At 40.4% G+C, this 72,089-nt stretch overlaps 5 protein-coding genes across 11 annotated transcripts in view; 2 read left to right on the top strand and 3 right to left on the bottom strand.

Moving 5' to 3' along the window:
* Positions 1–10,658, bottom strand: part of evlb (Enah/Vasp-like b) — a 45,574-nt gene extending 34,916 nt beyond the window's left edge. Inside the window, exon 1 of the mRNA XM_046061010.1 lies at positions 10,483–10,658. Within this exon, the coding sequence (XP_045916966.1) occupies positions 10,483–10,487 (5 nt within the window). The 5' untranslated portion in view covers positions 10,488–10,658. The remainder of the gene's footprint in view (positions 1–10,482) is intronic.
* Positions 10,659–14,025: 3,367 nt separating this feature from the next.
* On the bottom strand, positions 14,026–21,885 carry LOC123978082 (echinoderm microtubule-associated protein-like 1). The gene is made up of 7 exons (XM_046061213.1): positions 21,726–21,885; positions 17,837–18,034; positions 16,465–16,594; positions 15,372–15,473; positions 14,949–14,977; positions 14,706–14,732; positions 14,026–14,397 (listed from the first exon to the last, which is right to left on the bottom strand). Exons 1-7 carry the CDS (start codon positions 21,883–21,885, stop codon positions 14,123–14,125), a joined length of 921 nt encoding a protein of 306 aa, XP_045917169.1. The 3' UTR covers positions 14,026–14,122.
* A 1,935-nt stretch (positions 21,886–23,820) lies between these two features.
* LOC123977907 (bromo adjacent homology domain-containing 1 protein) lies at positions 23,821–48,743 on the bottom strand. 4 transcript variants are annotated; one of them, XM_046060966.1, is made up of 7 exons: positions 48,070–48,743; positions 32,110–33,882; positions 31,097–31,455; positions 30,636–30,795; positions 30,412–30,491; positions 29,165–29,256; positions 23,821–24,413 (listed from the first exon to the last, which is right to left on the bottom strand). In XM_046060966.1, the coding sequence occupies exons 2-7, from the start codon at positions 33,860–33,862 to the stop codon at positions 24,272–24,274; spliced, it is 2,586 nt and encodes an 861-aa protein (XP_045916922.1). In that variant the 5' UTR covers positions 33,863–33,882; positions 48,070–48,743; the 3' UTR covers positions 23,821–24,271. The 4 variants fall into 4 exon arrangements, with proteins under 4 accessions (XP_045916922.1, XP_045916919.1, XP_045916920.1 ...); XM_046060963.1 differs by lacking the exon at positions 23,821–24,413 and adding an exon at positions 26,594–28,964; XM_046060964.1 differs by lacking the exons at positions 23,821–24,413; positions 48,070–48,743 and adding exons at positions 26,594–28,964; positions 40,172–40,211.
* A 5,940-nt stretch (positions 48,744–54,683) lies between these two features.
* LOC123978209 lies at positions 54,684–55,604 on the top strand. The gene has a single exon (XM_046061378.1). The coding sequence runs from the start codon at positions 54,684–54,686 to the stop codon at positions 55,602–55,604; it is 921 nt and encodes a 306-aa protein (XP_045917334.1).
* A 3,730-nt stretch (positions 55,605–59,334) lies between these two features.
* magl (MAX dimerization protein MGA-like) overlaps positions 59,335–72,089 on the top strand; it is a 20,958-nt gene continuing 8,203 nt past the window's right edge. Inside the window, exons 1-9 of one of the 4 annotated variants that reach the window (XM_046061079.1) lie at positions 59,335–59,836; positions 61,987–63,167; positions 65,480–65,945; positions 66,205–66,301; positions 67,544–67,657; positions 67,766–67,891; positions 68,912–69,025; positions 69,186–69,591; positions 70,953–71,160. In XM_046061079.1, the coding sequence (XP_045917035.1) occupies positions 62,020–63,167; positions 65,480–65,945; positions 66,205–66,301; positions 67,544–67,657; positions 67,766–67,891; positions 68,912–69,025; positions 69,186–69,591; positions 70,953–71,160 (2,679 nt within the window). In that variant the 5' untranslated portion in view covers positions 59,335–59,836; positions 61,987–62,019. The remainder of the gene's footprint in view (positions 59,837–61,986; positions 63,168–65,479; positions 65,946–66,204; positions 66,302–67,543; positions 67,658–67,765; positions 67,892–68,911; positions 69,026–69,185; positions 69,592–70,952; positions 71,161–72,089) is intronic. The other 3 variants (XM_046061081.1, XM_046061082.1, XM_046061080.1) reach the window with 3 other exon arrangements.

Genomic DNA, 72,089 nt, shown 5'->3' with positions numbered 1-72,089 from the left:
TCCCTCTGTCGGAACTTGATAACATGTTTGGCTGTTAATGTAAAACCCACATTTAGAACCATGTTATATATATCTGAAGATGCATTTACATATGCAAAAGCTGCAAAACTGAATTAAATTAAAATCAGTGGAAGGGTCAGTGTCGACAGCAATAAAACAAACAATAAGCAAACATATTTGAGCGTGTAATGCCAACATTTGCCCCGTTAATATTTCCTCTCTCTGTCTATCTACATGCATGTAGATTATAAGTTATGTACATTAAGTGGTGTGTGGCCTTTACACTAATCTCCTGGGTAGGTTCCACATCACAACGGCCTGCCAGGAACCAAAAAATCCCTTCCATTTTACTGTACATCCTCTGACATCCCAGGAAAATATCCCATCCGTGTTCTCTTTCTAGTACAACTCACTGCGCTCACATCACCCACATCTGTCCTGCTGTGTTTTGCCAGCAGGCAATTTCATAGATTAAACAGACTATAGAACTGTTGGATGACATGGTTAGCTCTGTAATCATTGTGGACAGCAGTGGACATTGCAATTTGACAGCAATTTTGTACTGTTAAACTGCCTGCCGACAATGGAGTTTGGCCACAATGAAATGTCATCCTTGTCCTTTTTATATCCGTGTGATATTAGTTCACATATTTTCCTGGGAAAAAATTATTAACTTCAAGTTGGATGCAAATGTCTGCTTGCAATGAGTTGCATCATGGAGCCTTCGCACAGAAATGAGGAATGATTACAGCTCCATAGAAATTTAAGCACAGATTGAAAGGGGTGTACCAGCAACACATATTTAAAAAAAGAATGGTCAAAATCAAAGACATACTGACTTTTAGTCCCTAGTAGTGGAGTTCACCTTTAAATATATAAACAGAACAAAACATTTTTATAAAAAATCTGTTTTCAGGATTTTTGTACGATTAAGAGCCAGCTGAAATTCTCTACAGTCTCAATAGCAACTTGCAGCCACGTCACTGCATACATCTCTTAAAAACAGCTGTCAAATGCCTGCAAAATCTACTGCAAAAAAAGATCTCTATCTAATGCTGGGATAAGACTCCACAATGCTTTTGTCTTTTGAGATGCTCACTGTGTCAGATTAGGTGATCATAGGGTCATAAAGTCTTGCTGTGACTTTAGCGCTGTGGGAATGCAACTACACGTTGGACCTTGACCAGCCATGGATTTGCATAACGTACATAGGTGATTTTTCCTTCATGGGTGGTAGAAAGAGGGTGAGTGTGCTGTTGTGCAGCCTACATTCAGTTCGGTATTGTGTTCTGAGGGTCAACAAATGAATGGTAAATGGTCTGTATTTGTATAGTGCCTTTCTAGTCTTCCAACCTCTCAAAGCGCTTTTACACTACATCACATTCAATCATTCACACAAATTCCTACACTGAGCCTAAGTGCTCATACGGAAACTGACATTCACACACATTCACGCACCCCGATGGAACAGCCATTGGGGCCGATTCTGGTTTCAGTATCTTGCCCAGTGACACTTCGACATGCAGTCTGGACAACCCGGGGATTGAACACCTGTTCAGTTGATTAACAGGCAACCCGCTCTACCTCCTGAGCCACAGCTGCCCCAATCACCTGAGATTGATAAAACAAGTGTTATTAATTTGGTATAATGCTTTTGACATGATAAAATAAAAATTGTTACTGAAATTTTGCTTGACCAGATTTATGCATGTGCATCAAAGGGCACTCTTCAGGGGTCAATGCCACAGAATGTGTTGTAGAAGTTGTCATTGGTGAGAGAGGGCAAAAGATTCTGACATAATAGTTTTTTTATTGGGACATCATGAGGCATCCCAAATGCTGCGTCAGTTGTCTTCTATTATAACACGAGCAACTGTTGCACCCGATGCACCCAGACATCTGTCAGATTCAGACCATTATTGGACTGTTATTGTGTAGTCTGATCCGGGCATTAAGCCTTTAAATCTCCTCTTGAGACTTAAAAGTTTACGTTCTTACAAAAAAGTCAAAACATCTGCCAAAGCAGGGAGATGATTTAATCTATTTTTGATACAAATCACCTTTTTTCAAAACCTCTAAAGTCTGAGGCATGTGGATCTGTTTGTTCAAACAAGTACACCTATCTGTCTTTGTCTGTGCATCTTGATCCTTGAAAGAAGGAGCGTTTTTTTTCTCCCACAGGCGGCATTGTTTCTTGTTTTCTGAAAGTGTTGTCCCAAAAGTTGAATATGAGAATGAATCATTTTTTCAGAGGGATGTTTTCTTGCCAGGTGTGAGTATATTGTGGGGCTTCAACTTGATTAATAAGCTAAATTAACATCTACAGTAGCCAGTGTCCACACAGATTGTACACAGGACAGTTAAATCAATAAAAGACATTCTTTACTTCAGCGCCACGGGCAGCATCATTTTCTCTTAAACTCTTGATCTATGAACAGACTGAGCACACTGGGCCACATTTATACTAAAGCAAATGCTTTCTGTCTGTGAAAAGGCAGCGAAAGACTGCTCGCTGACTGAATAGTAACGTCTGTTCAAAAAGAGACGAACCTGTTTACATATTCCAGTTGGGTCTCTGTAAACAATATATAGTATATAGTATGTATATATAGTATGTATGTAGAGTATGGTCTTGACCTGCTCTATATGAAAAGTGCAATGACTTAGCTAGCTTCTGTTATGAAGTGGCGCTATATAAATACAATTGAAATGAATTGATTCAGGGCTCACAGATGGGGAAGAGAGTAGGGATGATTTTACAATAAACAGATCAGGAAAGGGGGTTGGAGTAGTATTTTGGGTTTTTAAAAAAAAGGTGGAGCGAGGACAGGCAATAGAGGAGTAGACAGATGGAAAGGCAGGTAGAGATACGTGTCTGGGTGGGAGAGAAAAGGATGGAGAGAGAAAAGAAGAGAGGCAGAACAGGAAAGGTGAAAGGACATCCAGCCTCCATTTACAGTATGCACCCATCCCCCATCCCTCTCTCGCTCTCTCTCGGGTTAGACCCCGGTAGCAGATTGTATTATAATCCTCAAAGCTACACACCTCAGTTTCTACTGTGTGTGTGTCTGTTTGTGTAACTATATGTGTATGTATGTGTGTGTGTGTGTGTGTGTGTGAGGCAGGGAGGAGAGAACAGAATAGGAGGATGTGATGGAGCCTTGGGGTTGAAAATGGGTGAAAATCACACAGAGCAAAGGGTCCGTGAAAAATTTAGCAGCTGACAAGAAACTGTAGGGAGGAGTGACATCAAATTTGGGAAGAGACACACAGACAAGTTAATGAGGTCACTCCTGTGTTAAATGTGTAGTACTATATTTAGTTTGTGTGTAGAATTCATGTTGAAGGTGCTCCTTGTACAGACTGTGAAAACAAATTTCCTCCACTGAGGACAATAAAGAATGAATCTGAACTGAATCTGAATCTGAAGAGTGTATACATGTGTAACTACGGGTGCTAAATCTGAGAGGGTTTTGAGTTTCCACTCTATTAAGTGGTCAGACTCAAACACATGACATGCTGGAAGCCGCTAGGTAGTCAGAATCAAAGCATGTTTAATAAGCACAATAAATTTCCGGTGTAACTGTCAAACAAGCAACCTGTTGTAGTATGTTGGCATCTTTACAGCTCCTTTGCTAGAATAGGATATTGTAGTATCTTTTCCAGTAGTGTGTCTTCCTTTATCCAGTTTTTGGTAATGCCAACATTATGGACTGTTAACAAGAACGTGTCTACATGTAGACGATGCACATGTGTCTTGGCTGCATCCCATCATGTCACATTTCTGTGACAGAGAGCATAAAACTCAGTGACAGCATATGCCACAAAACCTCTTACTGACATAGCTGCATGCCTCTTTACTATGATTCACACACTAACACACACCACATGAAGCTGCCACTGAGTAGACAAGTCACACACTTGCATGAATGATGTTGGAAAAATTCAGGCAGTCTGTGTACACATCCTCCTACAAATCAGTACACACACACACACACACACACACACACACATTGATTTAGAGACAACGAACGCCTAGTGCTAATGAACACTTCACCTTTGATTGTTAAGTTGTCAAATAGGGGACACGGTTCACCCACTATAGATATGAACACCCTCAAATGAAAGATGAGTGAAGGGACTTTGGCCATTTTATAATTTCTAATCCAATGTGGTGGGGTCAAAATGACAAAAAATGTGTTACTGTCCAAATACACACTGATTACACTGTATATTTTTCTAACTATCCAGTCACATGTTGTTCTGTATAATCCAATCTGACCTCTCACTCCCTCCATCCCACACCCACAATCCACCTGTATGCAGTCACGCTATATCAGGTAAAGTGAGGTGGAGAAAGAAAAGGGATTAAATGAGTGGTGGAGGTGTGACAGAGAGGAGGTTAAAGATCTCTGACGTTTCCTGTCTTCTCAGTTAACTCACACGAGCTCATCCTTTCAGGCCTGGGGATTGAATTTCCGCTGCAAACAAACACACACATGCAGCATGCGCACGCTGTCTGACTCACATGAGCTGATCACTTCAATTACGCCACATACCAATGGGAGCGGGCAAAGAAGAGGCAGAGCAGGGGAAAAGGAGGCGGGGGTGATTCCCCTCTCATTCACAAAGATTTGATTACCTCTCTCTCTTTCTTAAATACACACACACACACACACACACACACACACACACAGACACACGTCTGTGTAGATCAGCTTCAGCGCTCTGCCTTGTGACGCCTCAGTGTGCATAATTATGACTCATAAACCGCACTGTTGTCACCCAGAATGCACTGTGTTATTATACAGATTCACAACACAGACAGGACACGTGACCTCACACCTGACACTGGATGTATATAGTGTTCAACATCCTTCTCCATTTTGTGTTGTGTGTGTGTGTGTGTGTGTGTGTGTGTGTGTGTGTGTGTGTGTGTGTGTGTGTGTGTGTGTGTGTGTGTGTGTGTGTGTGTGTGTGTGTGTGTGTGTCGGACTGCATCATGAGAAATGTGGCTGTTATTGCTCACAGATGTGATGTGGCTGCAGCATCGTGCACAGGCATCGTGGTACAATCTGTAAGCTACAGCTTCTGTAATATATGAATATATATTAGTCACTGGGAGTCCATTCATTTTCCTCACGCAAGCAGAGAAACTTAACAACAAGCAGCTGAACTTTCAGTGCTCATACACTCATGCAGATGTCTGTGCATTCTTGTTTCTGCCCCATTAAGAAAATGTTTTGATAAAAGATTGCTTGCAATGTAGCTGGCAATTGCAAAATGAATGTGAAATTGATGAGAGCTAATAAAAGCACTGCAGTTCTTTGGGGCCTTTAGTTCAAAGTCAACTCAACCATATGTTTAAATACTATAAAACTGAAACCAATTGTCTCCAAAGTGCAGCATTCATTCAGATATATTTAAACTTCCACAGACAGATTTGAGCTATAAACACAGCACTGCACGTTACCAGCTTTTTAGTTGAAAAACATCCAGCAGATACACAGCAACATTTAGGCTACGTTCAGACTACAAGCCAAAGTAACCCAAATCTGATTTTTTATCTCATGCTTGTCACTTTCAGGCCTGCAGTGTTTCCCTAGCCTTAGAGTCATCTTTGTGACTACCTGACAACACTAAGCGCAACAATCACTCCCCTTTTAGCTCTTTTTTTTGGTCTCCACCATCTCATGAGGGAAGTATCTGGCTCTTTAGCTGCTAAATGTTTCACAATGTTCACCAGCTAGTCGCAAACTGTGTCTGTCTGCCATTTGGTGCTCAACAGGTACCACAAAGTAGGTCTTTAGAGCTTTTTCACTGAAACGTCTGCAGAATGCAGCTGCTAGATTGTCGACTGGTACCAGGAAGAGGGACCATATCTCCCCGATGTTGGCCTCTCTTCACTGGTTACCAGTCAAATATAGAGTTTATTTTTAAGGTGCTGTTAATTGTTTTTAAGGCATTACATGGATTGGCTCCATACTTCAGACCTCCTTACGCTGTATCACTCATCCAGGCCCCTTAGATCCTCAAACCACTTCCTTTTAGTCATTCCACAGATGAAAACAAAGATTGATTGTGCCTTTTCAGTTGTGGCCCCAAAACTGTGGAATCAACTTATTGTTATTATCAGGCCATCCCCCCCACCACTGAGACATTTGTCATGTCTTAGACCATATTTTTATTCTTTGGCATTCGATTTCAGTTTAGGGACACTCACTTAACTGTCATGTTGGTTTATGTTTCTATATGTTTTATTTGATTGGTCTGTTTTTTAATCGTATAACTTTGTACAGCACTTTTTCAACATTGGTTGCTTTTTAAACGTGCTCATTGACATGACATGTGTGGACATGACACTGATGAGAGCTGTGACACTTAACAGCCTGTAAAAAGCAAAACAATGACAACAAACATGCTAAAATTCTCAGAAAAGCTGAGTGGAATGTGGATTTTATTTCTTCTTGGCTGGGTTTCCCTCAATAATAGACCAGAGACACAGAAATCATTAGTGTGTATCTTAGCGGTTCCCATTAGATTGTTTATTAATAATGACTTCTCTGCACGTAGGCCTTAAATTAATTACTACAGGAACCGGGTGATAATTGTCTATGGGTTCATCATGAGTGACCCCTTTAACATAGAGATAGTTATTTGATCCATTGTTCATTTAAAAATATTTATCATAGCACCTTTAACTATAATAATAATAATAATGAATTTTGTTTATAATGCACTTTTTCAACGAAATATCAAACTATTCACCAGATGGTGTTTCAATGGTTATGAAGCCTCGTAACTGATGAGTTGATGAGCCTGAAAACTGTTTTCAAGACCTATTTTTAGGATAATATAATTGTTACAAAGCAGTACAGTGTTCACCATGTTGAGGGAACATGAGATGACTGCATCCTGCTTTTGAAAATTTTCCAACATCTCTGGAACAAATGAAAGAAGAAGGAAAACCTCAACTTTAAGATTGTAACTTTGTGACAAGAGTATTGAATAGCACACACCTGTGCAACTTCAAAACATACAGCTGTGCACTGAGGGAGAAATCTGACCTCCACTGCCAGATGACTCTTTGGTACAACGGGACATTACAGGCAATACTATACACTAAGACATTTTGATTTATTTCAGTTCAGGCACCAGATGTGTGCAATATTGGTTTACAATGTAGGTGTATTATAGAAAGTTATTCCCTCCTTTCTGCAAAGCAAAAACACATCATACATTCACTTTCGCACATTAGCCTGCCTGTTGGTATGAATGAGGTCCCCTGTTCGCCCTTGTCCAGCACTCATTCAGCACACGGTTACTATTAATGTTGGTATTCATATGGGTCACACACATACCACCAACTGCTCCTGTCAATACACATCAGGCTACTGTGATGATGTTGGATCAATATCACCCACACCTCACTTTCAGAGCATATTGAACCCCTCCAGTCCACGCAAATGGAGGTGGTGGCGATGGTGGGAGGCCACCACGGGCAGGCTCAAGCCGCAGGCAGGACCACACATCAATCCTGCTGTCAAACTTCACGAGAGGAGTGGGTCGCTCACATGCAAATGTACAAAGCAAATGTACAATTAAAATGTAGTTCAGTGGCTTACAAGGCTAAATCTTAATCAAAGTGGTACCTCTTAGCCTGTGCTGTTATTTGCAGTATTTTATATCTCCAGACATTTGCATAAACGGGCAGTTAAGATGAACTGATCATGAATTATTTCTAAATGAAATGTCAATTTTGCATTGAGTCAGTTTTATTAGAAAGATGGCAATTAGATAACCACCATTGCAATAACAAGATAGAACGCATTATTCAAGAGCATCATGTCAGAAACTGAAAAGGAAATCTGCCATTTTTCACTTCATCTAACTTAAGATCTCTCTGTGATGGGAAAAAAAGTTTAATTTCATACTACACCACGCAAGCCAGATGGCTCCAGGGATGAAATGAAACTTTTTTCCCCCAGTGCTCGTGGGAAAAAAATGCTCATAAAGCAAAAGAAAAGTGTACATAATATATCCAGGAGTTATTGGTGTCATGTCAGACCAGTAGATCAACAAGGAAAAGAGGCCTTTCCAAATCACAGCCTGTTAATCAATAAGTGGGAGAGAGGGGGAAATGGTGGAGAAGGAAACTGGAAAGATAAAATGATTAGCCTCCAGAAGAGGAATCAGACATTCAGGCTCCATCAAGACAGGGATCAGTCCTTCAACCCAAATCCCAGACTAAAATCACCAACCCTGGCTTTACTATTCCAGGATTTTTTACCCAGAGACATACAGCCCCTTGAACCTCTCCACAGCTGGAGATAGTTACACTAATATGTCTAATCTTGATGAATGAGAAACAGACATTGTAACTGTTCAAGCTACAAAAAAGCCAAACAGGATTAGATCAAGACATATCAAGCAAGCATGAAATTTGGTTGATTTTAAAACCAAATTCAAACTTTATATGAGATAATATGTAAGATATATATATACAGAGAGAGAGAGAGAGAGATAATACCGATACTGTGTATATATCTGACCTTGAGTAATGTACTTTTGAACTTCAGCTCACAGCACTGTGATCAATGCTCATTGGATCACAGTACAACTGTTTGTGTCCTCCTAACATGCTTACTATAGTTGCCACTTAAAACTGCATTAAGTACTGGTGTGTTGTGGTGAGTCAGAGTCTATGTTGCCACCTACAGAGCACCTCTGTAAAGCACAGAATCACTCATTAAATAACAGATGAGTATTGAAGTGGCTGTCAGACAAAACCTAAAATAAAGAGTCTATCAGCAGACAGCTTGTCAGGGTAGTTTACATCAAACAGAAGCTCCTCCATAGTTACACTTCTGTGACTGGCCATGGTTTGTGAATCTATTTAGACCTGTCCTGTATATTTTGCCATATGTAAGTGTTAATATGTTTTGAAGGGTTTTAGTTCACTCACAATGCAGGAATAAAATGTGTTAAAATTCCCCCCATACATACTAGTTCTAAGCAGCTGAGAAAGTGGCAAAGTGACAGTGACAAAGTATACTGAATAAACATCACTGTAAAAACATTAACTAAAAACATTTGATTTGTACTGTTGATGAACGCTATCGGCCCATAATGAAAAGCACAAAGGAAGTGGAGGATCTGCTCTTAGCTTTATAAGATAAAATAATATAAATTGTGGATGGCGGTAAAACAGAAAATAATGAAACAAAAAAAGTCTTTTACCATTTTCTGTTTCTCTATTTCTCGCATAGTAAATGAAAAAAACAGTACACAGTGAGAATTAGAGTATTGAGAGTATACAGTCCACACTATATACAGCACAATTACTATAAAGTAAGACGTAACATAAATGTATTCATGAGTGGTCCTGGGTTGAACAAGTCATGTGATCTGCAAGATCTATAAACATTGTGATGAGAGCTGCAGTAGGCTACTTGGTCAGGTCATTGGTCTTTTGTCTAATTTACCACCTTAAATCCAGCAAGCTAACATGCCATTTTAGAGTGTGTTTGTAATGACAGTGGAGATAGCAGCAGCACGGAGAAAAGCAGTGGGATGTTGGGGGGAAGGGGTCAACTTGTTAAAAGAGACACTGACTTAGAGCACACTGGTGGCAATATCCCACTCTGACCTTGGGACACACATTTTCACACACAGATTTCAATGCCAACAACAATTGGAGTCAGCTCAGTCAGCTCTGTTCATGGTGAGGGTCCCACCCACATCTGTGTAGTCGCAGGCTTGCAGATGATTGGCTGCTGGTGGGGTACTGCAAGTAACACTCCACATCATAGGCTCTTACTGTCAGCCAGTAAAACCAGTGTCCCTGAGACAGTTGGATGCTGTAATGAATGCTCTCGTCTGATTGGTTCTTCGGTGGGAAGGTGTGTGCGCGTGTATGCGCATGTGGGTTTCATCTATGTGCGTGCACATACATAGGTGTGCCTACAAAAACGAAGCACATGTGATTGCTTTGTAAATCCCGCAATCAGCTATGAGTTACAAATAAGTATCATAACGCTTATAACAATTCTGCACGTGTAGTCTGGTTTCCATGACAACACCTCTTTTTCTCTGCACACAACCTCCATGTGACACATCACAGAGCAAACTGGAGTCAGAGATGTTAGCTGGTTTCATCAAAGCCCCGTAGCTCTGTATTTATGGCTGTGGAAATCTGCTCTCAAAGCAGCCGCTCCTCTTAAAGGTCCATATTCTGTCGGCCAACAAGTGACCTGCCGGTCAATATAAGCGCGTGGTCCTCTGATACACCTTTGTGCTGCGGTGACATGCACATCACAGGCCTCTGAATAAAACTGTGCCAATGAAACGAACAATAAGCCCGTTAATACAATGTTTTGGCTGATCTCGCTATATCCTTTAATATCCCATAATAATGCGCAGTGAATCACAGCAGTCTGCGCTTTATTGTGCAGCAAAAGAGCAACGCATGCATCTGCTTACCTCATCTTCCTCTCCTGCCCGTTTGAATGAGATGAATAATGTTTTCTGTCTGATTTGTCCTTGAGTTGAGTTCTAGTAATAAAAAAAATCCAGATCCAGCAGCAGCAGTTTTAATAAAAACTGCAATGCTGCCAGCGAAGCCTGCAGCCGGCTGGGTGTGCAGATGTTGAGGGTGGAAAAGGCGACAGGGTGTGGAAAATGCTACACGGGTGCCCACAGTTTTCGGGTCTGTCTTTAGGAAATGAATAATTGTTCTCCGGTGTCTTGTCAGGCGGCTGGTGGTTCGGTCGAGGCCATTTCAGATGGTAACAAGCCGCTGTCCGCAGGACGAGAAGCCGGGCGGAGTGGCTGACAGCGGCTTCTGGGATGCCATCTTTTCCTCCCTTCAACCGCTGGGAGGCTGAATGGGGAGAGAGAGGGAGACGGTGAGAGGCTGCTGAAATATTCACGTCTTGGTGGTTTTGCTGCTCGGTAGCGCCCTCGGTCTGGTGATGCAGCTGCCGTGCAGGACGGTATGAAAAACAAAAGCACACCGACTTCTATGAGAATAAGTTCTGCCAAAATTTTGAAAAATGTAACTTTTTTATATATATTCAGAGAAAAATAACATACATACTGTTCTAAAATAATCAGAATCATTTTCTCCCACAGTAAAACAATTAACAGTTTCACAGAGATATTAGAGACATGATTGGATATAAAAAAAAACACGATTACCACAAATACTTTAAGCCTTTAAGACCCTGCAGAAATAGTATTATACTATTTTGTGGTGTGTGTGTGTGTGTGTGTGTGTGTGTGTGATTTATGTCTGAATCCTTTACTCGAATCAAACATTTATGGCATTTCAGATTAACCACTTGAAATCTGTGTTTTCTTTTCTTCTGTGATATCCCCTTCTTAACTCTCCAACTGCTGATTTCAGCTTTGCTACATATTGATACAGAATTATACAGTATTTCATGTGGTAATAGACAGGATGTGACAATGTATATATACGGGTAGAGTGTATGTGGCGCGCGCGCGCGCGCACACACACACACACACACACACACACACACACACCTGTTAGCAGCCAGGATTGACCAGCATCTGTCTCCATGTGCAATAGCCAGCTGCTGTTTCCTCATATTGAGGACAGATGGCCCCCAGTAAATCTCCACCTGAGTTGAGGCTGTGCTGTCCTTGGCTGTCGGGCAAGTATGGGTTCCTTACTCAGTCTGCAAAGTCCATCTGAGGTTTGCATTAGAGTTGAATGTTTTATATGATGCAGTTACATCTATCATTATGTTTGTGAGTTCGAGAAAAAAGAAAGTGAGCTCGAGAAAGAACTTTAACAGATCAGGATCCCAGACCAATGTGAATTTTATTTCATGATTGTTTATTTCATTATTTCGCCACTTTAAAATAATATTTTTCCATTAGATAATCCTCTCTGTTAATCTTTCAGGTTTTGGGAACTCTTCATTGGTATTTGCAAGAGGCGAAGTGAGAAGTAAGTACTATGAAGATGGCGGTTGTTCAAGAAGTAAGTTTAGTGTATTTGTATCCAGGTATTGCTTATGTGATATGTGCTAGAAAATGCATTTCACATTTAAAACTGCAGCGTAAGATTGCAGTCAATTCCACATAAATGTCATGTGTTTTTCTTGCACATAGGTTTGCTTAGCATCTGTTTTGTTAAAAGTTGACACAGGACAGAGCCTCTGCCAGCAAGAGATTTAATAATTATTTAACAATAATTTAATGTATTTAAATATATGTTTTGGATTATGAAAACAGCTGTCAAATATCCCATTGCACAGTTTTATGATTATACTGGCGCTAGCTCAAGCATTAAAATAAAAATATGTTGCAGTCTTGCCTTCTCACCAGCAGAGGTCCTCCTAATTTCCAAATAGTGATGGAGTTTCCGCTGCGATTCACACAGCAGTGAGGATCCACTCTCAGGTCAGACCGGCCTCACATCGGTTTGGCGATCATGACAAATTCCATCACTGTGTTGTAAAGTAACTTCGATTTTATGTAGTTGATCTGGATTTACCGGTGCAACTTTGATCCCCACATGATGATGTGACCATTCACTCTTATCCCTGTTTGGGTCAATGGCCTTAATCTCCGCAGGAGGGCGCTGAGGCTGTGGGCACATGGGGCATACTCACTTCATCGTACCTCACACAGGTTATTGAAAGGTCACAGTGATGGATGCACCTCAACATAGTCAGCTTTTGACTCAAGCTTTATTGGAGTGAATCAGATCCCAAAATGTCCATTATGTGGAGTTTTTCTCACCATGGGAGTGGAAACCTGCTCTTGTTTATCCAACTGAAAAGGTGATGGCACATGATTTTCACCGTGTACACACTCACGCACTAAACACCAGATAACATAAGGAAAAGTCATTAATGGTCATGATTTTTATTGTTTGTCCTGAACTAGAAGGAGCCTTTTTGACTGATTCTGGTACACACTATATACCAGCTATGCTTAAAGAGGAACATCAACTAAAACGCTAGAAACATCACAGCACACAGGCATGAGACAGACTCTGACCCTCCTCCATCATAAAGTCATTGCCTTACTTACAAACTTCACATATAGCATGACGGAGAGAACATTTACAGTTAGCACAGCCATTCAGTGAAACAATACGCAGGTCCTAGCATTTGAAAAAATTATTTATGACTACACTGTGGTCTCTAAGAAAGCTAAAAATGCATTAAAGCGTTCATTCTATCCTTGAAATAAATAACCATCCCACAAAATACTGTGTTGACAATTTCAATTACTCAAACATGTTAAGAGAAATGTTGTAAGTGCTCATGTTGAACATATGGAAGCCTTAAGAGGCAACAAAAATCTGGGGATCCATTTTCTAATTCTGATCTAAACTGTTTTCTCTCCCGTGTTTATGATATATGACTTAAGAACAAAAAGAGCTTGTCAGGATTATTTGTAGAAGTTCCTTAATTTTTTTTTAAATCTGCAAAACAGGTGGGGGAAAAGTTTTTCCAAGATAATTTTTCAAAAAGTTGGTACATAATTACTTTTTTTCTTTAGTCCACAAGAGGCTGAAGTGCACCACTACCCCCTGTTCTAAATAGGAATAAAAGCATTTGTGTGTTAGCAAGTTATACAACATTACTGTCATGTCTTTCTTTTGGCTATAAATGTATTTTAATCTGCGTTAATTTAAAATGGTGCACTTCAGCATCTTGTGGCAAAAATGAGTATCACAACAAAACACAACCAATCAACAACAAACAATGTAAACAAATTCTTAGAAAGATTATCCCGGCAAAACCTTTTCTTTTACCTGTTTTAAAGTCCTAAACACAGTAGAAACTATTTAGATTAGACTTGAATGGATCACCATAGTGATATTTTTTACTTGACTCTCAGGGCTTCCTTACAAATATAACCAACATAACAAAGTCAGGATGACCTTCAGAGGAAAATCATGTCATCGCTGCAATTTAAGAAGCGCACTCATCAATCAGTTTCTTGATTTTTCAACATTGGAAGACAGTCTTTTAGCATCTGTTCAAGCGGTAGATTGAGGCTTTTAATAATTAATTTGGATTTAGTTAACTCGATGTAAAGGACACATTTGTAGTAAATCTGTCTCTATCCTCTTGGCTCAGTAACAAATCTGAAAGTACTGGCTGGGAGATTTGGTGGGGCTCTTGTAGCTGGATGTGTCCTGCACTGTCTTCTGGCTGGTTGTGGTTTTCTGCAGATTTAAGGTGAAGGATGGGGTTGTTTTCCTCCCGTGTGGCCTGCTGCCCTCCTTCGTCTGAGGGTTGCTGGATGTGGCCGTGGGCCCGCTGTTGGCAGGCACTGCAGCTGCAGACTTGGCGGTCTCAGAAGATCCAGTCTTTCTTTTGTGGGGGCTCAGATAGATCTGCATAGTCACTAAGTGAAGTGGTGAAATGAGGTGAGGAGGGTGAGTGAATAGACAGAGGGGAGGTTGGTCAGGAGGGGTTGGAATGGAAGTTGGAGGTCAGATAGAGCGGATATGTAAAGAAGGTAAAATAAAAGACAAAAATAGGGGAGGCAGGGGTGAGGGAAGGCATACAAGTCATGGTGAGATGTGAAAAAAAATGAAGGATAAAATAACAACTCAAACACAGTGCTCTCAACTTTTTAAGATAGTGTAAATGTAAGCAGAACAAGAGTTAATAATTGAATGTTAATAAGATTTTGTTAGGGGTGAATCATACCTTTGCAGTGTGTCACACGCCTCGTCCCTGCACCAAAATTAGGGACACAAACACAAACAGAGGTTTGTTTCGTTTATAGTACATGTAACAAACACTACCACTGTCATGTCTTTTGCTAAATCACTTTATACTTTATGGAAGCTTAGTGAGCAGCTGTTTGACATTCTTGTTATGAGTGTGAAATATGCCAGCTACAGCCTGGAATAAAACAACTGCAGGGAAGCAGGGAGAGTGCTCACTTACCTGCACTTACTGCAGCCTCCTTGGACTTGCTGCTGTTATAATGAGACACAGAGAGAATTTGATAGAGATACAGAAGAGGACACGACAAGGAGAGTAAGAGATGAGAACGAACACATCTGATTGCGATAGGGCTTCACTGCCTGTCATGTCAATTTAAGGTTGACTAAACGGTTAAACATCTATACAACTGGCTCTGAGAATGTAATGTTCCTCTGTGGTTTGAGGTGTTTTTACATAAAACAGGATGTCGAGGTTGAAAATAACCTTGATTTAATTTGAGAGATTTGATTCCGACTTGATTGGCCAGGTATAAGTGGGTCACCCCAAAGTCAATGGAAAAATGTATATGTTTTGGCCTGCAAAATGTGTACGTGGAATGTGTAATGCAGTGTGAGGTTTAGAAATGCAAGAACAGCTTCTTACCCTTCTGGAGGTTTCTTACAGGTGGAGGCTGCAGAGGTGGGTCGTGTTTTAGTGGTCTTACATGGACTGTCCTTCACACTATCTGGCGGGCTCTTCACACCACTGGAATGGGGGGGGAAACAAGGACTGTTAGGTCATGTTTTTAGGCTTTTATTGAAAAAATGCATCCAGCTTAACATTCTCAACCACAAACTTGGGGCTGCAACCGACAAAATGTGTCCTCCAAATTGCTGTAACTCAGGCTCATGAGCCACATTGTTTACCCAAATGGAAATTAAATGACTGACATGAATAATGTAAGATAAAAAAGGATTCCACTAAGTTCCACAAAGTATCACAAAGATTCTGAATGAAACATTACTGTAACGTCTAAGATCATTTGAGCTGCAACAATTTAAACACATTTGATTGGAATTCAGCCTGACATATTTCTGGAATATTTCTGCTGTCTTTTTGAATGACGCTGGGCTACAAACTTGTAACTGTAATGATGGACCCACTGAAGTGCTCAGTGGGTTGAGAGAAAAGGTGAAAGATGAGAGTGGAAGGAAATTAACCACTGCTGGTAATGATGACAGTGATAATCATGATGATGCTTCTCACTTCGTCCTAACAGACAGCCTTAAGTGAATGAGGATTTACCTCTCTCTGTGCAATTATATCAGCATACCCCAGATATAGAAGTAGCAAAATACCACAGAGAGAACCTATCCAGTTCTCTGACTAATGCTATCTAATGGCAGTATCATTTGAAAGGTAATTGAGAGGAAGATATATCTGCAGAGAATGGTTTTGCTGCTTTATTGCTTTGAAATAAAGGCGAGCTTTGGAATAATTATTGAGAGTCCGTGTGCAGTGTTTCCTGGATAATGGAGGGTGTCTGCTGATTGCTTTGGCACATTAGATAATGAGAAATGAAGCTTGAGATCTCATTGCCCTGGGTGCGTTGCATGAAGAGTGCTGTCAGAGATGACAGGAATGATTTTTCTTTTACATCTAGAAATCAATCAACAAATCTGAACCTTTTTGTTTTACTGACATGAGACTTTTACAAACTGTAAAATTGTTGCAGCCTGAGCAGCAGTGCTTTTACCTGCGGGGCGGTGTTGGGCTGTAGTTCCTGGCTGTGGAGCTGGAGGGCAGCGTGGAGCTCTTCTTCAGGGAGGCAGCACTGGAGGTCACCATGGGCGGTCTGGAGGGCAGAGCTAGAGACACTGGCCTGGCTGTTAGAGACACAGACAAAGGCATAAGTATGATGGATGTGTGTTTGTGTATGGTGGATAAAAGGATGAACTTTTGGACTGTGTTTGTGGTGATTGTTGTGACTGCTCTGGTGAAAATGAAACACATGGAACTGGATTGTCTGCACATGTGTCTTTGTTTGTACCCATACCCAAATATTGAAATATTAGGACATGTTTCCTTAACTAATTTTCTAGATGCTTTTTCCAGGTCTTCAGGTTCTGAATACTTGCATCTGAGTAGATTCAGAAACTTGATAGACACCATTAATCTTTTTATATAAACTACTGTATACACAACATATATAAAATTATTAGGACGGAAACCAATACCAATCAATCAGCTTAATTGGTAATTTTTTTTTTCTTTGTCACTTTTTTTGTCTTCTATTCTTCTTCTTCTTTTTCCACCTTGTGTATAATGAATGTCTCATCCATGTTAGTCAGCATACAATGAAAATGATCACTTATAAAAACAATATTGCCCAATAATATTGCTCTCAGTCAGACTCCCATCGTTGCACTTGAGCCACAACGGACAACACTGGTTTAATTAATTATTTAGTAAAGCACAGCATTCACCAGAGGTGTGGACTCGAGTCACATGACTCAGACTCGAGTCAGACTCAAAGGCACAAATATGATGACTTTAGACTTATGATATGATGACTCGACTTGACAAAATCAAAAAAGACTTGCAACTCAACTTGACTTTAACACCAATGACTCGTGATTTCACTTGGACTTGAGTCTTTTGATTCGATCTGACTTGATACTCTACCAAAGCCCTAATATAAATTGTGATAATAAAAACCTGTGTGCAGTGCATCAATACTTCAATTACAATAATTCATAAAATAATATTTTTTGTGTGAAACTGCACCTCTGCCTTTTTTCTGTGCAGGTTAACGCTTTATTCAATAAAGTTGTTTGAACTTTTAACTCTGGTTAAAAATATGAAATGGTATTAGGTTTGGTAAAGAGCACATTTAGGACTCAAAACTCTAAGATTAAGACTCATTTTGGGGCTTGACTTGGGACTTGAGTGCTAAGACTTGAGACTTGCAAAACAATGACTTGATCCCACCTTTGGCATTTACAATCCATAAAAGAAATCAATGCCTTCCCCACTGTACAGCAGAGGGTCGACATGGTGACAAGCTTCCTTAAATCCTCAAATTGACATGTGGGTAATGGAAATAATCCACACAGATCTTTGCTCACCTTTAGCGCCCGATGTTCTCCTGCCAGCAGCAGTGGCAGTAGCCACTTGGTGCTCCTCAGAGATGTTGAGCCTCTTGAGGACGTCGGCCAGAGCCATCTTCAACAGCTGGATTTCATCTTCCTGCATCTGCATCCTCTGCTCCAGGTAGGTCAGACGGTCGGCCACATCCAGCCCACTGGCTGCTGAGCTGCGGTCATCTGAAGGGATGATGAAAAACAGGATAGATAGATAGATAGATAGATAGATAGATAGCATTACATAACTGATAACATGCTTAGCAATAGTGCTGGTCCATTAAAATAAGCAGAGGAATCTGAGGCAGTCCATTGAACATTTGTTAGCCTCTAAACCATGTCTAAATATGTTTAAAATATGCAGATTTCACAGAGCAAAAGAAAGAGCAAATGCACAGAGCAACAGTCAGAAAGACCTTGTTAACCAACTGAGGATGCCAAGACAGAAATGAATATGCAAGTGACTAATACTGAAATCCATACGACTATTCAGAGAAAATCTTGAGTATGAAAGACAGCAATCCTCCAGTCACAAAGTAAGAAAGTGCTATTCAACTGTCAGCTTACAAATGTAGGAGAAGGACTGGTGAAGAAATAAAACAACAAAAAGACCTCCACATCCAAATTTCCAAATTTCAGCTAAAAACTTGAGACAAAGTCTTGTTTACTTGATGAAATTCTACCAAAATTTTTAGCTTTAGCTTATCTGTTTTTCCAACAGGATGTAAATATAGTCAGGGAAAGGGGGAAAAAAAACTATTTATCATCCCCTGGTTGTGCCTATATAGCAGAAATCAAGCTAATGAGGTCACGGCACAGCTGGACACAGCAGATCAACCACACCGTCATCACACAGCAGCATGTAAACAATGGTTGCTGAGCACACACCCAAAACACTTTCAACTGTCATTAACATGCTATAATTTCTCTTTCTGCTGATTTCTACTTGAGATTTTTTTTTCTTTTACTGCTGGCAATCATCAGTCTGACCCAGCTACAAAAGTTCAGAGGTGGATACCGTGGGAGACACTGGACACTGATGAGCAGCCAGGGTGCCTCTGCTGGCCGGACGGGCCCTCCTCCACAACACCAGACGTCTTCCTCCTCTTCCTCTCCTCTCGCGAGCACACTCTCTCGCTCCTCTTTCCTCCTCTGGCTCCAGATAGACAGGCCGACTCTCCCTCCATCTGATTTGGTCCACTGGCTGGGGTCCACTAAGATTTCATCTCCCACACACACACACCTTTACAGAGCAGCCTGTCTGTTGGTTTGTCCACCTCTGTTTACAGCTTCCAAGTAGTGTTATAGGATCTGCAGCAGGAGATGAGGTTACTGATGTTTTGATCCTCCCACGTTTCCTTGGTGGTCGCCTGACACACTCTGGGATGCCGTGATATGTATGACTGCACTTAAAGCCCTTTTGCTCAGGGTGTGTGCTTCTACAGGGGTGGGGGTGGGGTTGATAATACTTAAAAACCTAGTAGTCGTCCAGTTCAGCCTAAATTGTCTGTACACGTGTGTGTTTGTGTACTTGCATGTGTGTGTGTGGGTGTGCAGAGTACAATGATAATCCCTCAGACTGAGCCTCTTTGACCCCGCCCCCACACGTAAGCCCCATGTCACTGTGAGAGATGGAGACACAGAGAGGAAACAGCAGAAATAAACCTGAAATGTGGCCTGTTGTTGTGTTGTGCAGCAGTAAACATCTTGTACATCCACAGATTTACAGAGGATACAGTGCAGGCTACTCTGAGCAATAGGGAGGATGAGGAAGAGGCAAAATAAAATGAAAAAAAAAACTATGCATGCTTTGCTGTAGTTGCAGAGTGAACGCCAAGGCTTAAAACAAACACAGGAATCAGCCATGAAATGCAGTTATGCAATGAAGCATTATTTCCCAGCAGTTTTCAGATCAAATTGATTATGAGCAAAGGGGATCAGTTGCACAATCTGTGTCCATCTGTGTATTTTTTTAATTGATCTAAACCAATGATTCCAAACTAGTGTACCTCAGAAGATACGTCCGCAGTTAAGATGGTACATATAAAGATTTAAAGTAGTGCTTATGATCTGATAAAAAAATATATGTATAGAATCAGCTACAGAACTCCTGAACACAATGTGTTAATAAAGGCTAATAAAGGCTGCATAAAAACTAGTTAGCAAACAAAGTTGAAACAGTTAGCTAAAAGTAATGGCTATATGGTTAAAATAGATGGATAAGTAGTTAAAACAGTTAGCTAAAGTGATGGATAAAGGTCAGAAATAGTTTGCTAACAGTAATTGATAAGCAGTCGAAATAGCTAGTGATAAGTAAGAGCTCAATAGTCAAAATAGCTAAAAGTAATGGATAATTGAAAAGTCCAGCTTCTATCACTCCAAAAAATCCACTATTAATCTACCATTATATAATTGATAGTTAAATATTATCCAATTTTAAATCAATTCAAATGATACTTGAGTTCATGTGACACAGATGTGTGAACATGGCTTAGTTTAGTTTAGTGTCTATCAAGCCTCAAAACCTGTACAGTTTCTCTAAAATGCATGTCGTCCACTGTTAAAATAGATTTTTTTTTCTCAGTTTTTGGGAAGATGTACCTCTGACAGTGATAATCTGCTGTGGGCGAAGACTTTCAGTATAATCATTCAAGCATGCAGCCAGCAGTAATCTGTGTCTTGTGGAGAGCTGTGACTCTGGCCAGTAATTTTCTGTTTCTCCTCTTGTCCTGGCCGTGACATCATCCTCGTGCCACCTCCACACACCCCATATGGGATTGGGATTAGAATAGCACATAATCCCAGTGCTGTAAAAGGGAATTAGCAGCCCAAAGCTCAATCTCTGCACTAACTCAGCTATACAGTGAACAGGCAGGCGCGCTGGATGCCTTTCATGCAAATGTAAATACACATACAAACACATGCCTTAAGTCTACCTCTGTGCCTCTAACTAATGCACATTTACATACATACACAGCCAGGACAGCAGTTTTGAAATTCATATTCCTATCAACATCTTAGCAAAATGAAAATGCAGAACAAACAAAGCATAACTGTGGCATAGAGAAGCAGTGAAGTGTTTAAATCTCAGCTCCCAGATGGTGTTTCTTGAATGAAGGAACAACATCTGTCTGCACATATCAGCACCCTGCATGCTGACATTTACAAGGCCACATACACACAAGCAATCCTTCACATTAGTCCACTGATACTAATATCCCTGAGGGAACAGGGCATTTCCCTAAATCTCCTTAGCCGAGCCACATTCCATAACACCAACAATTTGACTGTGTGGCATGTGATACTTTGGATGGGTACTAGTTGGACTAGTGTTTGCGTTTATCTTGCTTGTTCAAATAAAGCATTGAAAAGGTTTGTATTGTACAACTTCATTGGGGTTTTTTTCTTCTTTTCTGTTGACGCATCAGAAGTGATAGGAACAACCCTGTGTAAACCATACACTTAAACTCACCTAGTCTGTGATAAATTGCAGGAAGTGTATGTGTCCTTTTTTTGTTAATTACACAGAATTGTGTAAATGCACTTCATTCAGACAGAACACTTTAAAGGGTAGTTTTTCCCCTTCCCCTTAATAGTATCAAGCAGTTAAGTTTGGGTTTTCTTTGCACAGGTTTTAAGATAAACATCTCTGAGAATCTAACTTTTAAAACATGTTTTTTCCCAATGCTTTGAGCACCACAAACATAATCAACTGAAATTGCATCTACCTCTAGTATAGGGGTGGAGGCATAAATCGCAGAGAGCAAATACAAACAAAACCATCTGCATGGCAACAGACACAAGAGGTAAATAAGAAAATATATTTTTGTCATTTGGCTGACCCTTTAGCATCTAAACTCGCTCAACTCTCTACCTGTCATAAAGTCAGTGTCGGGTGCCAGCAGGGAGTCACTGTGGTAGATCTCCTTCAGCGAGGGCCTCCTCAGCAGGCCATGGGCTGTCTCCTCCATCCCCAGACCCTGGTCCAACAGCTCCTCCATGTGTGTGTCCATCTCTGCGGTGCCCGCTGCCATGGCTCTGCCAGAGTGTGTCCGAGTGATCCTGTGTGCTCTTACTAAGTCTTCTGCGCTTCACTGCAGGACTAATTCACCTTCCCTGAACCACCAGTGGCCACCACCTCTCGCTTTCCCTCCCTCTCCCTCCTGTGAGGAGTGTGTGGAGGGTGAAGGGAGAGGGTGATGTCACTCAGGACAGATTAAGGACCTGGTAAGCCATCTGAAGCTCAGGGGAGGACAAGAGTATGAGTAGGAGTCCATATCGTGTGTATGTATGTAGACAGGGGGGTTAGGGCGGCCTCCAACAGGGAAAAAATCCTCACATTAAAGACCCCAAAATAACTTACTGAAAGATAAGTAGCAAAAGTCCTGTAAACATACAGCGACTGCTTCAAAGAGGAAACGATGAGTAACAATTACTGACCTGTGCATTGAGAAAACACACACTCCTGACAAAGAAAAAAAAACACAGCAGGGTGGGACCATGCAATTTGCTGTTGCACGCAAAGTTGCAGACAAGCACACAATTATACTCCCAAAAAGAGCTTACATCACACTACCATCCGGTGTGGCCAGCCCTGGTGTACAGTAAGGATGATGAGATTCAGAGATTAGGGAGCAGAACTTGATTAATTACAGTAATCAAGAGGACAATAAGCCGGACGTGGTAATTAGACAAACAGAGAAAGACAACAGGAGTAGATGAAAAGCCAGTTAGGCGATTGTGTGGGGGGTCTCCCCCAGTGTAAGCTGGCTTTCTGTCTATTTTGCATTCGCTGGATTGATTCTTTCTCTAGCAGATGCTCCTCTTTGCTGATCTATCAAAGCTTTCATACCACATAGCGGAAGTTCCACAAAAAAATTGCTTTGCACCACATTTCTTTTCCTGGTGTTTCAGGGGGAAAAAATCTTAATGAGAGATGGTAAAGCATTGTTGGCCATAGACAAGTGATCAAATGTAAATGGGACATTTTACGATTTAATAAAAAGTAGAAGCAGGGATTCATCTTTCTGTTCCTGTCGATCTCATGTTTTTCTCTTCATTCCCTTCTATTCACATTTCTCAGTCATACTTCCTGTAATGTCTATATGCATTTCTGTGTTTATCTTTGTGTAGATGTATATAGAGAGATTGTCACATTGTGTTTGTGTTTCTATGTATGTATTGCTGACTTTCCCAAAATGACAACTACAGTACACTTCAGTACACATTTTGAAGTGAGTTGGGTGCATTTAAAAGTATTTGGGGTAAAAAGTACAAAGTAAGCCATTAAAAGACTAGTGTTTAGCAGTACATGTGGTCTCGATGAAAAAGCTCCTCACTAGATAAAAACCTAAATAGAAATTCTTTTTCCATAGAAATATTTGTTTATTCAAGGGCAGAGTACACAACGTAATGAAAAACTGACCTAAATGAAAGCTTTAGAAGGTTTCCTTTTCAAGCATTTAAAAAAAAAGCTAAACAAAGGCTTTATGAAGTTATTTCATACTTACAAAATGTAAGGACTGAAGGCCAAAAATTATTATTTTAATAAACTGACTGAGGCCTCAACACGGAGAAGGGCCAAAGACAGATACAGATTCTGTTGACAGAGGACATGTAGAGAAAGGAAAACATGGGAGAGGGACAGGAGAAGGTTGAAACCTGTCTCCTGTTGTGTTAAACTGAACAGATGACCATGTACTGGATGCCATTTGGTCCCTAAAAGAAAAGGTCAAAGAAGGCGTGACCCTGACCTGTAAATGTTGGCTCATTACTGACCTCCTGTGGAGCTTGCACAGCATAACAGTTTCTTAGTGCAGGGATTTAGCTGCACAGACTTCCTATTGACCACATGGAGCAAGAACAACTTCCCTTTTCCACAGTACAATGTCATACGGAAAAGAAAAAAAAACACTCCTGCAGGTTTGTACATACACTGGAGTTGTAACAAATAAAGAGCCACACACAGATTTTTCACAAAGGACTTAAAATTTATAAATATTCTTTCAATGGAACATTAAATCAGTTGGGATGTTATATAATTCTTCAAAAAATCCAAGAGATTTTCAGATAGCATGACAAAGTGACAATAATCTGATACACATGTTGCTTCTCTAGGCCTACTCCAAAAATATCTAGACTTTTAACTGTATATCCCCCATTTTCTCCAAATATATCAAAATATATGTTGACAATAAGCATCAATACAGACCACACAGAAAGCAGAATCTCATGAGTTGGTTGGGTCCTTTTGTTTTTTGACTCATGGAGTGAGCACACGTCCTGTGTGGCATCAGTCTTTCGGTGTTTGACCCTTGCCACTGTGAACGTCCTACTTACACAGAAATTGACATCTCCCGAGTGCTGGCCCTGTCTTGTTGTCATGGTGACGAAGGTTGCAACTATGTCCATGCAAAGCTGCTAGGAAATTGAGTCACATATATAACAACATAACAATCTAGTCGATGCTCGTTGCAGGGCTGGCCAGCACTTGGGAGGGTGAATCATGGCTGCTTCTCCTGTCTCCGGTCTCCTTTTCATTCTCAAAAGCCAAAACACAAGGCTGTAAGGAAAGAGGACAAGCAGAGGAAGCTGTTTAACAGTTTGGGATGTGGCCATGAGACTTTGCGCACATATAGGATTCCTGCCCTCTAGGGGACAAACGCGGTCAATGCCCATCTGGGAGAAAGGCAACGGTGGTCAGCCAATTCCATGTTTGGAGGGTTAGGCTGTTAAGCAAATCCTCAGTTTGATCTACTCAATAATTTCCTCTCAGCCCTCATGAAAACCTTGTATTTTTAATGACTTGAATAAGGGACTGTATCAAAATGATTGGGGTGGGGAGGTGGGCAAAATTTGACATTATTATTATTTTCTAAAAAGGCCCTACACAGCAATATTCATATTTACTTTGGACACTCCCTTCACTTATAAAAAAACTGCAATATCCTCACCCTCAATATCTCTAAATGACATTTATGGCAAACATAACATAATAGGGAAAATACAACCATTTTTCCAAATTATTTTTTTCAACAGTTAGGCATATTATAACAGCCACTGAATGAGTGAGCCAGTCCCAGGCACTAGCTCTTTTGGTGCTGATAGACTTGAGCACCTCAATATTTAATAATCTAATTTGCTGACAATTACTGAAAACCCGCTATAATATTTGGCTGAATTTAGAGAAGGCAAACTGATCTTAAATCAGAGCCTGAGGGGGATCTTCTACCTGGAGCCCAGATGACGTCCTGTCCTGTCTCAGACGCACTGTCTCCGTCTCTCCCCTAATAGGACGAATCAATAAAAGCTCAGGTGACCATGTTGCCAAGGCATTCTCCCAAACGTCACACTTAAGGTCGGTCAGGTTAGGCAGGGAGAGCTTGAAGTCGTCTCTTCCCACAGGTCAGATCTGACTTTTCAAGTATCTCAAAAGGGAAATCTGATCAAATCTGTGTCTGTGATTCGCGGCCACTTCTGCTTTTGCGTCTGCCAGGGTGTGCTTTGGTCTGATCTCCACCCCTTCACAACTAAACATAGAAACTAAACAACATTAGCATTTCTGTCAACAACCGCCACTCAATCATTTAATTTCTAAACTTATAAATGACAAATAAACAGAACTCATTTCCATCCTGGAGCACACAGAAACAAGATATAGTTAATCAATTAGACACAGTATTTCCAAATAAGTTAAATTGAAATCTTAATATATTGTATCATTTAATCCATTTAAATATTTTTTTTTCTTACTTTAAATATAATTATCACAGATCTTGCAAAAATACTACAATGTGCATTGGCTGTCTGCTTGTTTAAAGAGTGCCCGGTGCTTCCTGGGTTCAGATATGTACACTTCATTAGAAATTGCCTGTTACTGCCTATTATCTACAACCTTAGATCATATGACGGCATCAAATCCCTTCATTCTCCTCTTTCTTTCATTTGGTCAAATCTCAATTAACGCTGTGATGACTTCAAACTAATTTGAAAAAAAAAAAGATAATGTATATTCTTTTCTTGATTTGTTAAGTTCATTTTCCAAAAATAGTAAGTCTAAAAATATATTGCATATGCCATCTTAGGAAATCGACATAATAAAATATTCTTAATAAGGAGAAATTGTAAAGTAGGAGAATATATATTATCTCTTTGAAGAATCTGGGTATTAATAGAAATAAAAAACCCAATGATCAGGATTTGACTTTGTTTTGGGTTAAGAGTCATGCTGCTCAAATAGAGAAAAAGTTAAAGATGGCTTTAGAGTGTTGAAAACTTTTACGGCTTATCCAATGCTGAAGAACAGGGCGTGTGCTGTTTAGGAAAGCAATCGGGTACTCTTTATGTTTTTTTAAAAAGGTACACACACTCTGACACTAATCATTTTTCTGAGTGACAGTATAACACTTGCAGGTTAAAAGGCAATGAATGAGTGTGGTCTGAAATCAACCACAACTCACTTAAGTATCAAACACCCTCCCATGCATTCCCACCCACAACCCCCCCTTCAATCCAAATACATGTCTAACATGGTGCTACGTTTGTCCGGCCTCCATCTAATCACATTAACAGTGTGGATACATACATATATATATATACTGTATATTTATATAAGTATGTCAGAGCTGATTGATAAATCAAATGGAATGATTATATATATATATATATATATATATATATATATATATATATATATATATATATATATATATATATATACATACATACATATATATACACACACACACACACACACACACACACACACACACACACTATATATTCCATGGGATTCAACAGGTTGTGCATCAGGTAACATGACGAACAGGCTGGCCGACTCCTCTAACGGTGAAACAACAGAAATATACAGTTTGCACTGACAAAAGCAGCCATGACATCCTTACTGTTTCCTTCTCTACAAAAAACACACACAAATGATACACAGTATGTTCCCTCCAGTAAGATATTAGTAGCTCAAACAAAAAAAAAAAAAAAGAGTTGAACACGTTTGTTGTAATTAAGGAATGAATTAGTGCAATATAATAAGGGAACAAGGGCAGAAGTGCTGACAAGGAGAAGAAGTGCGAGGGAGGGGACGGGGGCTCTGGCTTGTGTGACATCCTTTGGTTTATCTTCAGGGGGAGGAGGGGGAGGAAGAAAAACTTGGTGTGGATGTAGAGCTGAAACAGGCAGAATAGACATTTTCCGGGACATTGCGACGTTTTGGCACGCAACGCGAGCAGCTATAGCACAGCAGATCGATGACATGAAAAGTGCACCGTGTTTCTAACCAGTGTAGAGCTGCAACAATGAGTCAATTCACTGATTAGTCGATCGACTGAAACTATTTTGATAATCGTATAATGCTTTAAGTCAAACATTTCCTGGTTCTAGCTTCAAATTTTTGTCTTTGTCATACAAGATAGTAGATAGTCTAGACTATTAGTTAAACAAAACAGGATAATAAACCAGTCACCTTGAGCAAATGAAATGGGACATTTCTAACTATTTTGTCACGTTACTAGCTAAACGATTAATCAATAATGAAAATAGTCATTGGTGACAGCCCTACCCAGTGCATTTTGTCCAGTGATCATGTCATAGCTGTCAGTCACTCCAGTCAGTCAATCAGGCAACAAAATCCTTTTTCTTGAGACTACAGTACACCTGTTCTACCACATAGTTATATGTGGTGAGACTAGCTGCCTAAAGCTCTACCTGCAAGTCATAAGGCAAGTCACTGGGAAAATGTAAGGAAAAACAAACAAATAAACAATTAACGATGGTCTTGATAGGAGCGTCTCAGCTCCTCAGTAAGGGATCTCCCTATTGGACCCTTAGATAAAAGCCTCTCTAAAACAAGGCTTCTTCAAGCCAGGACTGTGGCTTGAAAAGATGGAAGTTAGTTTGAAAATCCACTGGGGCTTTTGTCTTTTGTTAAATCATCTAATAAAATCAGTTTAGCGCCACTTTTAGTGTCCTGACTTGAAGTGAAAGAGGCCCTGCTCTAGAGTGGAGTTTGTTAAGGAAAGATCGGTCTCACAAACCCCCTTCAGGTACAGTATTTTAGTTTGCGCAGAGCATCGCGTGAGATGAAAATGTATCTGTCAGTGTCAGTGCGCTGTGGCACACAGGAGAGAGGACTGGGAGAGAGAGCTCCGCTTCCTCTAAAGCTGCTTGTTTGGTTTGATTGCCTGAATGCCTGCTAAAAAACCATCACACATACCCACATTTATCCATTTATCCACACTAACAACACTGAGTTTCACACAACACAAACACACACGCACGCACAAACACACAACTGAGACAAACTCAAATCAGGAGAAATAAGACGACACTCTCCATTAGCTGCTCCTTCACCCTGGCTGGTTGAACAGCGTTAACATTGAGCTGACAGTGCAGCCTTGTGTTCCCCGGAAGCACCTTAGCGCCGGACCATTCCTGAGCCACTGGCTTACAAATGGAACAAACATGATTGTTGTGCTAAGATGCTTTGGGGGAAACGCGGTCCTGACAGTAGCCCAGTTCAGCCTGATGTTTGGCATTCCTGGCGGTGGGGGTGGGGGGGGAGAGACAAGACTCCATGTAACCTCAGAGTGTTGTGGAAGCTAAAAAATCCAAGCTGATGAATGAATTCTGTCTTCATCGCTCTTCCAAACCAGAAAACATTGGTGCTCTGACTGAGATGGATTCATCTATCACGTTGTAACCCCCCTTTAGTCAACTAAAGGGATCTGTGCTTCATAATGTGTCTCAAACACTTCTGTCCCTCTCCAAAACAGGCCCCTCCCCCTTCCCTCTGATAATGAGAGTCCCCAGCAGAAAAGACAGGGGTGTTCAGTCCTTCAGCACTCCCCACCTCTGTACAGGAGGACGAGCTATGTTGTGATTAATTCATGGGTGCGACACCCCTTCTACCCTCTACTGCAGGTTCTTCAGGATGCGTCCATAGCGGAAGTCGTAGACGTGCCGGCAGAGATACACCAGCTCGGGGTCGACATCTGTGGGCACACAGCGGTGGGAAGGGGGGGCGAAGTCGGGGCGGCAGGGCACCATGCTGGCACTGCCAGGTGGGGCGCCTTCGGCACGCCGCTTCACCAAGGCACAAAATCTACCCAGATACACACACACACACACACAGACATGGGGCGGGGGGGAGCAACAGTAACACTCTTAGTATACTATTACTATCTGTAGACAAATCAAGCAAAATCAAATGTATCTTTATGCTACTGTACCTGTGTTTGAAATTAACAAGAAACTGCACTGCAAACTGATGCAGCGCTTTTGTGTCTGTGTGTGTGTACTTACCTACAGTACTGGGCTAGTGGGAGAACATAGCATCTGTCTTCTATGCAGGCCACACTATTTTCATCCTGATGCCGAGAGGCGAAAATCTCATTCTGAAACCACAGTGGGTGTACAATGTCACATCGACACAAGTGTCTCCTATTTTGCTGGCTGAACGCTGAAGAAATGACAACGTTTTTCAACTAAGAGCACAGTAATTGTTCGTGTGCAATAGGATTGTGCCTCTGTGTTTCTACCTTTTGTGCACCGCACAAAAAAAAGAACCCTGCTCTACTCAACACGTGCTGTAGACATACATTGTGAATAGAAACATGAGTAGTGTTTCACTGTGTTCACTTTCTAACAGTGAAATTGCTCTTTTCTCCTGTTCTCTGTGCAAGGCTGAGGTAGCAGAGATATCATCATTATGGCATTGTGGTTTTGCTAAAGAGCTAACCAACCATCAACCGTTTCAGGCCTGCTGAGAGAAAGATAATGATGTCTCAGGCAGCAGTAACTGTCTCAGAATTTGTGCATAGGGAGAAAGTTTTGTTCACCTCCTCCTTGCACATTATTTTCTTCAGGACACCTCATTATGTATTATCACTTGTAATGAACACAAAATTTCTATTATAGTGCACCAATATGCAAATGACAACACTTCAAAGACACTTCAAGTATTTTCTTTTTGTCTGTTACGATAGTTTTAAAAATTTCACTTGCTAACTTTAAATTGTTTCAAAAACATTATATAGGCAGCACAAACAATAAATGTCATCACATATTAAAGTGAAGGAAGTGAAAATCCTCCATTCTTTAGTCGGGCCCTGAATGTGACACAGTTCATTTGAATTATTACAGTGTGTCTCTATTTGCCTGTTGTGTTCAGTATGGTGGGACTACCAGCGCCTGGAAATACTGTACAGCTAATGTCACTATGTTGGCTGCATCAGGGTAAAATTTGAAATCCCAATATTTTCGATAAAAAAAACCTATGGAGACCCAAAAAGGTCAATATAAAATGAAAAAAATGACATTAAAAAAAAGCTATACTTTTGGACTTTTCTTTTTTAACTGCTAGAATAAAATAAAAATAACCTTCAGTAAACTCTGTACACATCCATTAATTGTACAAATATCCACATGACACAATCATTTAACAGGGAGACACACACAGTTTTTCAATGTGCTCTTTCCTGTTTTCCTGCAAAACTGTCATTTACCACGGGGAAACATTAAATCATTGCTCCAATCCATTTGTGCCTCACCTCACAGTGTGTGCTGGGATCTCGGCCTCCCTGGGTGTGCTCAGGCCGGTAGTACCAGAAAAGACTCATCATCAGTTCTCCTGAGGAGGCAAATTGACACACACACACACACACACACACACACGTGTGAACAATCTTGGCCATATGTTTCTTCATCCATCTATCCATCCATGCACACAAACCAACATATCTATCCATGATCTCCACCTCCTCGTCTACTTTACCTGTTTTGGGGTCCTCCCACAGCGCTGATATCTTTGCAACATATGGGAGGGATTTTTTCCTGGGGCCCGATCGTAGCAGCACAGTGTCTCTGACATGTATCACTTCACCGTCTCTCTCGACTCCTTCATAACACTGCCGCAGGGCCGTCTCATCCTCTCCCTGAGACAGACACATACACGCATACACACAGACAAGGACACATATAATTCTCATTAAAAGGAAAAAAGGAATCTGTCACACGAAGCTGTGTGGTCAAAATACAATTATCCCTCCCCCCATGGGCTGACTTTTTTTCCCCTCTCTGCCAGGCATCTGTGAGGATGCTAAGGTTTTTACTAGCAGGGTATTATCAGGTAGTAGAATATGAGAGAAAGCGCCTCACTGGAGAGACAACTAGAAAGGGAGCTCTCTAATCTTTTGCTCATCTTCACTACATGGAGACGCACTCACAAAAACCTACCGCAATAAAGACCTCCCTCTCTGTGGGCATTCCAACAGGCCGCCAACCGTTGGTGGCACGTCTGCGGCTGACTCTCTTTTGTTTGGTGCTGCTGAGGCTTGGCAAGGGCGGCGGCTGTTTCTGTGGCAGCCGTGTGCGGCCCATGGACAGGGAGCCGATGGAGGGCTTGGTGCTCTGTGGGCATTCCCTGGCCAGCTTTAACCTGGCCGGGGGCTGGTCTCGTCCCGACAGGGGGGTCAGCAGGTGCGGTTTAGTCTGGGTGGAAGTGGGCACGTTGGACAGAGGGCAGCTGGACATGGGCAAGGAGGGGGGAACCAGAAGGGAGGGGCTGTGGTCACCCTGAGGGGAGGAGTAACCCTCTGGAAAAGTGAAGGATGAAATTAACACTTTCAAATAATACAGCAAAAGAGATCAAATGTAAGTTTAACGCTAATGTTAGCAAACTCTAGGTAGCAGGTTCTATTGCTGTACATCAACCTTTAAATGAGCAAATTGGAGATTCCCTGTAGCAGCTTAAAAACAAGTAATCATATCTATCTATCCATCTAGATAGATCAATAGATCGATAGATAATACTACATGTGAGCCTAGAGCTCCTTATCAAGAAACATCTAAGTCTGAACCTCAAGCTATGGAGCTCATACTCCCTGAGCTCCTAGCATCAAAAAAGACAACAAAAAACAGAAATGTTGGCCCACACATCTAGCTTGAGGCACACATTTAACAACAAAGGACTCTTCAGCTCTATAAGCAATAACCAAGTATAACATTGGGATAATGGTTGCTTTCAAAATAACAGTTATACAAAGAGGGCTTAAGATGAATCAATCAAAGAAGTGAACTCAATCTGCTGCAGATCTTACTGAAAATGCTAAATATGGTTGTTCAGACAGTCACAGTGATAGTTGTAATGTGATATTGCCAATTCACTTCATTTACTTACTTCAGTAACTGTCTGGATCTCAAATCAAGTGAAATAAATCAGTAATCCATTATCTATATTTTAAACTCACCTGTTTTGATGCTGTGTGTACATCCAGTGCATCCTGTGCTGAAAGAACAACCCCTGCTGGTGACAGGAGGCATGGCTCTGTACGTGTAGCCCCCAATCCCACAGGCGTCACCGTAACAGGGCGAAGCCACCGAGTTGCAGTAGGCGGGGTGGGACAACCGTGGTCCCAGCAGCTTGGAGCCAGTCATCCGATTAGGGCATAAACTAGAGGGGGCAAAGTTCAGAGGTTGCGGGGCTAGGCTTGCTGACGTTTTTCCAGTGTGTGTTGGGTGGGCAATGTGAACGTAGTAGCTGGAGAAGCAGTGGTCTGCGGTGCAGAGGCAGGGGTGGGGACTGAGGGTCAGAGCTGTGTGCGAGTGGGAATGCGTCAAAGACGGTGAGGTTACGAGGCACTCGTGCTTCACAGGGGTCATGGATGAGTTAAGTGGCTGATCCTCTGATTCTCCATAGGGCTGCTGGCCCAGGAAGAAGGCCAAGCGGTGGCAGTATTCCACTGAGCCCTCTGGGGGACAGCAGTAGTATGGGCTCAGCTCAGTCTCCAGCTGCTCTTCCTTCACTTGCTTTAGTGGGTACGCTAACATGCTGCGTGACTGGTAGCCTGGTTTGGTCAGTCGATGGGTGCAGCTGCCGGCCTCCCACTCCACTTTGGGCTCAAAGTCTGCCTTCTTCTTGCAGGCTGTGCTGCAACTATGCAGGGGAGGGTCATTTTTTCCCTTCCGCTTTTGTGAGTACCCCTTGTGTTTGAATTTGACTCTGGAGTGCTGTTTTGGGGTTGAGACCGCAGCAGGAGCCATGCAGTCTGATGTGACGGTAGCTGTCGGTGTAACCTTTACTCTTGGTTTACTGGTAGCAGAGGAGCTGGTTAACTTCAGCAGGGCTGCAGCGTTGAGTCCAGCCAATCTTCTTGGGGTCGGGGCATCCAGACTCTCCTGACTCACCCACCCGCGCTCTTGTCGGTTAGCTTTGGCCTTCTTGACCTTCTTAGAGCTTTGGCACAGTTGAAGTTTGTGAGACATGGCAGCTTTACTGAGGTTTCTTCGTGAAGCCTTCAGACCTCCAGGGACACCACTCCTGGCTGGATCTGCATCCAGGGATATCTCTCCATTTGCAGGCTCTTCCTGTCTCCTGGCCTGCTTGGCTGCCGGCTGAAGGTCAGTAGCTCTTTCAAGTAGTAGACTGTTCACTGCCTCAGCATTTAGAGAGGCCAGCCTGCGCTTGCGAGGTTGTGGGACATGAATACTCTCGTCATGACTTGGGCTGTTTGACTTTGATTTGGTTTTTGGTAATGACTTTGTCTGCTTTCTTTCACTGCTTTTCCCTTTTTTGGGTTTGGATTTGAGAGATGAATGTCGCCGTTTATCCTTTTGCTCCCTTTCTGCAGATTTCTCCTTTTCACGGAGGCTTTCCTCCAATCGGGTAAGCAGGACATGGCAGCTGAGCCCCTCCCCATCTGAAACCCCAGTCCTACCCCGCAAAGGATACAACTTCCTGTCCCGTTTCTTGTCACGCCTCCGGTCGAGTTTTCTGTTCTGATCAGATTTTTCTGTCCTCTCTCTCTTCTCATTCATCCTCTTGGTCATGCCTTTCCTTTGTTTGATGATCTCACGTATCTTCTTTGTCCTTCCGAATCGTAGTGAGCGCTCAGGCCAGGCGCCACCCATAATGCCACCATGTGGCCAAAGGGGGGAGTTGTCCCACCACTCGGCACTACTGTCGCTCTGCCTGAGGAAACCCTTCTGCCTTGCGTGAGTCATCACATGCTTCTTCACGGGGCCTAGAGATAAGAGACCGACAAAGTTGTCAAAACTGCAACTTCTCCTAGTTTCACCATGTGATTACAATGTTCACAATCAACAGTTACCTATTCAGCAGTTCAAGTTACTTACAAATTGTTGTTTTTTATAATCACACAGAAGACATTAAGGGCCCTTTCGCACCTGAAAGTCCACAGCAAGGTCCAGACCAAAGTTCATGTTGTGATACAGTCGCTTAGTTTTGGCTTGGTTTCACACTGCAATTATGAGAGCGCACTGAGGAACTTTACATGACATACTTGCGTCGTCGTCATCTTCTGCGTCTCCCTATATCTGACATTGATTGGTTTCCAAACGGACGTGCGTCTGATGTCAGCGTGTTGTCAATTCAGTGGGTAGTTTTGACAATACTCTTTGGCCTTAACAAGAATGATCAGATGCATATCTTTGACAAGTATTGTTATTGTTATGGAATTACTACCTGCACCACCCACTTATCTCAGGGCTAGTTCAAATTCGCCAAATGAATGTCCTCGTTGTGTAAACATTATATCGTTGCCGTAGACAGGAAAGCAGGAGAAGACTGCAAGCGATCCTTCTGCACCTCTGTTTGGGGAGAAACCAAAGAGGTGAATGGTAATTTGTTTCCATAATGGCAGTCCGTTTCAAAGGATGAGCTGTCACTGGCAATTTATAATTTGTCCTTATTTAAATGCATTTGTCAGTGCATAGAAATAGAACAACATTTTAATTTTTTATTTTTATTTTAATTTTGTTCTGCTACATCTTCTTATCTTGGTTATTTCCGGTTTACACAGGAACCACGGGAACTTCCTGTAAATGATCCGGAACGAGACTACCTTTTTTTCGTCTGACCAAATTAAGGCTGTTTGGTCCAGACTGTGGTCTGGAGGAGATTTCACACATGTAATTTTGGTTCAGATCAAACTGAAAAGTCCTTACCAAACGAGGTAGGTGTGAAAGGGTCCTAAGTTCAGCAGGCAGGTTTGGCCATGCTTACTAATGAGAAAAGGATTGCTGATCAGAGTGGTAGAAGGTGTATTATGAAAAAAGTAAGTATCATTGACTTTTGACTATAAACTAGACAAACTTGGAAGGGTTTTTTGTGGTGTGGAAAGTACTGCAGCACAAGAAAACAAAAACAACCGAAAGCCAACGAGACACAAGCATAACAAAGATATCGACTATCTTACATAAGCCTTCGCTTTAGATTTAAACTCAACAACAACATCTGATGTAATACATAAAGAAGCTTAATAATGACTAAATTCAGCTGAGTGGTTAGGTGATCAGACTGAATTTATTTGATCATATGGCGAGCTCCAGCTATTGTATGCCCATTTGTCATTATAAAGGGTTTGTGTGTGTTTTTTGTAATAGAAGAAACTGATGCACCCTGTCAGTCATTCACTGCAGTTGGTGCCTTATCACCTAGTGTGCATACAGCATGCAAACAGCAGCTTGTTAGGGCCAATTGTTTAGTCTGAAAGCAAAATGTCAAAAAGGCCTTACTACAATATTAACTGAGGATTAAGATAAATAAAACAAGCCAGCTAAATGCCTATATAAACCAGGCAAAACTGATCTAAAATCAGTGTCTAAATGTCCACATTACATAGTCAAAGGGGACCTCACGCATACATCTATGATGCAACATAGACTACTGTAAATACTCCATAAGCTCATTGTGAAAGTATTTAACAATTAATCTCAATTAGCAACAGTTAGCTTGGGAGTATTTGTAAAAATACTCCCTGAGCTCACTGTGAAATTGAAACATTATAAGCAAAGAAACACTCCTGTATATGTTTAAGCAACTTGCAATGCCCATATTCAGGCCATGTGTTTACTTAAGTGCTTAGGGAAATGGTAAAGCAGTGTATTTTTATATTTTATACTGCAGCAAGATTTATTGTCTGCCTAATGAGATGGGTAAACTTGTAAGGACTAAGATCTGCATTTAAAAACTGTGCATACAGTAGAATCTGCACCACAAAGAAACCTCCTGACAGCAAATACAAATTTTTCTGTCATTCAGCTTTCCTTTTGTAAAGTGAATGGGTGTTTTTTTTACAAATGAACAAGAGCTTCTTGTCCTACCCCATTACTTCCCATAACTTGCTATCATCGTTTAATGAATTTCCCTCTTAAAGAGGAACTACACACTACATTTTTTTCCCCCACTGTACACAGCGTCACATAGATTATTGTTGCATATGATGTTAATACAGGCGAATTTCCCAACAAAATTCTTATTGTATGCAAAAACACACACAGAAACCCACAGACACGAGACTTTTTCTGCTCAAAGGTAGCTTGTATGTATCTGCTTGGATTCTAAAGTTTGGTTCAGCCAAATTCTGTGGCCACTTGCTAACCATGACGGAATAGGTAACAGTCCTGGGTCTATTAAGTATATTGTTATCCACCAGACTCCCTGTCTTTCCAGCAGAGAAAAGGAGGTCTGACAGAAGTGGCTCATGGTTGGTTAGCTCTCACTACTAGTTCTATGTTGCTGTCCATTCTGCACTCGGCGGTGGTAAATCAGGCTCCCCCCGTGTCCCCTGACCCTTCTTGTCTCACACTACGTAGCCACAAGCTGTCGTTGCTCCCTCACTCCTGCATATATATTTTTTATATGCTGGGAGGGATGGTTTTAACTGAATTTGAAAGTTTTAAAGACTATGAATGTGCATTTTTACAGCATGTGTTTGTCTCTCTCTTCACATTAAAACAGGACAGGGACAGCCTTTGTGGATTTAAAGTTTTAACATTTCCCTGAAGAAACTTTATATCATGGTAATCACATAGCTAAAGGTCTATCATCATAAAACAACAGTAATCCCAGGTCAAAACACAGTAAACTTTTCAATGTTTTCCAATTAATTCTGTGTGGAGCTGTGCTTCAAGAACCAGAGTCTGGTTCTGCTTGAGGTTTCTGCCTGCTAAAAGATAGTTTTACCTTGCCACTGTTGCCAAGTGCTTGCTCATGGTGGGAACAGTTGGGTAAATATTATTATAAAGAGTACAGTCTAGACCTGCTCTATATAAAATGAGCCCTGAGATAGCTTCTGTTATGATTTGGCAATATATAAATACTATTGAGGCCAAATTACAGGCCAGGGCATCTGTTCAGACTAGCGTGGCTGTGTGAGGCACTCAAAGGCCTGATGGTTGATGCAGATTTCTCTGTAGTGTGAACTCATTCAAGACTGGAGATTTTGGCCCAACTGCCGACTCATTTACAGTCGAAGCCCGACAAGATTTTTCAAAACATGTTTGATTCTGTCGGCCCCCATCTGACTGGGCTTGTGCAGCACGAAGGCAGTCCAAGACTGAAATGTCAGAGTGATCCCGGCAGCAGCCAATACAAGTTTAGCTCCAGGGTTAATGAAAACTAAGTACAACTTCCTGAATTACAACTCCCATTCCCATAGTGTTTCAAAAGAAAATTACAACATTTAAGATTTTTTTTATCCTCCACCTCAGATAATACTTCTGATTTAGAAAGTAACAAAAAGTTGTAATGCTTTGAAACAAAAAACAAAAACAATGTAAAAAAAAAATGTTCTCAGCTCAGGATCATCAGGAACATCATGTTAACAGCATTATTAACACACACACACACACACACACACACACACACACACACGTTAATTAACATTAACAGCATGTTAATGAATGACAATATCAGGTGGTGTGCAATCCCTCATCTTGGTGTGTGTCCCTCCATCCAACTCCAGGCTGTGAGCTTCTCAGACAAGATGTAATCTGTTTTGCAGTGTGACCTTGCCAACTGAGACTGAAATTCAATGCCACAGAATGAAAAAATTCAAACCTAAACCTCAGAGGTGTTTCACTTCATATTTTGCAAGGAGATTAAGAAAAGCTATTGACAGATGAATGATCTAAATGACCTCAATCTAAGTTTGACCAATAACCTTGATACTGAGCTTTTATAAAAGATTTTAAACCACTAAGACAATTTTCCACCAGCGGTTGTGGGTCACTGCTGAGAAGTGTATGTGGAGAAACACTGCAGGGAATAACCTGTGAGATATTATCTAATTTGGCAGCGTTCTGGCCAAACGGCAATTTGGCTCTTTAAACACAGTTAGGCCTGGTGATCCTCAGGAAGTAATGTCACATTTACGGGAAGATCAATGACCCTGCGCTCCATCTCTAATTGGTTAGAAAACAGATCATCAGCTCCTTTCAGAGCATCAAACACATGGGGCACACCAGGATACAAGACTTGCAAGATCTCCCAAGACCCTTGACAATGTGTATAAAACAGCAGCCCATAAGGGTGTGAATAATAATTCAACAGAATCAGGACACACAAACTGACTAATGAAATTGAATGATGAATTATCTATAGACACATCTTTTGCATACTGTGAAATCTGCAGGCTAAAGCACCCAATTAACTATAAATGTTTCAGTCCAACACAAGCGTGATGCACTAGCCTCCAAATTAAACTATAAGCATGCTATAAATATTAATATTACAATAGTAATAAAAAAATATCTAACACAGCAGAGAAAACGCCAGATGCCACACATTACTATTGAGCACAAACTTTCAACTGTAAATTCTGTAATAAAGCAATACAGTGGTGAAAAGTCCAGCCACACAATATAAAGCAGTCAATTCAAACATAGAAGATACCATATACACAAAATGAGTCACTTTGAGAATCTTACATGAACATGTTTTTCTAATAACAGGACACAAGTTTATCACATTAACCCAGTGGATCCAACCTATGGGTTGGGACCTCCCAATGGGTCCCAAGATAATTAAAAGTATAAGAAAAAATGTTTACAAAATGTTCATCTTTATGTTAACACTTTATTTAACATTTATAAACAGTATAGGAATAAGTCAAGCACTCACTCACTGTTTATAGACCAGTGATGAATGCTTATATGTAAGCTAGTTGTTAACAAAGACTTGTGTAAATAATGTTTTAAAAGTCCTTATATCTGTTAACAACCACACTATAATGTGTCGAAAACCATTAATTGGTATACACTGCTTATAAACGCTAAATTAGGGGGTTAAAATAAATTGTTGCCTTTTCTCTAAGGGACTGTACCACTGTAGGAGTAACTGGGTTTCCTGATCTACTATCAAAAATTACCTACATACCCTCCCCCTTTTCTGATCCCCCTCCCCTTTCTAATAACTTTCATACAGTCCCTAATTGGTTGATTTTGCTTGTGGTGTAGTGAATACTTTATCTAAAATTCTTCAAATAAGACAAATCTGAGAAGGACAAACCACTTGTTCGAGGAACTGCTCACAACTTGTCCACTCTAAGGCCATAACCTGTTTAGCTTCATTTAAAAAAAAAACAAACAAAAAAAAAAGGTGTCACAGAAAACCACTACATTACCCAACCAATAAGCCACATGGAACACACCTTGCAGAAAACAACTCCAACCCTGCTCCAGATCGCTTGGTAGCACTGCCTGCGGCATGTTAACAATCATAAACGACAGTAATTAATACCTCATCCACTAGACTTTTAAATGTTTCAACTTTCAGGTAGAAGTCAGAACACACATCAAAAATAAATAACCAGCTGGGTAACTGGCCCATTCGGATCAGATGGAGAAGGCTCTTGTTTTACATTTGCCATGTCACACAGGTGGTGGGGCAGGCAGCTACAGCATGAGGCGCTGGCATGTTGAGGTTTATCAAAAACAGATAAAGACTCTAAGAATTTGAAACATTAGGTCACTGTGTTTTTTGTTTGTTTGTTTGTTTTCTTCCAAGACTTGCACCGCCGCCTTGAGCTTAATCTACACCATCCGCTGAGATGTCGAGGAAGGTTTGCAAATGCACACATTTAGGCTATAGGCTATTACACGCGCAAATGCATACATACATACAGTGGCCGAGGAATACAGTAGGATGGGATACAGTACAGCTTGACGTAGCTTGCCCATCTGAAGTAGCCAGCCAGGCTCTAAATATGGGCTGGAGGGAGGGGGGGCTACCCGAATACACACATACACATCAAGCAAAATAAAGGGCAGGCACCCCTCCTGATCACATTTTCTAACCGGATTCCTTATTACCGACACGGTGGCTGTTGTGATCACAGTCCTAGTTGAGACCTGGGAGGATATGGCACGTAGCAGCAGCCCTGTGTGTCGCTCCTGGTGCACGAAAGCGAAAAATGGGTTCTGCGCTCCTCTCTGGACGGCTGGGCAGTCGGAACAACTTCAAACATTCGGGGCGAAATAGCAACAACAAAATTCGAGGTGGTAACTTACGGCTCGCCGACACGCTTCCTCCTACCAGCCGGGAAACGTCGAACAAATCTGCGGTTAAATGGGGGGGGTGGGTGGGGGGGTGGATGGGTAGGTGGGGGGGGCGCCGGACTGGTGCGATGGCAGAGCTCCGTAACTGGGAGAGCTGGGGAGGAGTGGAGAGAGGACGGTCGGTGGCGCTGCCTGCGAGATGTGTAGCCTGTGTGTGTGTGTGCGCTCTTCCTGGTTGGGCTTCCACCGATTTGCAGAAAACTTAATCTGAACCAATTGCCATATGGACCAGGCTCGCTTGACACCCACGTCCTCCAATGACGGACAAACAGCTGTTTATTGTGAAGGGTCTGATAAGAAACTAAATACTAACACAGAGCCTCACCCTGTCATTTGTCCAAACGACCAGTCAACCACCAGACTGCTGGAACACGTCCGTAGAAATTCATGTGAAAGGTGAAAAAGAAGGAAGGTAACCTAAAAAAAAACCTGCCTTATGGGATGTAAAGGGAAGTAAACCCACCTAAAACTCACTTTAAAGCCAGCCCTTTATTATCCTGGCCAGCATAGCCTAGCGTTGTAGAACCCATATCTAATGTTAAAATAATAAAATAACCATACCAAAATAACTGATAGCCTTATTTATGTAGATTTTAGCCTTATTTATGTAGATTTTAGCCTTATTTATGTAGATTTTTGCCACATTGCATCATTAACTACTGTATATGTCATATAGTCTAGCTGCCCATTTTACAAAGCACCAACCACCAAAATGTCCAGATGAGAGGGCATGTGCTTCCCCATTATGGCCTTACAAATTCAAGCAAACTCCATTGAGTATTGTTGGGGTATATTGTCTACCTATAATTCACATACTGACAGTGGCATAGGAAGTAAAGTAATAACACACTATAAAAATACCTGACACAAAAGTGCTGCATTAAAAATTGTATCTCATTGTGCATTTCATTAAGCAGTATTTTAGCTGGTGAAAGTGGAGCTAATTCTAAGTTCCCTACCTTATGTAGCTACTAACAGTTACATACTACTACAACATATTTTAGAAATAACTGGCTCTAAAGTCTCTAAAAATTCTGTATTATTTTATTTGACTTATTCAGTTTACTGTTTATTTAATGTTCAATTTTAATTACCAGCACAAAAGGTCTAAGCCCTTTCAAAGCCTTATCCACACTGATATTCTGAATGCGTTTTATTCATTTTTTGTCACATTAGATTATATATATATATTTTAACATATTCTGCTTAATAGGTCCACATTGTGTACATTTTTATACAAAACCGACTAAAACAGTCTGTTAAAAGCCCAACTTCCCAGAGTAAATACCAAGCACATGACCTCATTTATAATCTACAAAATAACTGGTAACTAGAGCTGTCAAATAAGTGTAGTTAAGTAAAAAGTAAAATATTTGTGAAATGTTAACCATTACATGTTAAATAAACTGCCTGTTGACAGTAGAAAAAGGATGAAGGAATCTGTGCATCTGCCACCCAGGAGCACAAACTGCAGACTAAATTAGGTATCTGGAGTGTTGAGGGTCTGGAGCACAGTTATACAGTATTACAGCTTTTCAATAAGGTGAAGCAACTAATTCTAACATTTTGGCATTAATTTGAGTAAAAAGAGGCAGTTGCTATGTAGATGCTGAAATTGCCTAGTCGGTGTTGCTTGCGAGTGGCCGATGCAATGTTGCCATAATGTCTGCACTGCCACTACCTCTTCTTACTCTGTGAAAGACCTGCTTCATATTGCAACATCAGTTGCTGCACCTAATTAAGAAGCTCTGGCAGATCTGTGTACTTGAGACTTCATCACTCCAGGTGCTGCCTGTCGACAGTGTGTTGATCTGATACATTACTATGTGTAAATTAAAAGAAATAAACTTACTAACATTTAAAACTCATCAGTTACCTTTTCAAAGAAATCTCATTATAGCCACAGAAATGGTATCTGAAAATATCGGGGTGTAGTTTATCCATCTTAAACATTTCTCACACATGATCCATGGTATTCACAGACACCACCGTATTCTTAGTTTTTCTGTTTGTTAAGGCATTTTGGCCATTTAAAAACTCTCAGTTATCATACAAAATATTAGTTTTTTTCAGTTTTAATTGCAGCTGGCATGGTAAGAACATTTACTAGTGCACTCAGGCTCCAGATCCCATCTCTGTCAAAGCTTTAAACCTAAGAAATAAACAGGATGGTACTGATTTGTTCTTAGGGGTGAAATAAGCAGGGTCCACTGACAGTGTGACTATAAGGGAAGTACATTTTTTTGTTTAAAGTTACAATCAATCCCAACAAACTCTATCTAATGAGTAATAAATTATCCCTTCCTGTTAACTCACTGTGGCCAGCTTGGTTCCATGCCGGTTACGGTAGATTCATATATTAAACAGCAGAAAGAAATATGGAAAACATTCACAGTAACTTCTCATACCACTCTTCTGCTATACTTCTTTATGCTCAACATTTTTCTAATAATCATATTCCCAGTATCCACAGGGATTGCTTCATACTGAATGACTTTGCAGTACATGATTTATCCAAGGTTGAAGATGTTTCGCCTCTCATGTCTTCAAGTTTCTTCAACCAAGTCCAGTTGCCCTTGATTTTAACCCACCTTGGATAACTATGATATCTGGAGGACTAACAATCTTTACAGAAAGTACATTATTTACCATCAAAGGCCAATATTCAGCACCAGTGCAAAACGTTCTGATGTCAAAAGGTAAGGGTATGGACGTATTATGTTCAATCTGACAACTGATTATGGCTTTTTAATATATTTAAAGCTGCACCAATCAATATTTTTATATCAGTAATGAATCAAAAGCCACCTGCCTTGTGCCAAATGGCAGACAAAATACAGCTGTTGACCATAATGAACACTGAACTTCTACGCAACCATATATTTTTTCCATTAGCTGATGTGAGACCAAAACAGAGCTAAAATGAGAGTCAGTTTTGGTCAGACACATGACTCCAAATTGCCCCAAACATGTAACAGGACTAAAAAAAAAAAGAAGCTAAATGAGGCTATTTAAATTCTGTGAGTACGAGGGCGGCAGTAGAGTTACCATCTTGGAAAATGAATGTCACATTCTGCAGACATTGTGTTAATAGAGCATAATTGTTTGCTAACATGTTACAACTTCATGAGAAATATCTGGTTTTCAGCTTGTTGAGATGCAGCTTTTGTAGAAAGAGTTTTAACCATGATGATGAAGATATTTAATTAAATCCAAACTAAGTAAATTGAGTTACCTAAACATCACCTTAACTATACTGTAGTTGCCAGAATGAACTATTAAGTTATTGAAAAGTAAAAATGGATGTAGGTGTTTTTTTATACTTTGGATATAATGGAATCGTACAATAACTGTGAAGAAGCAAACTACAACTTTCACCTCTCAAGTGTACAGGGGATGAATGTTTCATGCTCAAAAGACAGACTTTTTGAGTTGTACCACTTTAAAGTTTCTAAAGAGTTTTACTTTGCTCATTCAATAATTCACCTCAACATATTTCCTCAGTCAGAACTGCTAACAGAGACTAACTGAGCTTCACTGCCTGAAGCTTAGACATACATAAAAAATGTATTTTCAGAAATATTTAAAGAATTAAGACAATTCAATTTATGTTTACAGCCTATGGACATTTAAAAATAAAAACACACATTTTACTGTGTGATGACTGTATAAAAAATGGATTTAGTTGAGAGTCAAAAGCACAAGATCACTAGCTTCTATGTATGACTGGCACTGATTATTCATTTCTGGCTGTTCCTATTATGTTCCATTCATTATTCATGTATATTGGTGGACTCCTCATCCATACAAAAATATGGATGAGGAGTCCACTTAGTCCTACTCCTAAATCCATAAATGTCCTTTCACTAAGAATATATACTCAGAAAAGTGTGTGTATTTTGACAATCAAACTTCTGTCCACAATTTGCACAGATCAGAGTGCTGGCTGCCTCAAAGGACCACACACAGTCTCAGTTCAGGTTGTTCAGTAACTAACTTTCTTCATTGCCTGTGTCAAACGGAGCACAGACATGAAGGCATCAGAGTTACTGTAGACAGAGAATAGTGAGGCATTGAAAATTAATTCAATAAACACAGCAGAGCTTCTATAGTTAAATGGCCACCATGAGTTAATTATTATATTAAACATATCACCATGAAAGGATAGAGCTACTCATATTAAGATTTCATGTTATTCTCAAGGTCAGCTCTGGCTAGCTTTTTTTTGTAGAGGGCATTACTGGGGCAGAAAACAGTTTAGCTGATGTGACTCATTTCAGAAAAGTGAACATGGTGGAACTTTGTGTATAGATACAGGGTTTCTTCAGGACAATGAAAATGAGTGAACAAGCCTCTTCTAATGAAACCAAGCGACCGTGACACTAATCTTGCTTCTCATAAGAAGGGAGCTGCTCAAAGGACAACCAGTGTAAACACACGTGGATGCACAACATATTTGACTTAGTGTTACACTCAAACGAAATGAAATTCATAGGTCTAGATCAAAAGTGTTAATGAGAGAGATTTCAGATATATTCTACAGTACAGTTCTAATGTACACTAGCAAAAGGCCTTATCGTATTGCATCATTCAATAGAAGGCTCAAGTCAGTACACAATTTTGTTCAAAATCACCTTAATAATACGTAGTACATTACACCCAATTGCAATGGTGGAAGAAGCCACTTTTTTTTTTAGTACATAAGTATTATCAGCTAAATGTATCTAAAGTATCAAAAGTAAATGTAAATGTACTCTGACCCTGTGACCGATAAATAATCATATGTTACATTTTTAGACTGTTATAATAAAGACCTCCATGCATAAGCAGCTTTTTATTGCTGGAGTGGCTCGAGGTGCAGTTAGTTTCAACAATTATATGTATAGCTAGCTAGTTTACAGCAGCTCAAAATGTAGAGTCTTATTTTTAAAAGTAACTAAAGTTGATGAATATAGCGAAGTAGAAGTATAAAGCATGCATGCATAACATGAGCCTTTTTCATTGTATGCTCAAAATTGTGCTTAATTAAAATACTTTCCACCACTACCTAATGGACAGCTGAAAGGAATGGGAGACAGATTTGTGAAGTACTACACTTGTATAAATGCATCTCCTTAAAAACAAATACTGTGGTATTTCTGTTGAACCTTGCAGAAAGTCTAAAGAAAGGCACCATTGAATAATACATACTGCCGGATAAAAATAAATGAAAATAAGTATAATAGACCATTTCAATATCCAAAATACACCACAAATCCAAAAACTATTCTAGTGGTCGCTCATGTCATTGATGATTTCACATTAGATGTGTACGTTGGCAGAGATCCATTGATAATTCATAGGGGATCGCCTTTACAGTAATGGCTTAGATATTAGTCCTGCATGGCTATTTAATGACGGGTCTAGGTGTGAGTCATTAAAACACTTCTATATTAAGTTTTATGACATTTATGATTGTTTAGTGAGGTGTGGTGTGGTCTGTTGGACCAGAGGGAATGTGGGAAAGAGGTACTGCATGGCGAAGTCTGCTAAAGAAACTGAAGATTAATGTTCAACTACAATAAACTAGTGTGTCAAAGAGTGGCCTGGAAGATCATTCTCCTCATTCACACTGCAAGATAGTCTCATGACAGCCCTGAACAAGCAAGTCATTTATGATGAGTGTGAACAAGTGAGATTACTCAAGGTGGCTATTGGTCAATAGTGATTATTATAACATAGCAAGAACAAGACCTAAATGAGTAACTAGTTTAGGAACTTCTCCTTAAAGTAAGCCACTGAAAACTACACTTCCTCTGGCATTAGGCCAAAATGTATTATTCAGTTTTGTAACTGTTCAACAGTGATGGAAAGTCACTGTATGTACAGTACATCTTCTCACATCTGGTACTTCAGTACAATTCTGAGGTACTTATACATAACTTGAGCCTTTTCCATTGTATGCTACTTTATACTCCTATTCCACTATATTTCAGAGGGAAATTGTGTACTTTGCAACATTTATTTGACAGCTGTTTAATACACTGTTACACTTTTAAGATGGTTCAAAACTTTACAACGTAAGTTCCCATGCTGCTTAAAAATGTGAGTTAAGTAAACTTCGGTTGATTATTTTTTTCAAAGTAGTCCCATGAGTTTTAAACATGTAAAACCAATTGGGTTAAGTTCAGTGAACTAGAAAGAAAAAGTTAAATAAACTTAAGATAAGTTGAACCAACAACTGTTCAGTCACACTGACATATGCTAGACTGATTTGCTTTTCATTTCCATTTGTCTCTTTTTGATATGAAGAATTTACAGCTGCAGCTGCTACTTGTGGAGCCCCTTTGAAGCAGAATCAGTGCAAAGGAAAACATCAACATTTTATATCACATGTAGACAAACATTCAGTCCAAAGGCCAAAAAAGAATTAGAAATCTGTGCTTTTCTGCTTTTCTTCTTTCCTACTTAATAATCTCGTGACCCCTGTGATGTATCATGTCAGCCTGTTGAGGGGCCCGACGCCTAGGTTGGGAACCACTATACTAGCTGTTTATAAAACAGTTAAATTTAGTTCCATCTCAGCAGCCACAGTTTACTTATGTAGAAGTCTGATTGCAGGACTTTTACTTGTAATTGTACTTATTCTTAAGTTAAGGATCTGAAAACTTCTTCCACCACTGCTGATCAAATATATATATATATATATATATATATATATATATATATATATATATATATATATATATATATATATATATATATGTGTGTGTGTGTGTGTGTGTGTGTGTGTGTTTGTGGTCCACTATCCCAATATTAAATGTGCAGGAATTGCAAGCATTAAGGGGCATGTGTCGCTACTGTATAATCCACATACTGATAAAGAGTCAAATTAAAAGTATAGGATTTGGAATTAAACCTTCATGAAATTTTGACAGTTTAAGGGAGTTTCCAGTCAGTTTAGGTACAAACAAGAAAGTGTCATCACACAGGTATTTCTTATGCATAGTCCGAATTACTTACACTCGACTGACTGTTTAGTCCATGCTTCATTATAATCTGGCCAAAAAGAACTCAGGAAGGAATCTAATTCTTCACTCAACAAATGCCTTTTGTTGCCACTGAGGGGGTTATCTATGATGGCATAAAAGCAAACGGTGATGAGGGCTAATTGCTTTGGCATTTGTGAAGCCTCTTCATTACCTTATTTACCTGAGCAGAGCAACAAAGTGGATTAAACCAACGGCTGTTAGTCCTTCTCTCTCAGTTTACAGCAGATGATTTGTTTATTTTCACTAAACCCAAAGTAGCTTGTTAAAGGCCCAATGTGAGTCACACGTAAAGAGAAAATTATACTCCCAAGAAATGCCTCAGCTGTATGTACCATAAAGTTGGTAAGCCCTCATGCGCGCGCACACATACAGCCCCCAACCAACACACACACTGGACTGATATTCAGGTGAACACATCGCGCATCCATCCAGCCAATCACAATATAAGTAAGCTCACGGGCTACTGCGTCCCTGTCAATGACCTTGTTTCAGTCTATTTCGCGGACAATGCACTATTATGGCTTTGGCATTACACTCTGGTGGCGGCTGCTGCTGCTGCTGGTGTTGGTGGCGGAAGAGGGCACCGGAGGGGGGGGGCTATGATAACACACTGCACGGCCAGTCCGACTGAGTACCACTCCCTGGGAGTCTCCTTCATCATCATGGCCATTATCTGCCTCTGCAACGTCCTCCACACATGAGTAAAAAGCATAGGCTACACAAAAAGAGAGAAAGCTGGCCGTGCAACCCCTGCTCCGCCTGAACAAAATTAAAAGAAAGCTCAATGAGAGAAGATAATGTGGAGCAGCCGCTACTTACCGTACTGTAGCTCCGTGTGGCAGGCACTATCTCGTCTAATTTTCAATGGTGCGAGGAGCCAGCCCGGGCACCCTGTTTTCCAAATGGCTAGGTAAGGCAAGTCAATAGCCCGACGGGTAAACCGATGCAGCTCAACTCGAGGAAATAAACACGAATGTCGCCGATGTTTCCCCACTCCACTCGAGGGAAACCCTTTTTAAAAAAATCGACGAGAGGAGAGAAGAGACAGAGCAAACAACTCTCTTCTAGCAAGAAGAGGCAACACTCCTTTCCGAGACGTGCGGGGTTTGCTCAGGATGTTTTTTTTCTATCCCATCCGCTCCTCCAACGCCGACACGGCTGCAAAACCTTGAGTGTTGCTGCCGGAGACTCAGCCAGCAGCCCGCAAACACGTCGCTTATATCCGTCACTTGGCATTAACACTGTACGCAGCTTTCAGTTTGCGCACCAGTCGGTGCTACTGAACAACAACTAGCAGCACAACATGACTGACTGACTGACTGGCTGCAGCGCTGACAGGCAGGCTGGGCTGGGCTGGGCCCCCTCCTGCCACGCAAAGTGAAGAAATCCCCAGCAGAAGTCTCTCCGGGCTCATTTAAAACGACAGACTACATAAGAAACATGTTTTACATAACAACAACAACAAGAAGAACATCCTCATCCTACTTCTGTGCTGGAGCATGTGATGGCAACATGGTGAGCCTTTTAAAGGGGTATCAACGCGTAACTGCAGGCACGGGTTGCCTCTGGATCCACCCCGTTAACTTTCTTCGGAGGATGCGCTGTGGCAGTAATTGGACACGGCGATGACTGTCTGGCAAGCTGGAAGCACCTATGTGCCGCAAAGTGAGATGCAGGTCAGGAAAACCTCTCCTGTGGCGGTTGCATAGGCTCCCTGCCAAAGGTTGCAAGTATGGATCCAACCCAAATTACAATTAGTTTATAATTTATAATTGGTTAATAAGTTTAACCAATTAAACTGAACATAATTTAGTAGCCTATTATTCCCCCCACTATCATACATGAACCTCAAAACATAAGCCAGCAATGTATGGGGTTTTTACTTTGACATGAAACACTGACTTTCCGTGCCTGTTCATTCAAAATGGGCAACGTCTTGGGGCCAAGGCCACTGGTGGTCCCAAAAACTCCCAGGTCCACTATATGTCAGTTAGTTGTATGTGTAGGTGTCATTTACACTGGGGACATGTCCCCACCACATTTTGGAATAGCCCATCACTTTTTGAAAGCACTGAAAAAGTAACTGAAAAATGTACTGAAAAAGCTTGCACCAAGAAATGTTTACTAACAAATGGAAATGCTTTGAGAAAAGGTTTATTTGAACAATAAGAAAACATGCAGTGCAATATAGTTTTCCTTCCCACCGTAAATTGGAGCAGAAAATGTTCCCAGAATGCAGGAAATTACCAGTTTAATGCTCAAAGTCTTCAGGAGGAGGACCCCCAGACCCCCCGCACATATATTTCAGCATCAAATATTTAATCTAAATAGTCCTAAAAATCTTCTTGTCTTGTTCTCATGCATTATCACGTCTCATGACCCAAAATTTATCATCACGCCCCTGATCTGAGCCCTTATGTGCCCACCACTTTTCAACACAAAGTAACGCCCTTGGTTGTATGTAATTTTAAGCATTTTCAGGAGTAGGCTATGCACCATACAAAATGACATTAAAGTCCTGAATTTATGGTGCATTATCTTACGCCGATGTACTGTGTCCCTAGATCGCTTCAGTGTCTATTTTAAGACTTTTATAGACTTTTTAAGATTTTTGTTTATATTGTGCTCATGGAGCATATTCCTAAATAAAGTTGTATTTAATAAAATGGCCTAAAACTAATTAATAACTCTGGACCAGATTTTTCAGCATATAAAAGACTCACAAGCCCTTACAGCTGCAGCTGATGGAGATGCAGTGACCTGCTCTTGGACAGTAACATATGCTTGCCAATGAAGCTTGATACCTATGTTGTCCACTGAAATTGAGATATTCATCAAGTTCTCTCAAAGTCCTTTGTTCCCAAAGTACTATGCCTGAAGTGAATTTTATTTTTTAACAAAGTCAAAGATTTTCACTTTGGCAACAGAAGTTTGTCTATAGCTGTGGGATCATAGCTTTTGAGTGTTAAAAAAAGTAAAGGTCTGAAACCACAAGACAGGAGGCTTTTTCTCTCACACTCCTTCATGTTGAATTTCCAAATTAACCATGCATTTCAGCTTTTCAGTCTCCTCTATAAACTCTATTCAACACCCTTAATTAACTTCACAGACAAGTGATTTTTGAACAGCTAACAGTTCACCACAAGTGTTGAACACATTTTATTTTGACAAACTGGTACTTAAATGTTATTCTTCCACCAAGCAATATAACTTTTGAATAGCAGCTTAACAAAATGATTGTCAAGTGATGCATTCTGATTGCCGCAGCTTCTGCACATTAACATTTAGATGACATTTTGTAGCCAACCACTTTGTAGCCAAGATCCCATGGCTCAAGTCCAAGTTGAGTCCTGAGGCTCAATTTTTCAGGTTTGAGTTCAAATGATGAAGATCATGTTCAAGTCTGTAGTCCAAGTCCAAGTCTTGACTCTGAATAATTCATACAAGAACATATAAAAAGAAAATTTAAGACTTACATACAGGCAGGGCCTCTTTTACAGTAGACATTTCACAGTAGGAAAATCCCAGTTGTTAATAATAATATGGGTCTGTTTTAATTAAGTGACGACCATTAATTTTATTATTTACACTTGTATTTTTCCGACTATGACATGTCAAATTGTAGTTTTGAGGACTAAAAAAATTACTTTTTCATTATTTGCATAATTATGATACTTAAAGGGATAGTCAGTAGTTGCAATGCAATAGGCCTACACATTTCTCAACAAATATTTCCTCACGGTTTACTAGCCCTTCGTTCTGTGTATGCTCTGAAAGAAAATCCGTTTTTTCCCTACACAGCCATGGCTCTGTAAATGGAAAACAAAGAAAGTCGTGTGGACCAAGCAGGAACTTACAGGTCTGAAAAGTGAAGCCAAAGCAGGAGTGCCTTAAACCTGCATTCTCTCCAACAGCCAGCAAGGGATGACTCCACTGATTGCAAAAAGAAGTCTAAATGCATTGGACTTAATGACAAAATGACCCTACTTCCCACTTGATTTATTACCTCAATAAACACTTTCCTGATTAGTTTATCATCTCAGTCATCTTCTTCAATACAGCATGATGTTCATTTTGTAAATTATGGTCCCATTTAGAGGAAAATAGATGATAAATGCTTTAGGGCGGGGCTACCTTGTGATTGTGATTGTCGCCTCTATCAATCAGGATAGAGACGACTAATATCCACTGCACTGTCTAAATTGGACCAGTACCTTTAAAAAAGCTAAATTTTTACAGTAAGTAGGCTACATTTTGTTTTTAACCACTTTTTCGCTAGCCAAAATTGCCATCCCAGTTAATATTACAGGTAACGTGAGTTACAAATGCACCTCACTAACAAAGTTAGCTACTGCCACCTTCTTGCCCAAATATCTGGTCTGGTTCCAAAAAAACAAGATGGTGACAGCCAAAATGCCAAACTCAAGGCTTCAAAACAGTATTCCACAAATCAATAGGTGATGTCATGGTGATTACGTCCACTTCTTTTATACAGTATATGGTGTGGACCTTGCAACACAACATTGTTCTAGCCAATCAGTGACAGGTGGCAAAAGTGCTCATGCACAGGAGCGATGGGGAAGGGGGGCAGTGGAAGAGAGAGTTCTATACACTGGCACATCCGAACGTGCCGGAATCCAGGCCCTGTGAAGAAGGAGAGATGGCCAAGAAACAGCCATAGTGGAAAAGGTCTGAAGAGAATAACATGGAAGAAAGTTATATGAACAGGCAAGGTCAAAGGCATTTCAACCCTGGAGTAAACTCAGAGATTTGAAATTTGGGGTGTGGAGCTTCTGAGTACTTTCATCGTGTAAGTACGAAAAACAAAAATTTCCCAAAGACATATAGTGTATAGAGCATAACATTAAAAAGTCCACAGTCTTCATCTGTGTTAATAATTAATGTTCATCTCACAAGTGATAAAATCTGTGAATCCAGTCAGACTCACTGCATCAACATAATTGACTGTAACTCAACCAATCAAAACTGAGGACTAGATTTTGTTTACAAATGTCATCTCAAAATAGGTGTGTTCATACTTTGTTCGACGTTTAACAAATAGAAATCTAATGCTTTTAAGCATGTTTAGCCCCCGGACTCACACATCCCACATGTCTGTAAGCATCAACTGAAGAAACACCAACCATTATGTGATGTCTAATGAAGTGTTACCCTCCCTGCAATCAGTCAGCTTTTTAAAAAATAATACAGCATCATTTGAATACAGATTGGGTTGATTATTTTATTTTTAAAAGCCCTCACACCCATGCAGGTGTTTTCACTTTTTCTGATTAGATTGCGGCTCAGGTTGAAGTTGGGCAGAGCTATGCTGAAATATCATGAGGTCAACAAACTGCATGATCCAATCACAATGATAAAGTGTAACTCCCCCACCCTAACTGTTGCCACTAAACTGATAGGTAGGACAGAGAGATGTCAATGCACACTCCTCAGAAGAGGTACAATCACGCAATACGTGGCAACATCGTTTTGGGTGAACCATAGAAGTGTAGGGTCTTAGCCATGCTAGCAGCACGGCATTAGGGATGGCATTCGGCTGGCCCACCAGTTTGGTCCAGAGTCGAGAATGAAATATCCCAACACAATTGCTAGTAAGATTTGTACATGTTTATGGTCCCTAATTTTATTTTGGGTGAACCCCCAACTTTCCTCTACGCCACCATGAGGTTGACATTTATGGTTTTGCAAATTAGCTTTAGCATGCTATCACGCTACACTAAAATTGTGAATTTTGTACCAGCTAAACATGAGCATGTTAGCATTTTCATTGTGAGCATGTTAGCATGCAGGTGTTAGCATTTAACTCAACACGCTGCTGTGCCTATAAGTACAGCTTCACACCGCCGTTAGCGTGGCTGTAGACTTGTTTGTGTGCTAACACCTAAAATAATTTTTTGTGTTGTCTACCAAAACCAAAAATCTATGTTGTTTCTAAGGGCGGTTATAATTGGGGTTTTCCACAAGACACAGTCCAGTGAGTGTGTATACAAAATAAGAAAGGCAGCAGATTGTGATTTGTGGAAAACCCCAACTAGATCTCATCGTGTTAGACTCAAACAACAATGATTTTTGCATTGGGTTGGAGTTACAATAAAAAAAAGCCTGGCAACAATCAATTTACTATGTTGCGCCTTAATAAAGCTAAACAATGAAATCCCTATGATTTCTGATTGATAATTATTGGATGGTGAGAAAGGACGTAACACTTAGTTTACCAATTTACTGCCAGTGTAGGGTTTAGCCTTAATTACACATACACAAACAGACACACACACACAGTGGGATTCACAATTAAGCTGAATCAGGATGCAGGGCTTGATTGAAGAGAACGTTTGCCAACTAGTCAGCGCTCTAAAAGAGGAAAAGAGACAAGTTGGAACATGAACTGTGTGAACAGCAGGGTCCAGAAGCTCCTGTCCCATGTCTTTTTCTCTGTTTGTCCACCACAAACACCATACCCATGCACACACACACACAAACAAATGAACACAGACCCAGACACATATTCTTTATGTTGATATTTTGTTTACATAAGTAAGTAAAAGATTTCATCCAAAGGTCATCATTGTGGTTTGCCAAAGTGACCACATTTTCAAGGATATAAGTTTTAAGTACTTCTCTTACAGTCTGATTCTCAGTACACAAAACAGGAAGTTTCCACTAGTATGTTGTGTTTCCAGACAAACTGAAAATGTAACTAACTGTATAAAAGTTTTAGCCTCAGCTGCAAACATTTCCGATTCCTATTATATATATATAGTATAATGGTGAATAATATTAGTTTTGACACCACTGCTGAGATTCACAAGGTCAAAAGGTCACATTCATTTATATGACTGCTTTTGCTCTAATCAAGCAATGTTATTTCTATCTCAGTATCTCAATTATATGTTTTTTAATTCCCTGAAGTGGTAACAAGAGCTGGGACACATCCCCTCAAAATGTTTTATTCCTATTATTAATGACAAACATTATTAGTTACCTGCTTACAAAAGGGTAATAGGAGAAATATAACTATGATGTCATTGACTTGATTTTAGTATGTCACAGTAGTGTATTGTAAGTAAAACATATAGCATGCCAATTAAACCTCGTACAGGAATTGCATTTGGTGATGTCAGCCAGTGGAAAAACATGTCACTGCTTTAAATCAGGCACGTGATGGTCTCAAGATGAAGCATCGAAAAGCTCAGAGGTAAAACTTTAATGATTCCCTGCCTTCGATGTTTCCAGCACCCTCTTGTTTTCTCTATAATGAGCACAGCCAATCACCAAGCAGGATTCTTGCCACCTTTGAGAACTTGATAACAAGGGTCTGATCAGTGATGCGGCAAAGCGGGGAGCGACCAAACTGCAACTTCTCTCTGTGCTGGAAAGTCATATCTTTGCCTACTTCTTGCTTACATTCAATAATGTTTGGGTGGACTGTCTACCTCCTGGGCTTAAGAATCTTCATTTCTTGCATTGGACTTGTTGGTAATGTATTTCTCATCCTCGCCATCATTCACACCAAGTTCTCCCCACTTAAAACCTTTGAGTTGTTCCTCTTGGGACTGGCTGCTGCCAACATGGAGGAAATTGTCATCGTGAACATCTATGATATTATCATCTTCCAGACTTCTACCACCAACACTTGGTTGTGTCATTCGCTCAAGTTCCTGACTATGTTTGGTAAAATTACTAGCATCTTCTTCACCGTCCTCATCAGCACCTTCCGCTACCAGAAGCTGAGAGATGTCGACCACAGGGTCAACCTCCCAGTCTGCCTGGACAGCATCAGGGCAGCCTTGATGGTGAGTGGGGTTTGTGTGATGCTCTCCATGCTACTGAGTCTCCCTATCTTTGTCATAAGTCTTCAAGGTCCTGGGGAAAATGACACTAGAAGCAGCGGGGGCTGCCACCCAGACTTCTTTGTGTGTAGTAAATATGATTGTCCCGTACTCAACTACTTTTACAAATACTTGTTCATCCTGGTGTGCAACCTGCTGCCTCTGCTTATAGTCACAGTCACCAGCTGCCATATCATCATAGTGCTGCTGACCCAAAGGAAGACGGTGACACCAGAGGTGGGCATGAGCGGGCCAAGCCAGTTCGGCAGGAAGAGCAAAGGTCTGTGGCTCCAGCGAAGCATGATCTCTGTACTGGCAGCTTTGGCATTGTTCCAGGCAGACTTGACTCCCTACCTCATCTTCCAGCTGACTTTTAGACCCACTGACTCTCCTGTGTGGGCTGAAATTGAGTTCTTTATTGCAACTACCTATACATCCATCAGTCCATATGTGTATGGGATAGGGGATAACCTGTTCTCTCTGAAGAACTTTTTAAAGAAATAATTTAAAGTTTCTCTTCAGGCTAAATGTGTTTTTAAAACTGTGCTGAGCTCTTGTTTTTAGTAACAAAAAAATATTAAGCAGAAACAAGTCACATGTGTTATTTGCTTGTCAATAAAAATGCTTTTTTAAAATTATATGTCATAAACTGACAATGATATTATGTTCGGGGAAAGAAGAGGTTCCATTTTGTTCACATTGCTCTGACCTTCCTTGAACAAGTAATCTCTCTTTCATCAGTAAAAAGATTACAGCTTTGTGTTGCAATTTTAGACCTTTCTTTAAGCTAAATCTAATATGAAATTAAAAAGTTCCTTTGGGACAAATGTTGTTTTTGCAATTTGTTTTTAATCAAAAGTATTTTTCAGTCGCATTTATGTAGACATTTGTTTAAACAGACACATAGCAAATGGCTTTTTTGAATGACAAAAGTACTAAAAGTCTGTCAATCTTAAAGCTAAAAAACAAAATGTGTTTGTTCCTGGAGACGCTCCCCTACAGCCTGGCGGTTAGGAGCAGGGCAAGCAAACTTCATGTGGTGCAGTGTAAGCCAAAATAAACACTATAGACGTAACAAGCCTCTGCTTCGCTCTGACAAATGCAAACTCAAACATAGCCTTATTTTTCAATGCAGTTCTACACATAATAGCTGTATTTGTATATGAACTCTTGTGCACAGACAAACCAACATGACCTGTGTGTGTACAGTACAATAAGCTGAGTAAAGAAGCAACTCTGTTCCCCACATCGTCTCACACAAAGAACCAACAGTGATCATTTTCTCTATTCTCTACTGCTCTCTCATTGGAATGTAAATAAAGTTGTTTTCTATTTGTGGCAAAGATGTGCAGTTGTGTGCTGCATATAGATGTGTCACTGAACACTGAAGGGGTAACTTATTGACATCCCACTCCCTTACATAAAAAGTTTGTCCTCATGCATTAAGACTCTTCGTCCAACTGTAACTTTAAGGGAACATTCAATATAATTTAAATATATGCATTGATTCTGTTTTGAAATTTATGAATATAGTACAGGATAAATCTTGTGGTTGGGCTTTGTAACATCACTGAAAATATTCACTGGCTCTTGTTTGAAAGTGAAAGTTATTGTAGGTCACATATATACGTCATAGTGGCCTGCTGAGTCTGATTGTGACCAATTTAGTTAGATGTATTCAAATCTAGGTGATCGGAGGTTGATATTAAATCTCTCCTAATATGGAGTTAAATGTGCTTTTTAAATTGTTTTCTACAAAAATAACTACAGTGAATGTGTAAAATGGTTCAGTATCCTACTTTAACATTATCTTTATAGCCCCAAATTACACAACAGAAAATCCTCTAGGGTCAATAATACCACAGAATATGAGTGTTTGTGATAAACTGATGAGAGCCTGGCTGCATTATGGGGACTTGGTCATTATTCTTTTGTCTTGACATCTTAATGTGGGCATTACATGTAATCCTCACAAAATATGGATCACTTTTAAACTATATATCACGTCCACAGTCTAAATTAAAAAGCAATCCTTTATTAACACTTGTTTTAAAATAGAGATGATAGACTAAATATTATGCCTGTTCATGGTCATTTTAAACTTGGTTTGACATTTGTGACAGAACTCACAAAGGCCATACAAGGTCTGTGCACTATTCTTTGTCCACGCTGCCACTGCTGATTTCATATTAGTGACATCACAATCTGGAAGCAGCCAGTACATACAGTTTCATTTGTTACAAATACAAAGACACACTTATTAAGTAGTTGGCCCCTTTATATTTTCTGCAGATATTTAAAACAGTTTGCACAATCTACAACTTAATAAGTTAAAATTCAGAATGTATGCAGTTTCACAAGATGGGAGCAACAACCTATAGTGCAGTGGCTAAATTGCAATAATGTGTTTTATATAATTCTAGTTAATTGAATTCATTTTCAGACTTCAACAAAATCATGTTTGGCCACCTCTGTCTAGTGTTATAGGATGTGTGTGCACAGTTGTTTAGTTTTTTCTACCTGTTTTTTAATCTTTTAATAAAACATTTTAAATCCAATTTTTAAGTTGTACAGTACACACATGCATGCTTAACACATGATAAATTGTCTGTTCTTCTAAAATATTTCCTGTTTCTGGAGAAATTTGAAACATACCTACTTATATTACTGTACTATTATATAATATATACAGTTTATAATTTGTCAAATGACTTTGCCGAATGACTGCCCAGGTTTTAGGACTAACAGCATGTGGAGCTCCAAAGGAACAGCCGCATATCGCAACGAGATCTCCACGTGGAGCACAAAAGATGGGTCGGTTCGCGTGGGCTTCTTTCCCACTTCCTAGTCCTGGTTAAACCCCGCCCTGTTGGTTTAATAACATATTACTTTTGGTGCTGCGATAACTCAGTCTTCCTACGTGTATAGGCTGAATTATAAACCCACAGTGTAGCTTCGTTTTTAGGGAGGTCGTGTTGTTTTTTCTTCTGTGCTTTATTTTCATGCCACAAGCCAGAAAACACTAAGACTCAGATGACATTTTAATCAACTGAAAATGTAATTTGGCGTTAAAGCCATGTTTACAATCGTACATAACAGTCTGATGCATACTCGCCATATTTATTTACAGGTTCATTTATTTTAATATTTTTGCGTGTAGCATCAAGCCATCGGCCATAGTAGCCCACCCCTCCCCTCAACTGATTCAGAACTGTGGACACTGAAGCCATCTTCCATTTCTCAACCCCATAAGTGCATTTAAGTCCACTGGAACAGTGAACTGCTGCCAGTGTCCAGATTTGTTTGGTTTATTAATTCTGTCGCCAGCAGGAGGTTTTAGTCGCCATATGTGGAATATCTCGCACGTTTAGACATTTTTTAAGGGGGTAATGTTGTTAATGGAAAATGCACGATACTTTAAAACACTCTAAGAGGACATTGATTTGGGAGCTCCACAAAGACCACAAAATAAATTAAAGGCAGTATAGCTGTACTTAAGATTGGGTTGATCTGGATTAATAATTCATGGAGCAAGCATTCAGTTAGATTAGCCCTATCTATTCCTATTATTCAAATCCATGTTCATTCTGATTTAGATGGGAAGGTATCTGCAAAATAGCACCTACTGCATCCGTTATTTTCTTTTTCTGTATAGATTTAGGCTTTCAAAACATTAAATTAACTACTATCTACCACCAAATAGCCACTGCCCAAAAAACGCCATGCTCCAATTTCTCCAATTGTGTAAAGCACTTTAAATGGCTAAAGAATAACAAATTGTAATCACCTTTTTAATTTAACTAGTGGGCAGCATAGTTTTATTTGTGCAAATATGTACATTTTAACTGCAACATCTCGCCGCCATCTTATCTGCCAAACAAAGCGTTGTTTTGCGGTATGTCTTTTAGCAGTTAAAGGTAAACCACAAGTTAGGCTACTGATTTAAACTATGCAGGGCAATTTTGACACAATGTCGTAGGGGAGTATTAACAAGGAAACTGCGCTGACTGTCCCACGCTACAAATTAACTTTTTGTCAGGGGGCTGTTTAGGCAAAATTCTAGGGCCACTGACACCATGATGAAACGACTGGCCGCGGTAAAGTCCTCCGGTGGGAGCTTGCGCATTGGCTACTGGAGCTCTACCGCCATGGCGAACGTGTTACGTCACAACCCGAGAGCACGGATGTGTGTGTGAGGCAGAGAGAGAGAGGGGGGCAGAGAGGAGAGTGTGTGTATTCGCTCCACAGAGGGTGAGAATGGAAACGTGATCGAAAAGGTAGAAGAAGTAAAGGAAATACAAAGGGAGGAAGAGAAAGTCTCAGGTCTGTGCTGTCAGCCCAGGAATTACACATCCGAAACATTTTCTCGCAAACTTGGTGAGAGTTGTCGTTACCGGCGCGCCGACTGAGCTCGAGGTGGGAACAAGCGGAGAAAAAAAAATCTCCGGCATGTTGGACTCCCGCTTCCCTCGCGCTGGCGGCCCGGGAATCACGCGCCATTGAAGGGGGGTGATATTGTGCATGCGCTTTGGCTCCACTGCGTGCACGCTCGGGTCGGTCGATGCGAGCACACTGGCGTGGCTCTCGGCCTCCATTTGCCAGTTTGTGTTTATCTTCGAGGGATTCACCGAGGCCCTATCAACGGCGACGACGACGTGCAACAGTTGGAGTTTCACCGTGAACGTTGTTATGATATCGCCCCCGTAGGCCACGAGGTATTCAACCGATGTTCAAAGGTGAGGCGTTAGTGAAACCTGCAACTTTTCCAACTTGGTGAGTGGTGGAGCGGGCGGCCTTCCTCTCTGCGGTGTGTGAGGAAGAAAGAGCTGTTGTCACACAACTTAAATTCTCAGCGTGGCTTCATATTTTAGGAGGAAAAATAGTTACACGGAGAAAGGTTGGGTGTTAGTGTTGTAAACATGCCGGTTATAACCCATTTGATGCACTCGTTCGGCCGGTTAACACCTTTAGACTAACCTACAGCATCTGTGTGCTGGTGTGACTGAGTGATAAAAATTGACCCGAGGAGGGCAGGACAAGAAGAAAACCGGTTACGTATTTAGCTTGTGCTCTGTCGTCAAACAGAGATTATTTCATTTCGGCAGCAAATGTGGAAACGATTTAACAGTTACGAAATGTCAGTGTTTAGTGTCTTATTCATGATTGAAATAAAGGCCTGTCCGAGCATTTCAGCCATGTCCTGAGCTTGGTGTTTTCAGGCAGGCTATTGGGTCAGTCAGACAGAAGTGGTCTCGCAGCCCACTTCACGAGTCCACTTTTCTCAGACAGCAAAGAGAAATTAGATATCAAACTTAAACTACGTCATAGCCTTTGTGCCATTTGTTAATCTATAGAGTAGTAGTCACATTGATTGTGAAAGTGTGCAAGCCAAGGTTATTGGGGCATATTTGTTTTGGTGGGGGGGTTTATTATATTTTTTTCTTAAATCCTACTACATTTTTCACCTGGTGGCTCAGTAGGCATGTGTCATTTTGAGCTTTGCTCCAAATTTCATTCAACATTTTCGATATTATACTGGGTAATCTGTCATTGTAAATAATAGCATGCAACACCATTACAAAAAAATCATCTTGTTCTTAAAGCTGAAGTAGGCAATTTATTTCAGAAGCATTTGTTGTTATATTTTTTTAAAACTCTCTTTACATCCTGACAGCAAGTTATAGTTAAATGAATGCCCATCTGGCAGGGGTCAATCAAAACTGGACATTAATATCTTATTGTCATTTATGGCAGAGCTTTTGTAATGGATTAGGGATGCAACTAATGTTTATTTTCATAGCAAATATCTGTTTTCTGTACCTGATCCCAGGACTGTAATAAGCATGGTCAATCACTTTATTCACCAAATGAAATGATTGGCTGGCCTACCTGCCTGTCCACCAACCTACCTGCCTGCACTCTTCCCATGCTCTCATTGCATATGAAAATGTGTTTTAGAGGAGTGGCTTTGGAGGGAGGCTTGAGGGGAGAGGGTCTATTGCTAGTTACTCCAGTGTTTTCTACCCCAGCTGGGATGACTTGCTTAATGACAGATTTGAGACATATTTAAGCATCCTCAACTCCTTGCATAGTTTACAAAGCAGGCCTTTTTATATAGCTGTTTCTTGTTAGATCTGGTTTAGCTCATCAAAGGAGCTCATATGGCCCAAGGTTGTAAATAAATTATAATTTCTCCATTAGCTAATTTATTTTTCAGGAGGGTGCCGCCTATCCTAAAACCACTCTGGAAAGGTTTGATTCTTATAAGATTTTCTCTTGGACACAAAGAGCTGTTCTATGAAACATGCAGAACAGATATCTTAAAATTTGGTCTGTTGTTCCCTGGCTTAAAAAACATTCACACAACCAACAATATGAGAATGAATGATTGTGTATGATATGAAGACAGTTATTACAGTCATGTCTTCATTTGATTTAAAAGAAAATGTGTTTGCACCTTGCATTTAGATGTTAAATGAAAGCTTGCTGAAACCTTGTCAGCAATTAGTAGCTCTTCAAAGTATATTACAAAACTATCTGAAAATGATCAAATATACTGTACATATATTTATATATTTAGCACCTTTTAAGTAGAACTACACATTTTTTGGATGTATTTAGTGCTAGATTTCTCCAATAGTTTACATTTCTTGATGCATATTTTATGGCTCTTATTTCCTTTCTGCCTGCATTTGCTCTGTTTGGATGACCTGTAATTTTATTAACATTTGTCAGCATTGTTTGCTTTGTATTTGACTTTATTCTCTGTATTGTCTGATTTTATCACTTATGTTCAGATCATTGACCTTGAAATGTATGTTCTTTACTTCTGAGCATCACTGTACTATACAAGTAACATTGTTATTAATATATCATTTTCTGTTAGGTATCTAATGAAGTGGGGCGACAACAGCCATACATGATGCCTGCCACAGACTCTGAACTCGCATCAATGGAAGACCCTTGTGCAATGGAGGATGAAGAGGGGAGTTTGACTAACATCCCCTCCGCAGTTCCTCCTACTACCGTCCCTTCCTCAACTCCTAATTTCCCTAGTGAGACTGTGATTGAGACCAAAGCTGTCTCCATGGCAAGTAATGACTGCATATCGGCTTGGTCTTCACCTGCTGAAGCTAGCCCAGCCAAGCCTGCTGTAATGTCCCCTACTACTTTTGATGGGACAGTTGAAGCAAGCCCAGCTACCTCACATATAGCATCGGCGTCAGACTCCCTAAAATGTACAGGGACGACAAGCATTGTCAACATTTCAGAATCACCACCATCGTTGCCTGTATTGCCATCTTCCACGTTTGGCAGTCCAGACCTGGAAAATGACTTTCCACCTGTGCTGACCTTCAAAGGTGTCAGTGTCACTCTGGAGAATAACAGTGTGTGGAAGCAGTTCTACAGCTGTGGGACTGAGATGATTCTCACTAAATATGGGCGCCGCATGTTCCCTTACTGCCGATATCGCCTGGCTGGCCTAGATCCTGAGCGGCAGTACAGTCTGGTCCTGTCCATAGTTCCATCGGACCAGTACAGGTACCGCTGGAGCACATCCAAATGGGAGATCACTGGAGCCGCAGAACACCAGGCCCAAGGTCTGCTCCGAGCATTTTCTCACCATTACTCACCCTGTCGAGGCTCAGAGTGGATGGGTGGCTTGGTGTCCTTCTACAAACTCAAACTGACCAATAATTCCCAAGATCAGGATGGTCATATAATCCTACACTCAATGCATCGCTACATTCCTAGGCTACATGTGATACCTGTCCCAGATGGTGACGCTCCCACACCTAACCAGCCTGTGGTTATGGGAGCAGAATGCATGACCTTTACTTTTCCACAAACTGAATTCATGGCTGTGACGACTTATCAGAACTTTCGGATCACTCAGCTGAAAATTAGTCATAATCCATTTGCAAAAGGCTTCAGGGAGGACGGAAACAACCCCCGCCTAAACAGGGTCACTACCGAGGCTCAACCTGTGGTGAAGACGGACACTCAGCCTTTGAAATTAAAATGTGCTGAACTCAACGGAAACACAGAGGGGGTTGTGGATCTGAGGTGAGTTTTATGCAGTTATTTATTCTTTGTTCATTGATACATTCAGTGGCCACTTCAAGTACACCTCTGTAATAAAATGCAATCCAATATAAAACTGCAATGATAAGTCGAATAATTGATTATTCGATTTATGAAATTCATCATCAACTATTTTGATAATCGATTAAGCATTTTGAGTAATGTTTTTAAGAAAAATGTCCAGATTCTCAGATTTCAGTGTCTGAAATGTAAGTATTTTGTGGTTTCTTTACTCCTCTATGACAGTTAACTGAATATCTTTGAGTTGTGGGCAAAACAAGACATGTGAGGACGTCATCTTGGGCTTTGGGAAACAGTGATCAACATTTTATAGACAAACAACTAATCGATTAATTGAGAAATGATGAACAGATCATAACTTGCAGCCCTAATCCACTACAACAACTCTGAAATAAATTATAGTAATAAGATAATTATTTCAAGTTTTGATTGATCCTGTCAGAAGTATTTATTTAACTATATGTTTATTATTGAGGTTGTAGTTTGCAGTGGTGTTGAACTTGACTAGAGGTGTTTATAATGTTTTGCTTGCCCCATTTACAGATGTGAGCGTAGACGAATACTAGAAACATATTTCACTATAATGTAGTTCAGTACAACACCACCGCTAACTACGACGTCAGTAATATATGTTTAGTTGAATTAACACCTCTCGGAAAGTTTTAACAGTTTTATGACAGAGCTGTTATACTGGATTGCATTAAATTGTATAGTTGTTAGTGCACCTAATAAAGTGGCCAGGTAGCGTATATACAGATGGCATTAGGCTATGTAAAACTTTTGGAACCATTTGAAAAGCTTTTTTCAGTTCTTTGTCATTCGTGTCAGTCATTGAACTAAAAAAAATATATTCATTTGATTTTGTCTGAAGTTTTTGTATTATAATGATGGTGTTAGGAAAATGTTGGCAGACTCATTGCTGTTGTATTGCCTTATTACACTGTGAGGTGGTTTGCTACCGTGTCCATCCCCTGTAGTTCTTCTTAGGGCTTGACGATTTGGAGAAAAAGTCATATTGCAATTATTGTGGACAATATTGCGATTTGCGATTGCTATTCGATTATAATGGAACAAATGGTACTATGATTCTGTACTATGATGATGAAAATGCGCAAAGTACCGACTTTAAAATGTGTATTTCTCAACTTGAACAAAGTTAAATAATATAACATATAACATATTTACAACAATAACTAGTAAAACATATGCACTACAGAACAAGGGGAGCGTGTTGCTCTACGTAGGAGGCAGCTAGAGGGAGCAAATATCGCACACTGGCATCTGTCCATTGCAGAGTCTCTATCCACAACCTGGAGGAGGAACTGTACATGAGTGTATTAAATAAAGAGTATAATGTTTAGTTAATAGTATATATATCAATAATATATTAAATACTACATTCATTATAATAGTATACTTCTATACCACTAGTTGAATATTATATCCAGTTACAGCTGTTTCATTTCTGTGGGTTGTTTTTAATCATTAAATCCTTGTGCAGGAAAAATACTCAACATTGGTCTCTAATTTGTTAATGTTAAGTACTAACTTGTCAATAATCATATTGTTCAACATTTAAAGATTTGCTGTAGCATGTCAAACTTTTTTTATGTCACGCCACATCCAGGCTGTGGTCGGTTGACAAAACGTGACTGACAAGCATGTCGGCTTTGTGAAAAGTTGAACATGTTGAACAACAAAAGGTACCTATACAGCTAATGTTAAATGGCAGCGAGCCAAATCCAAACTTTCCTTATCTTCTCCCAGTTTTCTTCTGTCTTAGCGCTTCAGCTGCTGATGACGTCACATGTGAGAGCCCGGTGTGGGCGGAGATAATGAGCAGACTGCAGCACAGAAAGAAGAGAGCTCACACACACCTTTTCTGTTTTATTAAATCTCACACTTTTTGCGGTTATGTAATCGCACATGACGACATCGCGATTGCGATTACATTAATCGTGCAGCCGTAGTTCTTCTGGTGTTATCTTGGGGGTGATGTGGGCTCAAATGAGTCTTTCTTGCGTCCTCCCATGACTGCATTATAAGGTGTTGAATCTGCTGGATACTGAGTCTTACATATAGAGTGGAGTACATAGACACTAGCTGGAAAATAGTTGGTCTGTCATCAATTAAACTGCTGAAATTAGCCTATTAAAATACCATTGTCACATCCCGTGCCATCACAAGTGAATATTGTTTATAGTAATTATGAAATAATTTTCACTTTTATTTGTTTTGTAACCATAAACCATATTCTTTTTACTGTCTTACAGCACAAAGAATCACACCATCTCTTCTTCCCTCTCAAATGAGATAGAGACCAGACTGGTCCTGAAGCCCATAATGTCTGCCAATGCCACTAAGGACGAGCCATATGTCCCCTGTATAAGAGGCAAGCATGCCCTTGGTGAGCTTGTGCTTGTCCAAAAACGTCCACTTGTGGAACCCAACGAAGAAACCCATGCCGCCAGTCTAACCCCTAAGGTGCAGCGGGGCTTCAAAGAAACGCCTACAGCAATATCCATGACTCGCCCTTTCGCAACGGCCACCCCGGGATCATCACCTGAGCACCGCAAGAGGAAGAAGAGGATCAACAGACGTTGGGCGAATTCGCGGGGAAGAGAGTGGAAAGCTGCGGCTGTCAGCCCAGCGGTCGTCCACAGTCCATCATTGGCTGTCGCTATGCAACCAGAGCTGGATGATGTAGAAGGCATGCTGTTTGTGTCATTCACCTCAAAGGTAAAACACTACAAATTTCTGCAAAGCATGCTATGTGCATATCTCCAAAGGATTTATTTTAATTTGGTGTGAGGTGTGAGTTATCCACCTAATGTCAAATAAGTGTGTTGAGTTTTCACTGAAGTGACACACAGTCTTGAGATGGCGGTTGTTGTTGCATACCAAAATGAATTTGGGTGCACAGTAGTAAAGGTTCTGTCAAGCGTTAATGGCTTTCTCAGGTTTTTTTCTGAAGCTTTACTGTTCCTCTGTGTGACAGGAAGCACTTGAAGTTCACGTCAGGGACATGCCACCCAATAGCAAATCATCAGCATCTCCAGTTTCCTTAACGACGCCGATTCACTCAAAGCAAACAAGTAAGCAATGTAATGATTTGGCTGACCTCCCCAGTAACAAATGCTTGTTATGCAGTAATGCTATACTGTGAATGTTATACCTGTGTTCTGAGGATCTATTGACAGAAATGCAATATAAGATCCTATGTTTTCAGTGGTGTATAAAGACCTTACAGAATGAACCTTTATGTGTTTATTACCTTAGAATAAGCCGTTTCTATATACATAACCGCGGGTCCTCCTTACATGGACGTCGGCATGTTGCAACGCCATGTTTCTACAGTTGCCCAAAACAGACAAACAGCGCTACAGAGTGCATTTCAGATAGACTAGACCAGGGGTCACAACCTTTTCTGTGACGAGTGTCAATATGCAAAGATGAAGACATCCAGTGTGCCAGCAGCGTTTGTACATGTCATTTATTTTTAATTTATGCACTAATAGTTAGTCAGACTATTAATTGAAGTTTGACCTTGTTAATAATAATAATATACATATAATAAATACGGCTGTCAAGCGATTAAAAAAATCTAATTAATTACAAGTTTTGTCACTTGTTTGTAGCTTTGTAATTAATTAATCAAAATGATCAAAATAAATCATATATAGATATTTGCCATGATAAGCATTTAAAATATTTTAATTCAAATAGATTTTGTTAGATGAGTGGATAAATGATAATAAACAGTTATTAGGTTATTTATATCCTTTTTTTCCATCTGTTCATATGCAATAACAATGCCACAACAATTTTTATTTAAATACTAATAGTGTTTTTGTGGTATTGAAGACCTTCAGGAAACTTTAGGATGACACCTGCCTCCTCAGTTTGTATGAGCAAGTCACCACTGCACTGAACAAGACCAGGTCAAACCTGACTAAAGTCACAGTATTGTTAACTACCAGCACGTCATGTGTACAACCCTAATACCAATGTCAACATTAATTCATCATGGTGGTTGATCATCTGTTTTTTCATTAACTTAATGGAATATTGTAGCGGCAAATGTCAATATTGTAGGATTGAGTTTGCTTTCTCATGTGCCACTTAAAATGTTTTTGCGTGCCCACGCTGGCACGTGTGCCTTAGGTTGCCGACCACTGCACAAGACAGTTGGGTGCAATTTGCAACCTCATCGCTAGATGCCACTAAATCTTACATACTTAACCTTTAAATGTTAAGAAAACCCTGTCTTGTCAGCTCTTTCTATTTTATTTAACCAACAATGAATCAAATTTGAAAACATTTCTGTGGGTTTTCAGTGGTGGTGACTCAAGAGACTGATGAGGAGAAGATAGTCCGCTTGGAGGCCATCTTGCTGCAGGACCTCCGAGTTCTCAAACACAGACAGGGCATCCATCCTGTGCTGCAGGAGGGTGAGTTCATACAAATACACATAAACATCCCAGTGGTTGAGAAGGTTAAGCAAAGTAATATAGTGTAAATACTTCACTCTCATCTTTCCTTCTTGTTCTTTCTTGTAGTGGGGCTGAAGTTGAGCTCCCTAGACCCAACCAAGTCCATCGACCTGCAGTATCTTGGGGTTCATCTACCACTACCTCCCCCAAACCTACCAAAACAAGGCAATGCCACTTCTCTGACTCCTGGTGGTAAGTTGGACTGATCTGAACATTTTTGTCATGGGGCACTTCAGTGGCTCGGTTTGCACACACACCCTTATTAAATCTGCTGTGGATTTGAGTGGAACATCAGATATATTTTTTACCATATTTTCACCTCAGGGCAGACAAGCCATCACCTGTGGCTTGTCTAATACATTAAAAGTCCATTTCCTCATGTAGGATTACTGTTATGTTCATATGCAGACCATGTGAACAACACTGATTAGCCGTTATAGGAGCCAACGCTGCCCTCTACAAGTGATAAGCGCCCTGTATAATTATACCCCGTATTTCAGTAATGAAGATGTGCTATTGATAATGGTTAAACATACAATATTGACACATTTATATAACAAGTTTTTTCTGCTTTCTTTCTCTCACAGTAGAATTATCCCTCTCTCTCTAAATGTAGACAACATCTTTGCAAGGTAGCTTAATGTATTTAGTAGGATAAATTACAATAGGCTGAATAATTATCTCTTCCTGCAAGCCTCATCTGTAGTTTGTCAGTCAGGTCAGATTAGGGCCGTGTATGATCTCGAGATGCAGGAAACGAGTTGAGGCTGGAAAGGAGTTCTTAGTTTAAGGGCCAGACATAACCATCGAACAGGCCAAAGGGGGCTAGCGATGTGTGGTTTCTAGAACACCTCCTCTTTTTGCGGTTATCATCTAGGGTGGAGAGGGTCCATGTCCAGAGATGTAATAGCATTGTTTCATGATAGAGAATCCCCCCCAATAAAAAAAAGAAAAGAAAAGCCACAGGAAGTCGTTACCAGTGATCCAGAAATCTTGTTGCCAAGTGGACAGCTGTTCAGATTTTCATTTCTGTCGACGAGCATACTGTATACTTTAATAAATGTAGTTTTCTCTTCAACAAAGAGAATGAAATGGCAATCAAATTCTGAGTAATCTGTATAGTATTTTAACCATAGCACTCAACCAACATTATGAAGCATTACATATTAGTGTCCTTGGACTGAAGGTTAATACAGTATGTTTTCTTCACAGATGAGGGATTACCCTTCATTTCACGGACAGGGAAGACGAGTGACATGACAAAAATAAAGGGATGGAAAAGCAAGTTCATGAGAAACAAAGAATCGTCTCCTTCTAACTGTGATGGTAAGGTTTGCTTGTTGTAGCTGCAGTGTCCCTTTTTATCATGAAATGGGATTAGTAGAGCCTAATTATCAAAAGATTAACTGTACCAAAACCAACTGAATGTACTCCGATTCATTATCATTGATAAATTAAAGTCTCTTTTATTCTTCCCGTCCTAAAGGATCACAAAAGAACCTATCTGCCTTCTGCAGCAACTTGTTGGATGAGTACTTGGAAAGCGAAGCTCAGTATATTAGTGAGCGTGCTGCTGCATTCTCAACAAACCCAGAGGGCTCTGTGGCCTATCAGATGCCTGCTAAAAGTGCCAGCTACGTAAAGACCCTGGACAGCGTACTCAAGCATCAAAACGCTGCTTCCAAATCCACAGCGGGGGCCAACAGACCGTGCCCCCTTTCCCACAAGCCCCTCCTCTACTCTGTCCTGGCGTCGCCATTTCCACCTCTGGCCAGCCCTGCGACGGCTGTTCAGGCAGCAGCTCAGTCCGTACAGCCATCTGCATCTTCACATACACAGCCAGTGTCAAAGGCTGCTTCTGAGTCAAGTTACACTAGTTCTGTTCCACAGCGGTAAGGACGTGTTTGTAATTAGTCTTCATTTTTGGGGTGTCAGCTATTTTTGGATTTCTCGTGTTTTAATCAAAACTTTCCAGTTTTTTGTACTTGGGGCTGTCTAACCAACAGTCTAGATTTTCACTTTACTATGATGTAAGACAATGAAAAAGCAGCAAATCTTCACATTTGAAAAGCATGAGCCATTTTCTGTCCATCGTCTAACTGATTCATCTCAAGTACTTTGTGAACCCATGAGTCCTCCTTAAAAATGAATATGCAGTAGCTGGGGAAAATGCCCATATTACAGTTTCAAAGCTGTTATGAAAATGGTTACCTTTGAGCAAATGTCTTACTTGGGCAACTTAACTTTTTTTTAATGCAGAATTATGCCGTGGATGCAGAACAAAGTGAACATGTTTTCTTAGAGGAGAATTACATATTGTCACTTAAGTACTTGCACACTACTGGCGCTTTTCCAAGACCAGTACCAGCTCGACTCGGCTCGGTTTGGCCATGCTCCGTTTTCCATTGCAGATAGTACCCAGAGATAGTACCTCTCAATGTAGCTGGTCGTCATAGCGACGCCACACACAACTGCCACGACTTAATGTTCAGTGCGACACACACAACTTTCTCTTTATTTAAGTTAAAACGTTTCAACCTTACTCAGAATGTAAACACACATGAGTGGCATGAAAACCTTCCAGCTGTATTTTCCTCTGCCGTTGTTGGTGCAGCGCTCTGTGTGACCGTGGGAGCAGAGGGCTCTGTGAGCGGGCGGCTGGCCGGTCTCGCGAGCTCCTCCCCCGCAGCCACTTGCGGACCTCCTCAACTCCGAAAACTTTCAAGCACATTTTTGTTCTGCCATCACTTGGCGATATATTCGAAATCTACACAGTTGATTTCTCACAGTGGATTTAGTTCTGAAATAACATAAGAAAACTGTAAAATATAAAACTTTCTGTTGCTGGCCTCTGTCTGGCGCGCGCAACGGTGATGCACTGAATAGTGACGATTCTCTCTGACCAATCAGCAGTCTGCCGTGTTTTCATATCACATTTTAGTATCGCCTCAGCTCGCTTGGAACCTCGACGGAGGAGGAGGTGGAAAACCAAACAAAGGCGAGCCGAGTTCGAGCTGGTATTATGCAGTGGAAAAGGGGCTTATAAATGTTGCAAAATCAGTATCTGTAAATTGTTTTTGAGCTTTCAGAGAGCTCAATCATTCAAAAGCAGTACATTGTGTGACTTTGTCAGGAAGCACGATTGTGAGTTTTCCTGCTTTCCATACAAGTATCGAAAGAGGGACACGATGCACATTTTCTTGTAAATTAAAATGAACACCACTAATCTGCTCAGTTCATCCTGTCTCTTCAGATTATCTACACACCACCCAGGGGTCAGCCAGAGACCAGCAGTGAGCTCTGGGCAGAGCCAAGGGATGACACACAGACCTTCAGGCGTCACTAAGTTACAGTTTAAACTGTTGCTGATGGAGATTGCAGCCCAAAATATGGGCCTGAGCAGAACACAGCTGACTCCAGACAGGCTGTCAGTGGCGCTGTCTGTAATGCTGACAAAACAGGTGTGCAACATACTCTACAGTGTCCGCGTATAGGGCTGAATGATTTTGGAAAATAATCTAATTGCAATTTTTTTTTAAACCAATATTGCGATTTAATATGTGATTAAATTTTTAAGTGCTTTACCTTTATGTATTTTTCAAAATGGACAAGCAATAAATCAAGTGAATAGTATGACCAACACAATATTATATAGATTAAACATAACTTTACTTTCTTGTAGGCCAGGCCTGTGTATGATGAAATTAGGTGATGCATGAATTGCATGAATTATTATTATTATGAGCAATGGTGGAGAAGAAATATCAAATTATAATAATTTGAGAAAGATAATTTCAGTCAAGTCATGGCATTAAATAATATGATATAATATCATCAGGCCGGCCTACCTACAGACCACAAGAAAAACTAAGTTCGCCACAGTGTGTTATACAGTAAGCGCTCAATACTAAACCCACAATTCAACCACCAATTAATGAGTCCGTATCTCACTTCAAATACCCCATTTCTGTATTCCAGAAAGCAAACAAAAAATACTCAGTTTGAGGTTCAAATCAAAAGTTGGCCTACAAAAATAAAAACGAAGTGACGCCGCTCTTGTTTAATAAACAAGCGTAGTAATTCTCCGGACCAGACACCGGAGTCGTCGTCTTTGTGATTAGAAAATCTCGTTTTATCATATTGCGATAATATCGTAAATGCTATTAATCGGTCAGCCCTATCCACATACTGTGTCATTTGATATTAATGATGGACTGTGTAAGAGCTGATGTTATAAGATCTTTTCATATTAAACTTTAAAGTAACTCTTGCTTTTACAATATGAAATGTAAACCAGTAGCAAGATGTATTGACAACAATGCCTGGCTAATAGATTTTACATAGGGAAAAGGCACGCACATTCATTTATGAAATTGTTTTGATGACTCTC

The sequence above is a fragment of the Micropterus dolomieu genome, linkage group LG10, assembly GCF_021292245.1.
Source record: "Micropterus dolomieu isolate WLL.071019.BEF.003 ecotype Adirondacks linkage group LG10, ASM2129224v1, whole genome shotgun sequence".
NCBI classification, from domain to species: domain Eukaryota; kingdom Metazoa; phylum Chordata; class Actinopteri; order Centrarchiformes; family Centrarchidae; genus Micropterus; species Micropterus dolomieu.
The sequence above is the reverse complement of the archived record's forward strand: the minus strand, read 5'-3'. Positions and strand labels throughout refer to the sequence as shown.

Excerpts from the sequence above, each read along its gene's own strand:
- LOC123978082 (XM_046061213.1), bottom strand. The coding sequence starts at position 21,885 with ATGGCAGCGGGCACCGCAGAGATGGACACACACATGGAGGAGCTGTTG. Across the intron at positions 16,595-17,836 it reads GAGAACATCGGGCGCTAAAG|CCAGGCCAGTGTCTCTAGCT; the intron begins GTGAGCAAAGAT and ends TGTCTCTAACAG. Across the intron at positions 15,474-16,464 it reads AGCCCAACACCGCCCCGCAG|TGGTGTGAAGAGCCCGCCAG; the intron begins GTAAAAGCACTG and ends CCCCCATTCCAG.
- LOC123977907 (XM_046060963.1), bottom strand. The coding sequence starts at position 33,862 with ATGACTCACGCAAGGCAGAAGGGTTTCCTCAGGCAGAGCGACAGTAGT. Across the intron at positions 30,796-31,096 it reads AGAGGGAGGTCTTTATTGCG|GGAGAGGATGAGACGGCCCT; the intron begins GTAGGTTTTTGT and ends TGTCTGTCTCAG. Across the intron at positions 28,965-29,164 it reads CCACTAGCCCAGTACTGTAG|ATTTTGTGCCTTGGTGAAGC; the intron begins GTAAGTACACAC and ends GTATCTGGGTAG.
- LOC123978209 (XM_046061378.1), top strand. The coding sequence starts at position 54,684 with ATGTTTGGGTGGACTGTCTACCTCCTGGGCTTAAGAATCTTCATTTCT.